Raw genomic sequence first — 69,762 nt, forward strand, 5'->3', positions numbered from 1 at the left:
GGGGGGCGAGCAGGTGATAAGTTTGTTGATGGGGGTTGGAATTGTTATTTTGTTATGGGGTGGGATGGAAGGAGAGGGAGGGGGGTATAGGTCTGCTGACAGGGGAGGGATTGGCGATTGGTGACAGGATAGCGGCTGGAGGTTGGCCGAAGAATGGATATGGCTGATCGGCAGGTGGGGGAGGGGGGGTGCACCCCGACCTGGCTGATCACATGGAGCATGAGAGGGCTGAATGGGCCGGTCAAGAGGGCTTGCGTATTCGCGCATCTGAAGAGTTTAAAGGCGGATGTGGCAATGTTACAAGAGACACACCTGAGGGTGGTGGATCAGACTAGGCTGAGGAAGGGGTGGGTGGGGCAGGTATTTAATTCAGAGCTAGACTCTAAACCTAGGGCGATAGCGATTTTGATTAATAAGCGGGTGTCATTTGAAGTGGGAAGTATAATGGCGGACTCGGGGGTAGTTACGTCACGGTGAGCGGGACGTTGGAGGGGATGCCGGTGGTGTTGGTGAACATTTATGCGCCGAACTGGAATGACTCGGAGTTTATGAGGCAGGTGTTGGGGAAGATCCCGTACCTGGACTCACATAGTCTGATCATGGCGGGGGGGGGGGGGGACTTTAATACAGTCATTGATCCGAGGCTGGATCGGTCGAGTTCAAGGACAGGGAGGATGCCAGCAGCTGCGAAGGAACTAAAGGGGTTTATGGAACAGATGGGAAGAGTAGATCTGTGGAGGTTTGGAGGGCCGAGATCGAAGGAGTTTTCTTTTTTCTCCCATGTACACAAAGTGTACTCCCCGATTGATGTTTTCATTTTGGATAGGCCCTTGCAGGCGGGGGTGGTAGACGCCGAGTACTCGGCGATTGCTGCATCGGACCATGCCCCACACTGGGTGGATTAACGGGTGAGCAAGGAGGGGGGCCAGCACCCACATTGGAGATTAGACATAGTGCTGTTAGCAGCGGAGGAGGTGTGCGGGTGCGTGAGGGAGGCCATCCAGAATTATGTGGAGATAAATGACACAGGGGAGGTGTTGAAGGCAGTAGTTAGGGGGGGAGTTGATTTTGGTACAGGGTCATAGGGAGAAGGTGGAGCGGGTGGAAATGGACAGGCTGGTTAGGGAGATTCTCCAGGTAGACAGGCGGTACTCGGAGGCCCCGGAGGCGGGACTGTTGAAGTAGCGGCAGAAACTACAGATGGAGTTTGGTTTGTTATCTCCAGGGAAGGCGGTGGGGCAGTTGAGGAAGGTGAGAGGGGATGTGTATGAGTATGTGGAGAAGGCCAGCAGGATGCTAGCACACCAGCTCAGGAAACGGGATGCAGCTAGGGAGATAGGAAGAGTGAAGGGCAGAGGGGGAACACTGTCTTGGAACAAGCGGGGTGAACAGGGTGTTCAAGGAGTTTTACAGTCAGCTGTATGAGTCGGAGCCCCCAGCTGAGGTGGAGGAGATGAGGCGGTTTTTGGAACGACTGGAGTTTCCAAGGCTGGAGGAAGGATTGGTGGAGGGTTTGGGAGCCCCAATCAGGCTCTTTGAAGTAGTGGAGGGATTGGAGGCTATGCAGTCGGGCAAGGCCCCAGGGTTGGATGGATACCCAGTGGAATTCGACACAAGGTTTCCTGGGGTGCTGGGGTCCTTGCTGGTTAGGGTGTTTAATGAGGCTAGGGAGCGAGGTGTCCTTCCCCCAACAATATCACAGGATGTGATCTCTCGGATTCTGAAGCGGGAGAAGGACCCAGAACAATGTGGGTCATCCAGGCCAATCTCCCTTCTGAATGTAGACGCCAAATTGCTGGCCAAGATTTTGGCCTCGAGAACAGAAGATTGTGTCCCAGGGGTCATAGGGGAGGACCAGACGGGATTTGTCAAAAGGCAGTTAATGGCCGTTGCCCTCCGAGGGTAGAGAGGTGGAGGTCGTGGTCGCAATGGACGCGGAAAAGGCCTTCGACCGGGTGGAGTGGAATTATTTGTGGGAGGTCCTGGGGTGGTTTGGGGGCAGCATCATGTAGGGGCACAGTTTAGGGGCGTTGGTAACAGCACCTCTGCCATTCTCGTCGGCCCGGCACTTCACAAGTCCGGTGATAGTGGCAGCTCTGAGGGTAAGGGGGCAGTGGCGGACGTATAAGGGAGTGGAGGAGTGTCGGTGTGGGCTCCAATCTGAGGGAACCACCGGTTTCTGCCGGGGAGGCTGGATGAGAGATTTCAGAGGTGGCAGAGAGCAGGGAGTGAGAGGCTGGGGGACCTGTTTATTGATGGGAGCTTTCCCTGTTTGGAGGATCCGGAGGAGGAGCTTGAACTGCCAGGAGGGAATGGGTTTTGTTATCTCAGGGGAGGGACTTTGTATGAAGGTAGGTTTCGACCTTTCCACATCTGTATCCCCGGGGGATACAGGACAAGGTCGTTTCGAAAACGTGAGTGGGGGAGGGGAAGGTTTCAGAAATTTATAAAGAGCTCATGGAGTGGGAGGGATCCCAGGTAGGGGAGGCGAAGCGTAAGTGGGAAGATGTGCTGGGTAAGGAGCTCGAGACAGGACTGTGGGAGGATGCTCTCACGTCCTCATCATGTGCCAGGCTCAGCCTGATACAATTCAAGGTGGTCCACCGGGCACACATGACGGTGGCCCGGATGAGCAGGTTTTTTTTGGGTGGAGGGCAGGTGTGCGCGGTGTGTGGGAGGGCCCGCAAATCATTGTCGCATGTTTTGGGCATGTTCGAAGCTTAGGAGATTCTGGCAGGGATTTGCTGATGTCATGTCATGTGGCATTAAAGACAAGGGTGGCATCGAGTCCAGATTTTTGGAGTGTCAGAAGACCCGGGCGTCCAGGGGGCGAGAGAGGCTGACGTTTTGGCCTTGGTAGCCCGGAGACGGATCTTATTGGTGTGGAGGAACTCGGAGCCGCTGAAATCAGGGGTATGGGTTAGCCACATGGCCGGGTTTCTCAGGCTTGAGAAAACCAAATTCGCCCTAAGAGAATCAATGTTAGGGCTTGTCCGGAGTGGCAGCCGTTTGTCGACTTCTTTGTGGAAAATTAATCTGTTAGCAGATACTAGGGGGGGGGGGGGGGGGGGGGAGAGAAGAGAGAGAGAGGGTGGTAGGGAATGAGGTGGGTAGGGGGAGATAGTTTTGTTTAGTTTAGATGAGATCAGCGTGTGGAGGGGGCGGGACTGAGGAATTGTGTGTATAAGCAATGTTGGCTGGGTATGGTTGTTGGTTGGGGGGGTTGCTATTTACTGAGTTATGTTATGCCATTTGGCGTGAAAAACTCCACAGCCACATTTTAACGGTTAAGTAACAAAGTCATTTCAGGATTACCCAACCTGCGGTGTACATAGACGATCTGATGACTTTTAGTCAGACATGGAAAGAACATTTGAAGCATCTTGTGGAGTTACCCGATCGACTTCAGGAGGCAGGTTTGGTGGTAAACCTAGCCAAAGGTGAGTTGGGAAAAGCCCAAGTCACGTTCCTTGGCCATACGATGTGGAAATAAATGTTATTGGTGAGTTTCCAACACCCTTGACACAAAGAGAAATATTGAGATTTCTTGGCATGAGTGGTTTTTACCATGAATTTGTGCTGAAGTTTAGCAGCGTGGTTGCTCCACTGACGGACTTGCTGAAGATCCGTAGCAAGGTTCAGTGGATGGCAGAGTGTCAACGGGCATTTGACGGCCTGAAGGCTGTTAACCTTTGCTCCTGCGTTGGCCACCCCAAATTACACAAAACCATTTAACGTGGCTGTCTATGCGAGTGATGTGGGCGTAGGTGCTGTGCTTTTGCAAGAAGACGCCAAAGGAATAGAGCGGCCTATTGGGTATTTATCCCCAAAATTGGGGCTTTTCACAGTAACTTCATTGAAACTTACTGGTGTAATAAACTATTATTATTATCACCAGAGGACGTATTCAACAATTGAAAAGGAGACTTTGAGCTTGGTGCTGGCTTTGCAACATTTTAACATTTGTTTTATCAGCAATTCACCTGAAACAATTATATATACTAATCATAATCCATTGATGTTTTGGGACAAATTCAAGAATAAAAGTGCCAGACTGAATCAATGGAGTTTATTATTACAGCCATTTAATTTAAAACTTATACATGTGGCAGGACGAGAAAATGTGATAGCCGATGCTTTGTCACGAATGTGATGAAGTGAAGCAGGTTCGATGGTGGAAAACAAAGAAGTAAAATGGACTTTTCTTGTCTGCCTGTTTGGATGTTTTAAAATGTATGTATGTTCATTGTCAAGTGTTAAGAATGGGCAAGCGAAAAGGTGAAAATTTAAGGTGGTCCATGACGGTGGACCGGATGAGCAGGTTTTTTGAAGGGGTGGAGGACAGGTGTGGGAGGGCCCGCAAATCATGTCTGCATGTTTTGGGCATGTTCGAAGCTTAGGAGATTCTGGCAGGGATTTGCTGATGTTATGTCCGCAGTATTAAAGACAAGGGTGGCACCGAGTCCAGAGGTGGCAAAACCATCTTTGAAGTTGATGGTTTATTTTCTTTTCTTGAGGGCGGTGTCATGGGAGTGTGCCTTTAAGAAAGGTTGTTGTCTTATCACATGGCTTTAGTGATGCCATTTTGTGGGTGGAGCTGGGCTGTGGCTGTGAGGTTTCTTTTGGTTTCGTTTTCAGTTTGACTGCTGTGGACTCAGATGGAGAAAAAAAGTGTTTTTGTCCTGTCTTTTCATGGTTTAATTTTGAAGAATTGTTCCAGAAAAACCTCTCATAGAATTTACAGTGCAGGAGGCTATTCGGCCCATCGAGTCTGCACCGGCTCTTGGAAAGAGCACCCTACCCAAGGTCAACATCTCCACCCTATCCCCAGTAACCCAGTAACCCCACCCAACACCAAGGGCAATTTTGGACACTAAGGGCAATTTATCATGGCCAATCCACCTAACCTGCGCATCTTTGGACTGTGGGAGGAAACCGGAGCACCCGGAGGAAACCCATGCATACACGGGGAGGATGTGCAGACTCCGCACAGACAGCGACCGAAGCCGGAATCGAACCTGGAACCCTGGAGCTGTGAAGCAATTGTGCTAGCCACAATGCTGCCGTGCTCTCATTGATTATAGCTACCTGCTGTGGGAACTTCAAATATATGGTTTGCTTTCCGGAAGGAGTTAAATCTGCTGGTGAGACGGGATTAAAATCTCAGGGAAGCCAGTCTCATTCAGACAGTATGCTGGGCCACGCCCTCGAAAAGGGGTTTTTGGTTTACGGGATGTTGTGTTTGAATTGAACAGTTAAGGGGGAATTCATTAAATGTTATACATCGATTTTGAAGCTGTGTGGTGTCTTTATATTTGCAATTGATAAAAATTCTTGCTGTGTGTTTATATAAATGATAACTAAGTTCTTAGAATAAAGCTTATTTTGATTAAAGTGTCCAGAAGACTGTTGAATCACTCCTGAAGGGAAGGCTCTCGTGCTCATCCTAGCCAAATTCAACATAAAGGTTGTAGGTCAGGTGAACTTCATAATACTTAGGAGCTTCTAAGCCCTAGCCCATAACAATATTAAAGTGCAGTACAAAGTCTTACAACACCAGGTTAAAGTCCAACAGGTTTGTTTCGATGTCACTAGCTTACGGAGCGCTGAAGGAGCAGCGCTCCGTAAGCTAGTGACATCGAAACAAACCTGTTGGACTTTAACCTGGTGTTGTAAGACTTCGTACTGTGCTCACCCCAGTCCAACGCTGGCATCTCCACATCAATATTAAAGTGAGACTAGCTGTCTCGCTCTAATACATCGCAACATCTCGTGAGATTGTGTTAGATGTCACGAGGTGTTGTGAGCTGGGTCGCCGGGCTTCTATCGCCACGGTACGGCGTGCTGCTTTTCAGGCGTAGCGAGGCCGTTCGATCGCACCCAGTGACTGTATTTCAAAAATACTTCATTGACTGTAAACCATGTTGGCTGTCTGATTGAATATTTCCAAGTGCCCTGCTATAACATCTTATCAAGCTGGTTTAGCATTATTAAGCTGGTTTAGCTCAGTGGGCCAGGCAGCTGGTTTGTGATGCAGAACAAGGCCAGCAGCGCGGGTTCAATTCCCGTACCAGCTTACCTAAACAGACGCCGGAATATGGGGACTAGGGGCTTTTCAGAGTAACTTCATACTTGTGACAATAAAAAGGTTATTATTATTAAAACATCTTTAATAATGGCTCTAACATTTTCCCTGTAACGGGTCTGTAGTTTCCTGCTTTCTCTCTCCCTCACATTTTGAATAGTGGAGTTACATTTGCTGTTTTTCTATTTTCCAATTTAATAGAACCTTGCCCAAATCTAGGTCATTTGGGAAGATTAAAACCAATGCATCAACGATCTCATTAGCCACTTCTTTTCAGACCATTCGGACCTGGAGACTTTCAGCCCGAAGTCCCAACAATTTACTCAGCATCAATTCCCTGGTGACTGTAATTTTCCCAGAGTTCCTCCCTCCCTTCCATTTCCTGACTTACAGCTCTTTCTGGAATGTTTAATGTCTTGCCGTTCCCAGAAGTTTGAAATAATCACACTTTTAAATCAAATCCGGTAAACACTTTGAACTTCACTGTTAGAAGATTTGCATGTACCTTACCATTAGATGCACTAGACAGAAACAGATACTGGAGTCCAAATCTAATTTATTAGAATTTAGGTAAATACAAAATTGCAAGTACGAATTGAGCCACCTCTTGCAAAGCGCAACTGCCCCCCACCCCCATGAGCAATAATAAACCGGATTATGTTCCACAACCCCTAGCAATCAACACTTCCCTTTTCCCCAGGACGGTCTCATGGAGCAGGTCGCCCCAATCCTCTTCCGAAGGTCTCAGGAATCAAACTCCCACGCTCTGTGGGCAGGTCAGACCCGCTGGGCACAACAATCTGGAGCTCCAGACTCCGATAGTGCACCTGACAACGTAGTCAGAAGCTGAGAGATGGTGATCAGACTCACCGCTCACTAAATGTCTGAGAGACAAAGAATTTAACTGTTAAAATGCAAATAAGCCCCACATCAATGAATGAATTAATGGGCGGAATTTTCCACTCCCAGCAGCAGGAATCACGGCAGGCGGGACAGCAGGATTTGACAGAAAATGAAAAATCAGATTCCCATTGGTGGGAAGTTAGTTGGAATCTTGTTTACCCAATTTTCATGGTGGTTTAAAGGTCAGGGCCATGTGCCTGAATGTTTATTAAAAGACAAACACACTGGAATCATATTTCCTCTGCAGATTAAGCACCCAGCCAGCTGGAAGTTATAAGTTTTGTGACTGTACATAAAGTAGTGTGCACTTGGCAAGCTCAATTTCTCCCGGAGGTTGGGAGCTGCTGCTTTCGCCTTCCATTCACAGTCAGAGAGATATGTCTGCTGCCTGTCATACAAGCTGTGCCAAGGCTGGGTAAGGGGAGGGCTGAGTCTGCAATAGGTCGTGTCTGTGTGGGCGGGCGGGGCGACTGAGTGGAGGAGTGAATGGCTCATTGGAGCCTATGAAGTAACAGTGAATCGAGGCACTGCCTGCCAGCCCCACCACAGCATTCATCGCCCTCCTCATGGATGCAGAATGAATAAGCTGACCAGCATACCATCCCATGTATCCAGCCCTCCAGCGGATGTCATTCCAACTCCTGGTCCTGCCACTTATCTCCAGAATGGAAAATGCCGCCTAATATTCCATAATTTGTGCAGTAAACAGTGCAAATTGAAGCTAGATTCATCAATTTCCCAATACAGAAAGCACACATAATTCATTATCTACACCCCCCCCACTTTACAATCAGAGTTTCAGATGTAGTTGCTGAAACCGCACCCCCCCCCCCCGGATTCTCTCATCGACTTCACTCGCTGACTGTTGATTGAACTCCGTGGAATATCAGCGGGACACAAGAAAGCACTGAGGAGAAGCAAAATAGATGGTTAGTGATGTAGATCTATCACCCACCCCAAACCCCATCAAACCCCCAGCAGATCCCCAAACCCCATCAAACCCCAGCAGGCCCCCAAAACCCCATCAAACCCCCAAAACCCAGCAGACCCCCAAAACCTCCATCGCACCCGCCCCCAACAAACCCCCAGCAGACCCCCCAAACACCAGCAGACCCCCAAAACCTCCATCACACCCGCCCCCAACACCAACAAACCCCCAGCAGACCCCCCAAACCCCAGCAGACCCCCAAAACCTCCATCACACCCGCCCCCAACACCAACAAACCCCCAGCAGACCCCCCAAACCCCAGCAGACCCCCAAAACCTCCATCACACCCGCCCCCAACACCAACAAACCCCCAGCAGACCCCCCAAACACCAGCAGACCCCCAAAACCTCCATCACACCCGCCCCCAACACCAACAAACCCCCAGCAGACCCCCCAAACCCCAGCAGACCCCCAAAACCTCCATCACACCCGCCCCCAACACCAACAAACCCCCAGCAGACCCCCCAAACCCCAGCAGACCCCCAAAACCTCCATCACACCCGCCCCCAACACCAACAAACCCCCAGCAGACCCCCCAAACACCAGCAGACCCCCAAAACCTCCATCACACCCACCCCAACACACCCCCACCAGACCCCAAAACCCCAACAAACCCCCAAAACCTCCATCACACACGCCACAAATACCAACAAACCCCCATTAGACCCCTGCAAACACCAACAAACCCCCATCATATTGCTCCAAACCCCAAAAAGCCCCCATCAGATCCCCCAACACCAAAAAAAAAGGCCCCAAACACCAGTAAGTCCCATCAAACCGCCCCAAACGCCAGCAAGTCCCATCAGAACACCCTAAGCACCAGTGATATCCAACACACTTGACCCAAAACCAGCAAGTCCCACCTTACCCCTCACATTCCATTAACCAGTAACACTGGATCCTGGGGGCCACAGTCGGGGAAAGAGGCAACACAAAACCCCAGTGAAAACTGAATTCCTCGAAATTAATCGAGCAGCTAACAGCACGCTGCGTCCCAGGGGAGGTGCTGTGAGATGTGTTCCCCCACCCCAAACTACGCGTGAGGCGCGATCCAGCAGAAACATTTCTAAGTGACATTTGTGGTGGGTTTTGCTGGGAGTTTTCCCCTCTGTCATCGAGTTCCCCTCTGCTATCTAACCACACTTAAGTCACTTTTTTGGGCCCTGGGCAGTTTCTCCCCAGTCAGGCCCACACCAAGTTCAGCTCCCCAGTGATGAAAATAGTTCACTGCCCAGACCGGCTCCACGGCGATCAGGCTGCCATTTTGAAAGGGTGCTCTGTTCCCTGAATGGGTTTGAAGATCCCACACCTCCCACCCATGGACAATGCCACCCCCACACACACGGGGAGAATGTGCAAACTCCACACGGACAGTGACCCAGGGCCGGGATTCGAACCCGGGTCCTCAGCGCCATATGCAGCAGTGCTAACCACTGTGCCACGTGCCGCCCGCCCACAACTTCTTTCAGGCCATCCACTTCCGGGACTCCAACCCTCCAACCGCCCCCCCCCCCCCCCAAAAAAAAACCTTCCGGAGGTCTCTTCATACTCGCCCTGCACCCTCCCATCCTTCATACCACCCTCCTTTCATGAACATGGCTCCCTCAGGTCCTGACCCTTGGCAGTGCCTCTCCCGAAATCCACTGGCCACGTCTGCTCCCGTTTGGGCGTACCAACGATATGACTTGCCTCAAATCAGCAACTCCAGGAGGCCAGTCCCAAAGCTCAAGTGTTGAATCGTATAACCCAGAGAGAGAAGTGAGATGAGAAGTGAGATGAGAAGAGAAGTGAGATGAGATGAGAAGTGAGATGAGAAGTGAGATGAGAAGTGAGATGAGATGAGATGAGATGAGATGAGATGAGATGAGAGAGAGAGAGAGAGAATGAATGAATAATTTTGCAAGACACAGAACTGCACCCAGATTCCACCCGAGAGGGTACAGTAAACACCAGCTGGAAAACTCCAGTTTCACACTCACTATTGATCAATAATACTCATACCTTAGGCAGTGGCATTGGTTGAAGAGTTTGATGAGGAATCACCTTTGTCAGAAGCTGTTAAAGGAAGAACAAGCATTAAAAAATAGTTTACCATCAGTGGACTACAGGCTCGGGGGGGACCGCGGGGCACCGGGGGGGGGGGGGGGGGGGTGACACGGGGCACAGGGGGGGGGTCACAGGGCACAGGGGGGGGTCACAGGGGGGGGTCACAGGGCACAGGGGGGGGGTCACAGGGCACAGGGGGGGTCACAGGGCACAGGGGGGTCACAGGGCACAGGGGGGGTCACAGGGCACAGGGGGGGTCACAGGGCACAGGGGGGGTCACAGGGCACAGGGGGGGTCACAGGGCACAGGGGGGGTCACAGGGCACAGGGGGGTCACAGGGCACAGGGGGGGTCACAGGGCACAGGGGGGGTCACAGGGCACAGGGGGGGTCACAGGGCACAGGGGGGGTCACAGGGCACAGGGGGGGTCACAGGGCACAGGGGGGGTCACAGGGCACAGGGGGGGTCACAGGGCACAGGGGGGGTCACAGGGCACAGGGGGGGTCACAGGGCACAGGGGGGGTCACAGGGCACAGGGGGGGTCACAGGGCACAGGGGGGGTCACAGGGCACAGGGGGGGTCACAGGGCACAGGGGGGGTCACAGGGCACAGGGGGGGTCACAGGGCACAGGGGGGGTCACAGGGCACAGGGGGGGTCACAGGGCACAGGGGGGGTCACAGGGCACAGGGGGGGTCACAGGGCACAGGGGGGGTCACAGGGCACAGGGGGGGTCACAGGGCACAGGGGGGGTCACAGGGCACAGGGGGGGTCACAGGGCACAGGGGGGGTCACAGGGCACAGGGGGGGTCACAGGGCACAGGGGGGGTCACAGGGCACAGGGGGGGTCACAGGGCACAGGGGGGGTCACAGGGCACAGGGGGGGTCACAGGGCACAGGGGGGGTCACAGGGCACAGGGGGGGTCACAGGGCACAGGGGGGGTCACAGGGCACAGGGGGGGTCACAGGGCACAGGGGGGGTCACAGGGCACAGGGGGGGTCACAGGGCACAGGGGGGGTCACAGGGCACGGGGGGGTCACAGGGCACGGGGGGGTCACAGGGCACGGGGGGGTCACAGGGCACGGGGGGGTCACAGGGCACGGGGGGGTCACAGGGCACAGGGGGGTCACAGGGCACAGGGGGGTCACAGGGCACAGGGGGGTCACAGGGCACAGGGGGGGTCACAGGGCACAGGGGGGGTCACAGGGCACAGGGGGGGTCACAGGGCACAGGGGGGGTCACAGGGCACAGGGGGGGTCACAGGGCACAGGGGGGGTCACAGGGCACAGGGGGGGTCACAGGCCACAGGGGGGGGTCACAGGGCACAGGGGGGGGTCACAGGGCACAGGGGGGGGTCACAGGGCACAGGGGGGGGTCACAGGGCACAGGGGGGGTCACAGGGCACAGGGGGGGTCACAGGGCACAGGGGGGGTCACAGGGCACAGGGGGGGTCACAGGGCACAGGGGGGGTCACAGGGCACAGGGGGGGGTCACAGGGCACAGGGGGGGGTCACAGGGCACAGGGGGGGTCACAGGGGGGGTCACAGGGCACAGGGGGGGTCACAGGGCACAGGGGGGGTCACAGGGCACAGGGGGGGTCACAGGGCACAGGGGGGGTCACAGGGCACAGGGGGGGTCACAGGGCACAGGGGGGGTCACAGGGCACAGGGGGGGTCACAGGGCACAGGGGGGGTCACAGGGCACAGGGGGGGTCACAGGGCACAGGGGGGGTCACAGGGCACAGGGGGGGTCACAGGGCACAGGGGGGGTCACAGGGCACAGGGGGGGTCACAGGGCACAGGGGGGGTCACAGGGCACAGGGGGGGTCACAGGGCACAGGGGGGGTCACAGGGCACAGGGGGGGTCACAGGGCACAGGGGGGGTCACAGGGCACAGGGGGGGTCACAGGGCACAGGGGGGGTCACAGGGCACAGGGGGGGTCACAGGGCACAGGGGGGGTCACAGGGCACAGGGGGGGTCACAGGGCACAGGGGGGGTCACAGGGCACAGGGGGGGGTCACAGGGCACAGGGGGGGGTCACAGGGCACAGGGGGGGTCACAGGGCACAGGGGGGGTCACAGGGCACAGGGGGGGTCACAGGGCACAGGGGGGGTCACAGGGCACAGGGGGGGTCACAGGGCACAGGGGGGGTCACAGGGCACAGGGGGGGTCACAGGGCACAGGGGGGGTCACAGGGCACAGGGGGGGTCACAGGGCACAGGGGGGGTCACAGGGCACAGGGGGGGTCACAGGGCACAGGGGGGGTCACAGGGCACAGGGGGGGTCACAGGGCACAGGGGGGGTCACAGGGCACAGGGGGGGTCACAGGGCACAGGGGGGGTCACAGGGCACAGGGGGGGTCACAGGGCACAGGGGGGGTCACAGGGCACAGGGGGGGTCACAGGGCACAGGGGGGGTCACAGGGCACAGGGGGGGTCACAGGGCACAGGGGGGGTCACAGGGCACGGGGGGGTCACAGGGCACAGGGGGGGTCACAGGGCACAGGGGGGGTCACAGGGCACAGGGGGGGTCACAGGGCACAGGGGGGGTCACAGGGCACAGGGGGGGTCACAGGGCACAGGGGGGGTCAGATGGTGACGCACAGAAATGCAAGAGAATGCAGGTCACACACAAACACAGTCGGGGGGAGGGGGGGGGGTCACACAGCAATGAAGACAGATCTATAAATTGAACACTAAACAGACAAAGTGAGCAATGTTTCCTGCTCTTTACACAGTTAGTTGAAGATGTAGTGGTTTGAGATAGACTTACTCTTTGCTGGATTGTAGCCAGTCTTCTTCCCTGCTGTAAAACAAAGAAGTTTCAGTCAGTGACCAGAGAGCGACATTCAGAGAGGAGAAAGGTGGTGGACAGCAACCATTTCATCTTTCCCTGCCAGCAGGGGTCATTTGTCGGAGTACATTGGGCTGGATTCTCCGATTTCCAGACTATGGCGTTTTATGCCAGAGTAAAATGGCACATCAATTCTGGGACTGTTGGGGGGGCTAGCAGCCGGGTATAGCACCTGGCTCACACGGCAAAAACAGCTGGGTTAGTGGCCATGCATGCGCACGGCAGCGACCACATCATACAGCATGGCGGCGGCCACGCGCCGACCGGGCCTGCCAAATAATGATCCCCCGTAACCCCCCTCGCCACCCCGGACTACCCCCCACCAGTCCTCCCAGCCCTCGCCACCCCTGGACTACCCCCCCACCAGTCCTCCCAGCCCTCGCCACCCCTGGACTACCCCCCACCAGTCCTCCCAGCCCTCGCCACCCCCGGACTACCCCACCAGGCCTCCCAGCCCTCGCCACCCCTGGACTACCCCCCACCAGTCCTCCCAGCCCTCGCCACCCCGGACTACCCCACCAGTCCTCCCAGCCCTCGCCACCCCTGGACTACCCCCCACCAGTCCTCCCAGCCCTCGCCACCCCGGACTACCCCACCAGTCCTCCCAGCCCTCGCCACCCCTGGACTACCCCCCACCAGTCCTCCCAGCCCTCGCCACCCCGGACTACCCCACCAGTCCTCCCAGCCCTCGCCACCCCTGGACTACCCCCCACCAGTCCTCCCAGCCCTCGCCACCCCGGACTACCCCACCAGTCCTCCCAGCCCTCGCCACCCCTGGACTACCCCCCACCAGTCCTCCCAGCCCTCGCCACCCCGGACTACCCCCCCACCAGTCCTCCCAGCCCTCGCCACCCCGGCCAGTGGCACTGCTCCCCCCCAACTGCAGTGGAACTGGACACAGTCCACAGCCGCCATGAGGGGTCGACAAAACGGCGTGAGGCGCGCAATGAGATGATGCCATTTCGGAGAGGGCGGAGACTGGAAAACTGGCATCAAACCGGCGCCGTCCGATTTGGGCATTGGAAGGGATTCACCGCCCGATCGCCGATTACAATATCAGCATCAGGCAACGGAGAATCCCGCCCATAGTAATTAGAGGAGACTATTTAGTTCAGAGCTTGTTATGACATTGATGGTCAGCCATGATGTGACAATCTAATTCCACACAGCCACCTTTCTCCCTGCATATTCTCATTATTATCTTCGAAATTTACATCAGAACACATCTCAACTTTCTAAATTGCAGACAATACATTTCTCGTTTGTTTAATCTCTCCTCGTAGTTTAACCCTCACAGTAATTCTTGCCAATCTACACTGCCCTCCCTCCCAGGTTAATATCTCCTTGCTGTGGTGAGGGGCCCTGAGCTGTTCCCATTATTCCAGGTGCAACCAAACCAGAGCTTTGTGAAGCTGAAATATGATTTCTATTTCCTCCCTTCGATTCTTTCCCTCCAGATAGAAAACCAACATTCCATTCAGCTTTCTGATTTACGTTCTCTTCCGGTTTATGACATTTTGACCTCTGCACTGGGTCCTCCAAGTCTCTTTTAACCAGCTTTGACAGAGTCATCCAGACTCGAACCATTAGCTCCCTTTTCTCTTCACAGATGCTGTCAGACCTGCTGAGATTGTCCAGCATTTGCTGTTTTTGTCTATTTTAACCTCCATAGTTTTACACCATATAAGATAACTTGTCCTACCCCATTTAGGTTCAAAGTGTCTACATTGAACTCCTCTTGCCGGAGTTTTATTTAATCTATTGCTGTCTGTTTAATTGTACATTTCCATCCCCAGTACCGACAATGATACCCACCTTGGTGTCATTGACAAATTTGGAGATGTGATTTTCTACCCCATTGGTGTGGAATGGTTGAGGCCCAACACAGATCCCGGTTGAACATTACTAGTCACACACTGCTCATTAGAGTATTGTTATGGGCCAGGGGTTTAGCGAAATTTTAAAGCAAAACAATGCTTATTCTATGAACTCAGTTAACCTTTTTGAAACATGCAGTGAACATCTTAGCAACCATCAATTCAGATACAACCCCCAAAGAATACAACACTAAGTAATCCTTAAACTGTCCTTATAACATCCATAAGACAAAAAAAAAAAACTTTTAACAGAAGCACATCAGGTTTAAATTCACTACTGAGAACAGTTATCACTCTGAATTCATCAAATGATCAAGAGGTAGTCTTTACATGGCAGCGAGAACAACATTACATCTCCTTTGGCTGGCCGCAGCTTCAACACTAAAACAAATCAAAAAACACACACCCAAGATTTTCTCAAAGCGAAACTAAAAAGCAGAGCCAGAGCTCAGCTCCACCCACACTCTGACATCACTGCAGTAACTTGAGCAGACAAACATTTCTTAAAGTGACATTCCCATGACACTATACCCATTCTCACTACTCTGTCTCCTGCCAATCTCCTAACCAGGTTAATAATTTAACTCTAATTTCAGGAATTTCAGCTTTAGTTTATTAGCTCTTAGGAGGGACTTTATCAAATGCTTTCTCAAAGTTCATATAAATTAAATCCATAGACATTTTCCCTGCAAACTACTTCAATCACCTCTTCAAAAAAGTTAATTTCAAATGACCTACTCTGTACATTGATTTTGTAATTTGGTGAATCTTGTTAAGTTCCTGGTACAATAATAATTTACTCACATGTTGACCTCCTCCTCTGCTGTAAATACTGGAAAAATATAATTATTCAGCCTGTTCACCATCTCCTTATTTCCACTGACAATATCACTCATCAGGTAATGGGGCCCACACTGTTTCTGACAACCCCATTACCCTAATGTAACCAAGGATATTTGATGGGTCGAGTTTGGAAATCGCACAAGTTTCCTTTTCTGTAGTTCTTACTATCCATTTTCTCACCCTTGGCGATTCTTTGTATCGTTCCCACATACCAGGATCGGTGCAATTCTTTTTGCCTTTGGTAATTTTTAGTTTTATGTTGTCCCAGTTTTATGCTGTCTCTTTAATTGTCTATGACTTCTTTGGCAAGTAGAACTTTGTCCTTTAAGGAGCGAAATTGGTTCTGTATCTCACAAAATAATTTTTTATCTCCTCCCACTAATCTTTTTATTGGTGAACAGATTTATCCAGTTTACTGTGGACAATCTCACCCATTGAAGTCGCTTTTGTCCAAGTTCATTTCTCACTCCAGCACTGTATAAACCCAATATTATGATCACTATTGCATCAATGTTCAAGCACTGTTAATTAAATCTGTCTCATTACTAAATTTTACATGGTTGGTTCTAGAACATGGTGTGCTAGAAAACTATCCTGGGGGGGGGTGGGGGGGGGAAGAGGAGCAGTGTAGAGCATATACAGAGTTCAGGACTCCAGCTTGACAGCCAGTGCCTTCAAGTCGACACCACCCATTCAACCGAAAGCCAATATGCCCCGAAGGCCGGCCCTAGCACCAGAGGTACTAAGGAGATCATCACAAACCAAGAAGATTGTCCAACCTACAGCTCCAACTAAGACGCACCAGCCCAAAAAAACAAAAGGGAACGAGAATGATTCAAGCCTGTCCAAAATGGGGAAAATAAAGGGGCATGAGAATTGAAGAATGCTGATGGCCAAAAGCCTTGTCCACATCAGGAGAGTTTGCTAATCTACTGCCACCTGTACAATTGAAAGGAATATTTTAATCAATTTTTATAATGCCACATTTTTGTAGTTTGAGTGGGAAAATGTTGCAGGTTTTTACGGTGTGTTTGTATTTTCTGGAGACTGCATACTGACATGCATGTTGAAACTGTTCGAGATTAAACTATTTTTAGCTCCCTACACCCCTGGATTTCATAATTTTCTATTTGTGCTGTCAGTTGAAGCTGTATTAATACTGATAACTGCTAGTGACATTTTCTGCTCTCCATTATTCTTGCATGACAATTGGGCAACATTAAAAATGTAAAGTGAAAATATTCATTGGAATGTGTTTTGACTGAATTTAATATAATTTTGCTGAGTATCATGGAGTTTTAAATTTGCTCCTTAAATAAAGTTGGATACTGTTCGGCTTGGGAAGGAAAAATCTAACCCAGAAATATTTGGAAAATTCACGACCATTCCGATACATGTTAACCTGCTTAACCCAATCTCTATGAAAATTCTAAATTGTCATTAAAACCAACCCTGTCTTTATTACATTCTTGTCGAATTTCAGCCTTTATACAAGGGCCAGCTGCTGCCAGTGTGTCAAAACACAACTCCCACTACTGACTTAATCCTGTAGCATTTCTTAACGCGACCCATAGTGGCTCCACTCCCTGCCTACCACTCCTTATATTCTCTCTGATCATCAAAAGGATTTAATCCGTAATAATGAAGATTACACCACCTTCTGTGTTCAGTTTTGGTCTCCTTACCTGAGAAAGGACGTGCTGGCACTGGAGGGTGTGCAGAGGAGATTCACTAGGTTAATCCCAGAGCTGAAGGGGTTGGATTACGAGGAGAGGTTGAGTAGACTGGGACTGCACTCGTTGGAATTTAGAAGGATGAGGGGGGATTTATAGAAACCTATAAGATTATGAAGGGAATAGATAGGATAGATGCGGGCAGGTTGTTTCCACTGGCGGGTGAAAGCAGAACTAGGGGGCATAGCCTCAAAATAAGGGGAAGTAGATTTAGGACTGAGTTTAGGAGGAACTTCTTCACCCAAAGGGTTGTGAATCTATGGAATTCCTTGCCCAGTGAAGCAGTAGAGGCTCCTTCATTAAATGTTTTTAAGATAAAGATTCATAGTTTTTTGAAGAATAAAGGGATTAAGGGTTATGGTGTTCGGGCCGGAAAGTGGAGCTGAGTCCACAAAAGATCAGCCATGATCTCATTGAATGGCGGAGCAGGCTCGAGGGGCCAGATGGCCTACTCCTGCTCCTAGTTCTTATGTTCTTCTTTATGTTCTTCTCTACCATTCTCCTGATCTGATTTGAGGAAAGTTGCCGGTCCTGATGGTCGAGCAGCCATGTCCACGATGTCACACTCTCCAAGTTGAACACAGGGTAGAATTTTAAGGATGGGGAGTGCTCCAAGTTGAACTTAACATACACAGGGTAGAATTTTAAGGATGGGGAGTGATCGGCGCTCGACACCCTGAGAGTTGGGGCCTAACATGTGGCCACCAACTCGGAAATCTCACTGCCATTTAACGCTTACTTGAGCATTGATTGGCAGTGGACGGACCTTGGACAGAAGTTCTGCCCGTGACAGCTTTCAGCCAATCAGATTGGTTGACAACTGTCCAACTCCGCCAGGCACAGCACTGCAGTGGCCGGGGGCAGTACTGCAGTGCTCTGCTCAGAACTAAGTCCTGGGACCTTCGAAAAGATAAATCCTGGGGATAACCAAAAAGAAAATGCTGGAAAATCTCAGCAGGTCTGGCAGCATCTGGAGAGAGAGAAAAGAGCTAACATTTCGAGTCCAGATGACCCTTAGAATGTGGGAAATATTGATACTGCAGAGTGAGAATGAAAGAGGAGTCATAGCCATAGAAACCCAGGGAAACCGGGTGCTAATGGCCACAGATACCAAGGGGAAAGAGTGCTGATGGCAGTCCCCAAAAGGTGTGAAAGGCCAAACAGCAGAGAAACTAACATCAGAGGGTAAACTGTGACAGATGTAGATGTGGGAGAGGGGAAGGGGGGAAACAAAGGGGAGAAAGGGTAACAAAAGGTGGATAAGATTGGGGGGGGGGGGGTGGAAATATATACCCCCTGCTCCCATGCCCACATGTCTGGAACATTGCAGCAGGCCAAGGACAGTGAAGCTCAACACAAACTGGAGGAACAACATCTCATCTTCCGGTTAGACATGCTATGGCCTTTCGGTCTCAACATCGAATTCAACAACTTCAGATGATCAGCTCAACCCCACCTCGACCCCTTTTATCATCCCATTTAATTTTAGCTGTGTTTTTACTATTTCTTTCTCTCTTGTCTTTCTTCATATATATTCAACCCTGGTTTCAGATTCCAGAATCCGCAGTAATTTGCTTTTCTGCTTAAATCCTGGGGGGCCTCGGGTGCAGGAGGGTACGGGGTGCATGGGTACGGGGGAGGGGAAATTGCTGGGAGCTCTAATGTCCCTGGAGGGGGGTGGGGGTGGGAAGGACCTCTCAATTCTGAAGAGGCCTTCAGAGTTTGGTTGGGGGAACCCCATCCATTCAATTGTATGCTCCCCACTGACCACCCCCTCCTTAGCATGAGCTTAAAATTCCACCCCATGAAGACTGTGTATTTATATAAAGAATACTTTTTGAGCAACTCTCCATAATTGTCCAACTACTCCAATGCTTCCATCACACATTTACTATATCATTTGCCTAATTTATGTATTTAACATCTTAAAGTTTCCCTTGCCCCAACACCGCACCATCTCCTACTGGGCCCCAGTATCAACACTTTCCTGTTGCCAGTGTCACCCCATAGTTACTATATCTTACACCTATAACCCTACCCAGTTCCCCAATCCCTCCCACATTTGCAGCATCCACAGTCCCTTTGTCCAATCTAACTGCCCATTTCCTACCTTTCTTTCTGTAGATGACGACACCCACAATGGCGAGAGCGATGAGCACCAGAACAGCAATGACAACACCAACAATAACTGGGACCATGGAGTCAGCCTTCGGCTCTGAAAGATAGAATAAATCAGAGGGAGAAAGTCAATCATCAGGGACCAGAAACATAAAAGGGGCCAGGGGAGAAGGTGCACTGAGTCGAGTCACAATGTAGTATCCCAGGATATACAGCTCAGCACTGACCGTCTCTCCGAGACAGAGAGGGGGAGAGAGAGAGAGGCAGAGCAAGAAAGAGCGGGCGAGAAGATTGGATTTTTATACAGTGGAGATTGTCTTACCATAAAACAGGATCATCGGCTCAGTCAATCCACTGTGATCCACCTTACAGGAGTACTTGGCCGATTCAGTGTCGTATTCAGTGCGTTTTTCCATCTGGTAAGTGCCGTCATGATTAGGCCGGACCCCACTGGAATACATCTCGCCATCTTTCTCATCTCTGTGCATTGTCACCTCGATGGACTGAGGGTAGAACCCAGTGGCGACACAGGAGAGCTTGTTGCTGTTACCCAGGCGGGTAAAGGACACAGATGGAGCAACTGAGAGAAAAAGTGTTAATGTCAGAAAGAGAAAAATTCAACACGTCAGCTGGAATTTTCTGGCCAGTTCTAACGATGGTGACACCTCACCGTCGGTCCGCCGCCAGTGGGGCTGCAAACAACATGAAACCCCGTTGACAGCGCCAACCAGAAACCCCGTCACTGGCCGATATCCGGCTGCCTCTGTTACACAAAACAAGCCGCGGAGGCTTGGAAAATCCGGACCATTGACCCCATTGGAAAGTCCGGACCATTGACCCCACTGGAAAATCCGGACCATTGACCCCACTGGAAAATCCGGACCATTGACCCCACTGGAAAATCCGGACCATTGACCCCACGCTTTCAGTCAGACAACCTTCAAAATATTATGGTGCAAAACCTCTGATGAACAAAATTTGCCTGCATCTCAATTCCAGATTTGAATCTGGAATGCGAGGCTGATCATTGTCAGTTTTGTTGCAACAACAGGGTCACATCCACTTATGAAACAGCTATTAAAGCAAAGGATTATAAATAGAGACTTTCTCAAGCGGAGGAAGAAATTATGTATCTGAAACTGGAATTGCCCGGAGAGTGGAGAGCTCAAGAGGAACATAGAAGGAAATGGGCAGGAGGCCCACTTCCTGGAGGGAATACAGGCCTTCCCTGCATGGGAAGGAACCGGCATAATAAGCAGACCCACCCTCGATGGCCCAACGACCAAGGGGAAGTGGGACTTCCTCCCTGCCACCCATCCTCCACCCAACCAGCAGAATGAAGTCTACAGATGAGTGAGGACAGAAACCAACCACACCAAGACACGGAAGGGGGAAACTGGGGACAAGCCCAACCGCCAAACGCAGGGGTTCCAGCGGAACCCAACAATCCAGTTAAAAATCTAACGATGCAAAACTGTAAATATTATCCAGCATTGGGAGCCCCAGTGACGGCTATGATGCCAGCAAGGGGATGAAGGCTGGTTGATCTGATCGATGTAGTTTTCTTCCTTGTCGTTTTATGATACTTTACGTGTGAAATTCAGCCCTTATTCTTTTCTGTAACTGTCACTTGAAACACCAATAAAAATATTCAAACAAAAATATTTTCAATGATGAGGCTAACTCAAAATAAGAGGTATAGCTTGAGAGAAAACATTTGCCTTATGCAATGTGTACAATTAACTAAAGTCAATTTCAATATTGACGAACTGGCTCTTGTCTAACAATTCAGTAAGATGGGCTTTTGACATTTTAAAGATATTAGAAGGGATCTCGAGAAACCATTTTTGGTAGAGCTGTTGAAACCATTGTGGAGAAACTTAGAGAGTTCATGGGAGAATAATGCAGGTAGAGAGGGGCGCACAATGTTTACAGAACAGTGTTGGAGTTAACAACTTTTCGTAGTTGTCACTTAACATCCTGTCTGAGAATGTAGTGAGAACTCTTTATAATTTTTGTTATTGTCACAAGTAGGCTTACATCAACACTGTAATGAAGTTACTGTGAAAATCACCTAGTCACCACATTCCAGCGCCTGTTCGGGTACACTGAGGGAGAATTCAGAATGTCCAAATTACCTAACAGCACGTCTTTCGGGACTTGTGGGAGGAAACCGGAGTACCCGGACAAAACCCACGCAGATACGAGGAGAACATGCAGACTCCGCACAGACAGTGACCCGAGCCGACTCCGCACAGACAGTGTCCCGAGCCGACTCCGCACAGACAGTGTCCCGAGCCGACTCCGCACAGACAGTGTCCCGAGCCGACTCCGCACAGACAGTGTCCCGAGCCGACTCCGCACAGACAGTGTCCCGAGCCGACTCCGCACAGACAGTGTCCCGAGCCGACTCCGCACAGACAGTGACCCGAGCCGACTCCGCACAGACAGTGTCCCGAGCCGGCTCCGCACAGACAGTGACCCGAGCCGACTCCGCACAGACAGTGACCCGAGCCGACTCCGCACAGACAGTGACCCGAGCCGACTCCGCACAGACAGTGACCCGAGCCGACTCCGCACAGACAGTGTCCCGAGCCGACTCCGCACAGACAGTGTCCCGAGCCGACTCCGCACAGACAGTGACCCGAGCCGACTCCGCACAGACAGTGACCCGAGCCGACTCCGCACAGACAGTGACCCGAGCCGACTCCGCACAGACAGTGACCCGAGCCGACTCCGCACAGACAGTGTCCCGAGCCGACTCCGCACAGACAGTGTCCCGAGCCGACTCCGCACAGACAGTGACCCGAGCCGACTCCGCACAGACAGTGACCCGAGCCGACTCCGCACAGACAGTGACCCGAGCCGACTCCGCACAGACAGTGACCCGAGCCGACTCCGCACAGACAGTGACCCGAGCCGACTCCGCACAGACAGTGTCCCGAGCCGACTCCGCACAGACAGTGACCCGAGTCGACTCCGCACAGACAGTGTCCCGAGCCGACTCCGCACAGACAGTGACCCGAGCCGACTCCGCACAGACAGTGACCCGAGCCGACTCCGCACAGACAGTGTCCCGAGCCGACTCCGCACAGACAGTGACCGGAGCCGACTCCGCACAGACAGTGACCCGAGCCGACTCCGCACAGACAGTGACCCGAGCCGACTCCGCACAGACAGTGACCCGAGCCGACTCCGCAGACAGACAGGGACCCCCCGCCCCCAACACTCACTCCCCCCCCCGACACTCACTCCCTCCCTCCCCCCCCACACTCACTCCCTCCCTCCCTCCCCCCCACACTCACTCCCTCCCTCCCTCCCCCCCACACTCACTCCCTCCCTCCCCCCCACACTCACTCCCTCCCTCCCCCCCACACTCACTCCCTCCCTCCCTCCCCCCCACACTCACTCCCTCCCTCCCTCCCCGCCCACACTCACTCCCTCCTTCCCTCCCCCCCACACTCACTCCCTCCTTCCTCCCCCCCACACTCACTCACTCCCTCCCTCCCCCCACACTCACTCACTCCCTCCCTCCCCCCCACACTCACTCACTCCCTCCCTCCCCCCCCACACTCACTCACTCCCTCCCTCCCCCCCCACACTCACTCACTCCCTCCCTCCCCCCCCACACTCACTCACTCCCTCCCCCCCACACTCACTCACTCACTCCCTCCCCCCCCCCACACTCACTCACTCCCTCCCTCCCCCCCACACTCACTCCCTCCCTCCCCCACACTCACTCCCTCCCCCCCACACTCACTCCCTCCCTCCCCCTCACACTCACTCCCTCCCTCCCCCCCACACTCACTCCCTCCCTCCCCCCCCACACTCACTCCCTCCCTCCCCCCGCACACTCACTCCCTCCCTCCCTCCCACACTCACTCCCCCCCTCCCCCCACACTCACTCCCCCCCTCACTCACTCCCCCCCTCCCCCCACACTCACTCCCCCCCTCCCCCCACACTCACTCCCCCCCTCCCCCCACACTCACTCCCCCCTCCCCCCCACACTCACTCCCCCCCCTCCCCCCCACACTCACTCCCCCCCTCCCCCCCACACTCACTCCCCCCCCTCCCCCCCACACTCACTCCCCCCCTCCCCCACACTCACTCCCCCCCCTCCCCCACACTCACTCCCCCCCTCCCCCCACACTCACTCCCCCCCTCCCCCCACACTCACTCCCCCCCTCCCCCCACACTCACTCCCCCCTCCCCCCACACTCACTCCCCCCCTCCCCCCACACTCACTCCCCCCCTCCCCCCACACTCACTCCCCCCCTCCCCCCACACTCACTCCCCCCTCCCCCCCACACTCACTCCCCCCCTCCCCCCCACACTCACTCCCTCCCTCCCCCCCACACTCACTCCCTCCCTCCCCCCCACACTCCCTCCCTCCCTCCCTCACTCACTCCCTCCCTCCCCCCCACACTCACTCCCTCCCTCCCCCCACACTCACTCCCTCCCTCCCTCCCCCCCACACTCACTCCCTCCCTCCCTCCCCCCCACACTCACGCCCTCCCCCCCACACTCACTCCCTCCCTCCCCCCCACACTCCCTCCCTCCCCCCCACACTCCCTCTCTCCCTCCCCCCCACACTCACTCCCTCCCTCCCCCCACACTCACTCCCTCCCTCCCCCCACACTCACTCCCTCCCTCCCCCCACACTCACTCCCTCCCTCCCCCCACACTCACTCCCTCCCTCCCCCCACACTCACTCCCTCCCTCCCCCCACACTCACTCCCTCCCTCCCCCCACACTCACTCCCTCCCTCCCCCCACACTCACTCCCTCCCTCCCCCCCACACTCACTCCCTCCCTCCCCCCCACACTCACTCCCTCCCCACCCCCACACTCACTCCCTCCCTCCCCCACACTCACTCCCTCCCGCCCCCCCACACACACTCACTCCCTCCCCCCCCCACACTCACTCCCTCCCCCCCGACACTCACTCCTCCTCCCCCAGACACTCCCTCTCCCCAGACACTCCCTCTCCCCCGACACTCCCTCCATCCCCCCCGACACTCCCTCCCTCCCCCCCCGACACCCCCTCTCCCCAGACACTCACTCCCCCTCCCCAGACACTCACTCCCCCCCCACACTCCCTCCATCCCTCCCCCCCACACTCCCTCCCTCCCTCCCCCCCACACTCCCTCCCTCCCTCCCCCCCACACTCCCTCCCTCCCTCCCCCCCACACTCCCTCCCTCCCTCCCCCCCACACTCCCTCCCTCCCTCCCCCCCACACTCCCTCCCTCCCCCCCCCCCACACTCCCTCCCTCCCTCCCCCCCCACACTCCCTCCCTCCCTCCCCCCCACACTCCCTCCCTCCCTCCCCCCCACACTCCCTCCCTCCCTCCCCCCCACACTCCCTCCCTCCCTCCCCCCCACACTCCCTCCCTCCCTCCCCCCCACACTCCCTCCCTCCCTCCCCCCCACACTCCCTCCCTCCCTCCCCCCCACACTCCCTCCCTCCCTCCCCCCCACACTCCCTCCCTCCCTCCCCCCCACACTCCCTCCCTCCCTCCCCCCCACACTCCCTCCCTCCCTCCCCCCCACACTCCCTCCCTCCCTCCCCCCCACACTCCCTCCCTCCCTCCCCCCCGACACTCCCTCCCTCCCTCCCCCCGACACTCCCTCCCTCCCTCCCCCGACACTCCCCCCCCCGACACTCACTCCCCCTCCCCCCCCCGCCAGACACTCCCTCTCCCCAGACACTCCCTCTCCCCAGACACTCCCTCTCCCCAGACACTCCCTCTCCCCAGACACTCCCTCTCCCCAGACACTCCCTCTCCCCAGACACTCCCTCTCCCCAGACACTCCCTCTCCCCAGACACTCCCTCTCCCCAGACACTCCCTCTCCCCAGACACTCCCTCTCCCCAGACACTCCCTCTCCCCAGACACTCCCTCTCCCCAGACACTCCCTCTCCCCAGACACTCCCTCTCCCCAGACACTCCCTCTCCCCAGACACTCCCTCTCCCCAGACACTCCCTCTCCCCAGACACTCCCTCTCCCCAGACACTCCCTCTCCCCAGACACTCCCTCTCCCCAGACACTCCCTCTCCCCAGACACTCCCTCCCTCCCCCCCCCGACACTCCCTCCCTCCCCCCCCGACACTCACTCCCTCCCCCCCCGACACTCACTCCCTCCCCCCCCGACACTCACTCCCTCCCCCCCCGACACTCACTCCCTCCCCCCCCGACACTCACTCCCTCCCCCCCCCGACACTCACTCCCTCCCCCCCCGACACTCACTCCCTCCCCCCCGACACTCACTCCCTCCCCCCCCGACACTCACTCCCTCCCCCCCCGACACTCACTCCCTCCCCCCCCGACACTCACTCCCTCCCCCCCCGACACTCACTCCCTCCCCCCCCGACACTCACTCCCTCCCCCCCCGACACTCACTCCCTCCCCCCCCGACACTCACTCCCTCCCCCCCCGACACTCACTCCCTCCCCCCCCGACACTCACTCCCTCCCCCCCCGACACTCACTCCCTCCCCCCCCGACACTCACTCCCCCCCCCGACACTCACTCCCCCCCCCCGACACTCACTCCCCCCCCCGACACTCACTCCCCCCCCCCCGACACTCACTCCCTCCCCCCCCCGACACTCACTCCCTCCCCCGACAGTCACTCCACCCCCCCCGACACTCACTACCTCCCCCTCCCCCGACACTCACTCCCTCCCCACCCCCGACACTCACTCCCCCCCCCCCGACACTCACTCCCCCCCGACACTCACTCCCCCCCCCCCCGACACTCACTCCCTCCTCCCCCGACACTCACTCCCCCCCGACACTCACTCCCCCCCCCGACACTCACTCCCCCCCCGACACTCACTCCCCCCCCGACACTCACTCCCCCCCCCCGACACTCACTCCCTCCACCCCGACACTCACTCCCTCCTCCCCCGACACTCACTCCCCCCCCCGACACTCACTCCCCCCCCCGACACTCACTGCCCCCCCGACACTCACTCCCCCCCCCCGACACTCACTCCCCCCCCCCCGACACTCACTCCCTCCACCCCGACACTCACTCCCTCCCCCCCCGACACTCACTCCCTCCCCCGACAGTCACTCCCCCCCCCCCGACACTCACTACCTCCCCCTCCCCCGACACTCACTCCCTCCCCACCCCCGACACTCACTCCCCCCCCCCCCCCGACACTCACTCCCTCCACCCCGACACTCCCTCCCTCCTCCCCCGACACTCACTCCCCCCCGACACTCACTCCCCCCCCCCGACACTCACTCCCCCCCCCCCCCGACACTCACTCCCTCCACACCGACACTCACTCCCTCCTCCCCCGACACTCACTCCCCCCCGACACTCACTCCCCCCCCGACACTCACTCCCCCCACCCCGACACTCACTCCCTCCACCCCGACACTCACTCCCCCCCCCACACTCACTCCCCCCCCCACACTCACTCCCCCCACCCCGACACTCACTCCCTCCTCCCCCGACACTCACTCCCCCCCCGACACTCACTCCCTCCCCCTCGACACTCACTCCCCACCCCCCCCCCCCCTCTTACCGGGTCTCAGCTGTTTTTCTGCATATTTGATGTATTTTCTGAGCCACTCGATGCAGGTTCCCTCCAGATAGGCTTTCTTCCGCTGCATCATTCCCTGGTCCCGCTCCCACTTGTTTTTGGTGATCTCTCCCCAGGGCACCGGGGTGACCCATTGCTGCCGCTTCACATCCAAACTGATGAAATCATTCCCATCCCAGCCGTACTGGAAAAACCCGGAGTTGCTGCCGTCCTCCCGGAGCTCGCAGCCGTACATCACCTGATAGTTGTGTATTCCTGGGAGAGAGAAGCGGACAGAGTGAGCGCCCCGCCCCGCAGCCCCGCAGCCCCGCCCCGCCCCGCAGCCCCGCCCCGCAGCCCCGCAGCCCCGCCCCGCCCCGCAGCCCCGCCGCTCAGTCCCGCAGCCCCGCAGCCCCGCCCCGCCCCGCAGCCCCGCCGCTCAGTCCCGCAGCCCCGCAGCCCCGCCCCGCCCCGCCCCAGCCCGCACTCAGTCGGTACTCACCCCCGCCGCTCTGGTTGGTGCGGCTCTGCAGAATCTGAATAGCGACCTTTCCGGTCTGCTCCCAGCCCTGACGCTTCTGTGTGTTCCTCTGCCAGTAATCGGGGCCCACGCTCTCCGCCATCCATTGCTGCCGCGGAACAATCAACTGGTTATCGCTGTCAGAGTAATTGATCTGCAGCTCATCCACATAGCCCAGCGCCACAAACTCCGGCACCCCGGCATTGGGGCTGGTGGAAGTGTAGAAATACCGCAGAGAGTGAGAACCTGAAACACACAGAGGGTCAGATAGTGAGGGACACTGAGGGAGAGGGTCAGATAGTGAGGGACACTGAGGGAGAGGGGGTCAGATAGTGAGGGACACTGAGGGAGAGGGTCAGATAGTGAGGGACACTGAGGGAGAGGGTCAGATAGTGAGGGACACTGAGGGAGAGGGGGTCAGATAGTGAGGGACACTGAGGGAGAGGGGGTCAGATAGTGAGGGACACTGAGGGAGAGGGGGTCAGATAGTGAGGGACACTGAGGGAGAGGGGGTCAGATAGTGAGGGACACTGAGGGAGAGGGTCAGATAGTGAGGGACACTGAGGGAGAGGGGGTCAGATAGTGAGGGACACTGAGGGAGAGGGTCAGATAGTGAGGGACACTGAGGGAGAGGGTCAGATAGTGAGGGACACTGAGGGAGAGGGGGTCAGATAGTGAGGGACACTGAGGGAGAGGGGGTCAGATAGTGAGGGACACTGAGGGAGAGGGGGTCAGATAGTGAGGGACACTGAGGGAGAGGGTCAGATAGTGAGGGACACTGAGGGAGAGGGTCAGATAGTGAGGGACACTGAGGGAGAGGGTCAGATAGTGAGGGACACTGAGGGAGAGGGTCAGATAGTGAGGGACACTGAGGGAGAGGGTCAGATAGTGAGGGACACTGAGGGAGAGGGTCAGATAGTGAGGGACACTGAGGGAGAGGGTCAGATAGTGAGGGACACTGAGGGAGAGGGGGTCAGATAGTGAGGGACACTGAGGGAGAGGGTCAGATAGTGAGGGACACTGAGGGAGAGGGGGTCAGATAGTGAGGGACACTGAGGGAGAGGGTCAGATAGTGAGGGACACTGAGGGAGAGGGTCAGATAGTGAGGGACACTGAGGGAGAGGGGGTCAGATAGTGAGGGACACTGAGGGAGAGGGGGTCAGATAGTGAGGGACACTGAGGGAGAGGGGGTCAGATAGTGAGGGACACTGAGGGAGAGGGGGTCAGATAGTGAGGGACACTGAGGGAGAGGGTCAGATAGTGAGGGACACTGAGGGAGAGGGGGTCAGATAGTGAGGGACACTGAGGGAGAGGGTCAGATAGTGAGGGACACTGAGGGAGAGGGTCAGATAGTGAGGGACACTGAGGGAGAGGGGGTCAGATAGTGAGGGACACTGAGGGAGAGGGGGTCAGATAGTGAGGGACACTGAGGGAGAGGGGGTCAGATAGTGAGGGACACTGAGGGAGAGGGTCAGATAGTGAGGGACACTGAGGGAGAGGGTCAGATAGTGAGGGACACTGAGGGAGAGGGTCAGATAGTGAGGGACACTGAGGGAGAGGGTCAGATAGTGAGGGACACTGAGGGAGAGGGTCAGATAGTGAGGGACACTGAGGGAGAGGGTCAGATAGTGAGGGACACTGAGGGAGAGGGTCAGATAGTGAGGGACACTGAGGGAGAGGGGGTCAGATAGTGAGGGACACTGAGGGAGAGGGTCAGATAGTGAGGGACACTGAGGGAGAGGGTCAGATAGTGAGGGACACTGAGGGAGAGGGGGTCAGATAGTGAGGGACACTGAGGGAGAGGGTCAGATAGTGAGGGACACTGAGGGAGAGGGTCAGATAGTGAGGGACACTGAGGGAGAGGGGGTCAGATAGTGAGGGACACTGAGGGAGAGGGTCAGATAGTGAGGGACACTGAGGGAGAGGGTCAGATAGTGAGGGACACTGAGGGAGAGGGGGTCAGATAGTGAGGGACACTGAGGGAGAGGGTCAGATAGTGAGGGACACTGAGGGAGAGGGGGTCAGATAGTGAGGGACACTGAGGGAGAGGGTCAGATAGTGAGGGACACTGAGGGAGAGGGTCAGATAGTGAGGGACACTGAGGGAGAGGGTCAGATAGTGAGGGACACTGAGGGAGAGAGGGTCAGATAGTGAGGGACACTGAGGGAGAGGGGGTCAGATAGTGAGGGACACTGAGGGAGAGGGTCAGATAGTGAGGGACACTGAGGGAGAGGGTCAGATAGTGAGGGACACTGAGGGAGAGGGGGTCAGATAGTGAGGGACACTGAGGGAGAGGGTCAGATAGTGAGGGACACTGAGGGAGAGGGTCAGATAGTGAGGGACACTGAGGGAGAGGGTCAGATAGTGAGGGACACTGAGGGAGAGAGGGTCAGATAGTGAGGGACACTGAGGGAGAGGGTCAGATAGTGAGGGACACTGAGGGAGAGGGTCAGATAGTGAGGGACACTGAGGGAGAGGGTCAGATAGTGAGGGACACTGAGGGAGAGGGTCAGAGTGAGGGACACTGAGGGAGAGGGGGTCAGATAGTGAGGGACACTGAGGGAGAGGGGGTCAGATAGTGAGGGACACTGAGGGAGAGGGTCAGATAGTGAGGGACACTGAGGGAGAGAGGGTCAGATAGTGAGGGACACTGAGGGAGACGGGGCCATATAGTGAGGGACACTGAGGGGGAAGGTCAGATAGTGAGGGACACTGAGGGAGAGGGGGTCAGATAGTGAGGGACACTGAGGGAGAGGGGGTCAGATAGTGAGGGACACTGAGGGAGAGGGTCAGATAGTGAGGGACACTGAGGGAGAGGGTCAGATAGTGAGGGACACTGAGGGAGAGGGTCAGATAGTGAGGGACACTGAGGGAGAGAGGGTCAGATAGTGAGGGGCACTGAGGGAGAGGGGGTCAGATAGTGAGGGACACTGAGGGAGAGGGTCAGATAGTGAGGGACACTGAGGGAGAGGGGGTCAGATAGTGAGGGACACTGAGGGAGAGGATGTCAGATAGTGAGGGGCAGTGAGGGAGAGGGGGTCAGAGTGAGGGACACTGAGGGTCAGATAGTGAGTGACACTGAGGGAGAGGGTCAGATAGTGAGGGACACTGAGGGAGAGAGGATCAGATAGTGAGGGACACTGAGGGTAGAACCTTAGTTAGGCGACACTTGGAGTATAGTGTTCAATTCTGGTCGCCACACTACCAGAAGGATGTGGAGGCTTTAGAGAGGGTGCAGAATAGATTTACCAGAATGTTTCCTGGTATGGAGGGCATTAGCTATGAGGAGCGGTTGAATAAACTCGGTTTGTTCTCAATGGAATGAAGGAGGTTGAGGGGAGACCTGATAGAGGTCTACAAAATTATGAGGGGCATAGACAGAGTGGATAGTCAGAGGCTTTTCCCCAGGGTAGAGGGGTCAATTACTAGGGGGCATAGGTTTAAGGTGAGAGGGGCAAGGTTTAGAGTAGATGTACGAGGCACGTTTTTTTACGCAGAGGGTAGTGGGTGCCTGGAACTCGCTACCGGAGGAGGTGGTGGAAGCAGGGACGATAGTGACATTTAGGGGGCATCTTGACAAATACATGAATAGGATGGGAATAGAGGGATACCGACCCAGGAAGTATAGAAGATTGTAGTTTAGTCGGGCAGCATGGTCGGCACGGGCTTGGAGGGCCGAAGGGCCTGTTCCTGTGCTGTACATTTCTTTGTTCTTTGAGGGAGAGGGGGTCAGATAGTGAGGGACACTGAGGGAGAGGATCAGATAGTGAGGGACACTGAGGGAGAGGGGGTCAGATAGTGAGGGACACTGAGGGAGAGGATCAGATAGTGAGGGACACTGAGGGAGAGGGGGTTCAGACAGTGAGGGACATTGACGGAGGGGGTCAGATAGTGAGGGACACTGAGGGAGAGGGTCAGATAGTGAGGGACACTGAGGGAGAGGGGCAGATAGTGAGGGACACTGACGGTGAGGGGCAGATAGTGAGGGACACTGAGGGAGAGGGTGAGATAGTGAGGGACACGGAGGGAGAGGGTGAGATAGTGAGGGACACGGAGGGAGAGGGTCAGATAGTGAGGGACACGGAGGGAGAGGGGGACAGATAGTGAGGGACACTGAGGGAGAGGGGGTCAGATAGTGAGGGACACTGAGGGCGAGGGTCAGATAGTGAGGGACACTGAGGGAGAGGGTCAGATAGTGAGGGACAGAGGGAGAGGGTCAGATAGTGAGGGACAGAGGGAGAGAGTCAGATAGTGAGGGACACTGAGGGAGAGGGTCAGAGAGGGACACTGAGGGAGAGAGGGTCAGATAGTGAGGGACACTGACGGTGAGGGTCAGATAGTGAGGGACACGGAGGGAGAGGGTCAGATTGTGAGGGACACGGAGGGAGAGGGTCAGATAGTGAGGGACACGGAGGGAGAGGGTCAGATAGTGAGGGACACTGAGGGAGAGGGACAGATAGTGAGGGACACTGAGGGAGAGGGACAGATAGTGAGGGACACTGAGGAAGAGGGGGCCAGATAGTGAGGGACACTGAGGGAGAGGGTCAGATAGTGAGGGACACTGAGGGAGAGGGTCAGATAGTGAGGGACACTGAGGGAGAGGGTCAGATAGTGAGGGACACTGAGGGAGAGGGGGTCAGATAGTGAGGGACACTGAGGGAGAGGGTCAGATAGTGAGGGACACTGAGGGAGAGGGTCAGATAGTGAGGGACACTGAGGGAGAGGGGGTCAGATAGTGAGGGACACTGAGGGAGAGGGTCAGATAGTGAGGGACACTGAGGGAGAGGGGGTCAGATAGTGAGGGACACTGAGGGAGAGGGTCAGATAGTGAGGGACACTGAGGGAGAGGGTCAGATAGTGAGGGACACTGAGGGAGAGGGTCAGATAGTGAGGGACACTGAGGGAGAGAGGGTCAGATAGTGAGGGACACTGAGGGAGAGGGGGTCAGATAGTGAGGGACACTGAGGGAGAGGGTCAGATAGTGAGGGACACTGAGGGAGAGGGTCAGATAGTGAGGGACACTGAGGGAGAGGGGGTCAGATAGTGAGGGACACTGAGGGAGAGGGTCAGATAGTGAGGGACACTGAGGGAGAGGGTCAGATAGTGAGGGACACTGAGGGAGAGGGTCAGATAGTGAGGGACACTGAGGGAGAGAGGGTCAGATAGTGAGGGACACTGAGGGAGAGGGTCAGATAGTGAGGGACACTGAGGGAGAGGGTCAGATAGTGAGGGACACTGAGGGAGAGGGTCAGATAGTGAGGGACACTGAGGGAGAGGGTCAGAGTGAGGGACACTGAGGGAGAGGGGGTCAGATAGTGAGGGACACTGAGGGAGAGGGGGTCAGATAGTGAGGGACACTGAGGGAGAGGGTCAGATAGTGAGGGACACTGAGGGAGAGAGGGTCAGATAGTGAGGGACACTGAGGGAGAGGGGGTCAGATAGTGAGGGACACTGAGGGAGACGGGGCCATATAGTGAGGGACACTGAGGGGGAAGGTCAGATAGTGAGGGACACTGAGGGAGAGGGGGTCAGATAGTGAGGGACACTGAGGGAGAGGGGGTCAGATAGTGAGGGACACTGAGGGAGAGGGTCAGATAGTGAGGGACACTGAGGGAGAGGGTCAGATAGTGAGGGACACTGAGGGAGAGGGTCAGATAGTGAGGGACACTGAGGGAGAGAGGGTCAGATAGTGAGGGGCACTGAGGGAGAGGGGGTCAGATAGTGAGGGACACTGAGGGAGAGGGTCAGATAGTGAGTGACACTGAGGGAGAGGGTCAGATAGTGAGGGACACTGAGGGTAGAACCTTAGTTAGGCGACACTTGGAGTATAGTGTTCAATTCTGGTCGCCACACTACCAGAAGGATGTGGAGGCTTTAGAGAGGGTGCAGAATAGATTTACCAGAATGTTTCCTGGTATGGAGGGCATTAGCTATGAGGAGCGGTTGAATAAACTCGGTTTGTTCTCAATGGAATGAAGGAGGTTGAGGGGAGACCTGATAGAGGTCTACAAAATTATGAGGGGCATAGACAGAGTGGATAGTCAGAGGCTTTTCCCCAGGGTAGAGGGGTCAATTACTAGGGGGCATAGGTTTAAGGTGAGAGGGGCAAGGTTTAGAGTAGATGTACGAGGCACGTTTTTTTACGCAGAGGGTAGTGGGTGCCTGGAACTCGCTACCGGAGGAGGTGGTGGAAGCAGGGACGATAGTGACATTTAGGGGGCATCTTGACAAATACATGAATAGGATGGGAATAGAGGGATACCGACCCAGGAAGTATAGAAGATTGTAGTTTAGTCGGGCAGCATGGTCGGCACGGGCTTGGAGGGCCGAAGGGCCTGTTCCTGTGCTGTACATTTCTTTGTTCTTTGAGGGAGAGGGGGTCAGATAGTGAGGGACACTGAGGGAGAGGATCAGATAGTGAGGGACACTGAGGGAGAGGGGGTCAGATAGTGAGGGACACTGAGGGAGAGGATCAGATAGTGAGGGACACTGAGGGAGAGGGGGTTCAGACAGTGAGGGACATTGACGGAGGGGGTCAGATAGTGAGGGACACTGAGGGAGAGGGTCAGATAGTGAGGGACACTGAGGGAGAGGGGCAGATAGTGAGGGACACTGACGGTGAGGGGCAGATAGTGAGGGACACTGAGGGAGAGGGTGAGATAGTGAGGGACACGGAGGGAGAGGGTGAGATAGTGAGGGACACGGAGGGAGAGGGTCAGATAGTGAGGGACACGGAGGGAGAGGGGGACAGATAGTGAGGGACACTGAGGGAGAGGGGGTCAGATAGTGAGGGACACTGAGGGCGAGGGTCAGATAGTGAGGGACACTGAGGGAGAGGGTCAGATAGTGAGGGACAGAGGGAGAGGGTCAGATAGTGAGGGACAGAGGGAGAGAGTCAGATAGTGAGGGACACTGAGGGAGAGGGTCAGAGAGGGACACTGAGGGAGAGAGGGTCAGATAGTGAGGGACACTGACGGTGAGGGTCAGATAGTGAGGGACACGGAGGGAGAGGGTCAGATTGTGAGGGACACGGAGGGAGAGGGTCAGATAGTGAGGGACACGGAGGGAGAGGGTCAGATAGTGAGGGACACTGAGGGAGAGGGACAGATAGTGAGGGACACTGAGGGAGAGGGACAGATAGTGAGGGACACTGAGGAAGAGGGGGCCAGATAGTGAGGGACACTGAGGGAGAGGGGGTCAGATAGTGAGGGACAGTGAGGGAGAGGGCGTCAGATAGTGAGGGACAGTGAGGGAGAGGGCGTCAGATAGTGAGGGACACTGAGGGAGAGGGGGTCAGATAGTGAGGGACAGGGAGGGAGAGGGGGTCAGAGAATGAGGGACACTGGGGGAGAGGGGGTCAGATAGTGAGGGACAGTGAGGGGGAGATAGTGAGGGACAGTGAGGGGGGAGATAGTGTAGCCCCTGTACCAACCTCTGACCCTTTATCCACCCCATTCCCCTTTTTATCCCCAATACTCATAACCTCTGTGCTAATGTAGTGTCAGCTAATACCAACTCATGCCCCCAACACCCCCACCCCTCTTCCTGTACACCGTCCCTGCCAACTCACCAAGTATCCATCATGGCAAACCTCAGAACATCTAATCTCAGAATGGGTCCTCAGTGTCTATTGTACTTTATTTATTTTTAATCATCCTCATTCATAGTCCGTTAGAAAAACAAACATTTCATTCGGGTGCTTGCTCCCTTACAAAAAGAAGCATTTGTACTCACAGCCCATCAGAGACTTCACAAACATTTGCAGAACTCAATCAAACTGTGAAATAATAATCTTTATTAGTGTCACAAGTAGGCTTACATTAACACCGCAATGAAGTTACTGTGGAAATCTAGTCACCACATTCCGGTGCCTGTTCAGGTACACTGAGGGAGAATTCGGAATGTTCAAATTACCTGACAGCACGTCTTTCGGGACTTGTGGGAGGAAACCGGAGCACCCGGAGGAAACCCACGCAGACACGAGGAGAATGGGCAGACAGTGACCCAACCGGGAATTGAACCCGGGTCCCTGTCGCGTGAAGCAATAGTGCTGACCACTCTACTACCGTGCCGCTCGGGCTCCCCATTGTGATAATGCCACATTTTGAAACCAGTCATGTAGCACAAATCATCTAATGCTAACCCACAGGCCTAAGTCAACAGACAGAGTGAAATAGCAAGCATTGTAACTTTTTGAAATGTAGGATTCTTTTTAAAATGTTACGGTCAGGAGATTTATACCCCTGAACAGCTCCAATTTTATGCACATTCATGTGAATTTTTAACAATCCCAAATGTCACCTTATCTCTCCCAACGGTGTCCCTGAACTTCTCCAAATGGTCCCCAAAACGGTGCCCTATCTGTCCCGTCTCTGCCAAGAACTCCGGCAGTTTAAGTGGGTGGTGGGGGAAGGGGTCGGTGTGGGAGAGGGGGGAGGTGGCAGCCGTTCATCGACTTCTTCGAGAAAACTAGGCTGTCTGCAGGGGGAGGGGATGGGGGAGAGGGAGGAAAAGGGGAGGCATGGAAGTGACGAATAAGGGTAGGAGGTCGGGAAGGGCTGGCGGTGTGTTTTTATAAGCCATGATGACTGGGGTTTGGATTTGGGGGGGAACAATAGTTATTTTGTTGTAGGTTCTGTTCGATGTTATGGTTGAAAAGTGTTAAAATTAGAAATGCCTCAATAAAATATTGTCTGAAAAAACGAACTCCAGCAGTTTAAGATCATCTCGTGAAATTTCTACAACCCACGACTAACAAGACTAGGATCTGTTTGAAAGCTGTTGTATTTTTACCAGAACAGCTGCCTCCGTGAACCACAAATGTACAAATGACAACCCACCTCTGTTCCTGCATCAAAAATGGTGGGTGCTGGGCTCAGGGGCTGGACTTATGGAACGGGGTCTCCACCACCATTGTGACCAAGCCGGAGACCCTCAGTTTTTCAAAAAAATTGGGCCTTGGTTTGATATTTGCTCCCGAGATGAGATTTTGATCACATATTTGGATCATCACTCAGACTGCCCCGTTCCACCTCTGTAACATCGGCTGACCTCACCCCTGTCTCAGCTGATCTTCTGCTGAAACCCTCACATACCTGCCTTACCTTTAGGCTTGATAGCTCTAACACTCTACTGCTGATCTCCCAAACTCTGTAAACCTGAGGTGATCCAAACTCTACTGCCGACATCTTAACTCACAGCCTCATTCCACACCCACTCCCTGCGCTCACTGACTGGCTCCCAGTCAATCTGCCGGTCTATTTTAAAATTCTCAACTTCTTTACAAATCCCTCCTTGGCCTCGCCACTCCCTATTCCTGTAATCTCCTCCAGCTCCACAACCCTCCGAGATCTCTGAACCTTTCCTCTGGCTTCTTGAACATTCCTGATTTGAGACCTTCACTATTAGATGATTAGATCCCAAGTTCTGGAATAAAGTTCAGCAGGATCGGACTAATCAGGTTGCTCATTTAGAGAAGGTCACTTACATGGAATATTAAGGAATGTTTACAGATGTTATTTCTATGAACCTCTAGAAGGTTTTCGATAAGAGACGGAGTAAAAATGAATGTGGATGGGAATGGTGAGTATTCCCTTGGTTGGGAATTGTTTTGGGAGGTAGTAGCCTGAGATTGGGGTTAAAGGGGTAAGTATTCTGATTGGTGAAATGTGACTGGTGGTTGTCTAAAGATCTGTCCTGGGGCCACAACAGTTGACCACATTTATCAATGAGTCAGTGAAGGATGAGAGAATTGAATATCAAAGTTGGAGAAGTTCAGAGGGTCGGTACGTTGTGCCAATTCGGGCAGAAAGTTACAATGGGTCAGTAACAAATGAAGTGAGTGGGTAAAACTGTAATAGAGTTTGATGTGGGAAAGTCTGAGCTCATCCTCTGTGGAGCTAAACATAGCAAATAATTCGACTTCTATAGAATCACTCTATAGAGTGGGCAGGGAGGCCGTTTGGCCCATCGAGTCTGCACCGACCCTCTGAAAGAGCACTCTGCCTGTGCCCACTCCCTGCCGACCCTCTGAAAGAGCACTCTGCCCATGCCCACTCCCTGCCGTACCGACCCTCTGAAAGAGCACTCTGCCCATGCCCACTCCCTGCCGTACCGACCCTCTGAAAGAGCACTCTGCCTGTGCCCACTCCCCTGCCCTATTCCTGTAACCCCCACGCATTGATCACGGCCAATCCACCCAACCTGCACATCTTTGGACTCTGGGAGGAAACCGGAGCACCCGGAGGAAACCCACACAGACACGGGGAGAACGTGCAGACTCCGCAGTCACCCAAGGCGCTGTGAGGCAGCAGTGCTAACCACTGTGCCACACATCAGAAACCCTCAGTCCTGCCTCCATTACCTCAATACACCACGAGTCCAACACACTCCCACATTCTAACCTCTGTAAACTTGGGGTCATCCAAAACTCAGTGACCTGTGTCTTAACCTGCACCAAGTCCTGTTCACCTGTCACCTCTGGACCCGCTGACACGTGTTCCTCCCGGCCAAGCAACACCTTCAGGTTGAAATTCTCATCCTAGTTTTCAAATCCTTCCACGGCCTCAGTCCTCCATCTCTGCAATCTGCTCCACCCTGACGACTTGCCACGGTAACCCCGCCCCTGTATGGGTAATAATGGTCTCCTGAGCAACTCCACATTCTAGGCCCAAATACTCTGGAATTTCCTCCCTAAACCTCACTATCTCTCTCCCTCACATTCCTCCTCAAGCCCATCCTTAAACACTACCTCTTTGGCCAAGCCTTTGTCATCTGGCCTAATATCTCCTTCCATAGCTGTCATAGCTGGTGTTGGGAAGCTCCTGCGAATCTCCACGGGGCATTTTAGGGTGTTTAAGGAGCTATATAAACATGAATTGTTGTTGTAATCATTACAGTTTACAATTTCTTTAATGACAGACAAACAAGGACCTCCCAACAACCACAGTGCAAACTAGCCCCCATTTATAGCATCACAAGTGAATCCCCAAATTAATACGCACCGTCTGAACACCATTAAACACTCAATGAACATACAACTAACAGAAAGGACTGAGAGATGGAGAAACTACTCCCTCTGGTGGGAGGAACAGGAACATCATCTCAAAATTAAACCTCGACTGTTCAGGAGGGAAATCAGGAAACAGTTTGACATAAAGGGGAGTGGAAATCTAGAACATTCTCTCCATAAAACTGCGGATATTGGGGGTTAATTAGAGCTTTCGAATCGGAGAGAGACTTTTACAAAAACAAAACTCTGGAAATCTGAATTAAAAACAGAAAATGCTGGAAATACTCAGCTGCTGCTGTGTCGAGAGTGAGAAACAGAGTTAATGTTTCAGCTCGATGACCATTAATCAGAATATTAACTCGGTTTCCCTCTCTATAGACACTTCATGTTGGGCCAGATAGTCACAGGATACCCAGCAAAGGAGGTAAATGAGGTACAGAGCAGCCAGGGTCTAACTGGTTGGTGAAGGGAGTGAGGCCCTCCACTCGCTGGGTCCCTGTCTGATCTCACTCTCAGGCCTCGTCTGACTAAACCTCTACTTCTCTCACCCTCGCCAACCTCATCACTCTAACCCTCAGGCACCCTGCAATCCCTTTCTCTCCGGATTAGTGTCCCTGACCCTCAGACCCACTGCCCAGTACCCAGACACTGACCCTCTCTGACCCCATTACCCACTGACTGGGGGTTAATAGCCCAGTACACAGACACTGACCCTCTCTGACCCCATTACCCACTGACTGGGGGTTAATAGCCCAGTACCCAGACACAGACCCTCTCTGACCCCATTACCCACTGAGGGTTAATACCCCAGAACCCAGACACTGAGACCCTCTCTGTCCCCATTACCCACTGACTGAGAGTTAATACCCCAGAACCCAGACCTTCTCTGTCCCCATTACCCACTGACTGAGGGTTAATATCCCAGTACCCAGACACAGACCCTCTCTGACCCCATTACACTGACTGAGGGTTAATACCCCAGTACCCAGACACTGAGACCCTCTCTGACCCCATTACACTGACTGAGGGTTAATACTCCAGTACCCAGACCTTCTCTGTCCCCATTACTCACTGACTGAGGGTTAATACCCCAGTACCCAGACACAGAGACCCTCTCTGACCCCATTACCCACTGACTGAGGGTTAATACCCCAGTACCCAGACACAGACCCTCTCTGACCCCATTACCCACTGACTGGGGGTTAATAGCCCAGTACACAGACACTGACCCTCTCTGACCCCATTACCCACTGACTGGGGGTTAATAGCCCAGTACCCAGACACAGACCCTCTCTGACCCCATTACCCACTGAGGGTTAATACCCCAGAACCCAGACACTGAGACCCTCTCTGTCCCCATTACCCACTGACTGAGAGTTAATACCCCAGAACCCAGACCTTCTCTGTCCCCATTACCCACTGACTGAGGGTTAATATCCCAGTACCCAGACACAGACCCTCTCTGACCCCATTACCCACTGACTGAGGGTTAATATCCCAGTACCCAGACCTTCTCTGTCCCCATTACTCACTGACTGAGGGTTAATACCCCAGTACCCAGACACAGAGACCCTCTCTGACCCCATTACCCACTGACTGAGGGTTAATACCCCAGTACCCAGACACAGACCCTCTCTGACCCCATTACCCACTGACTGAGGGTTAATATCCCAGTACCCAGACACTGAGACCCTCTCTGTCCCCATTACCCACTGACTGAGAGTTAATACCCCAGAACCCAGACCTTCTCTGTCCCCATTACCCACTGAGGGTTAATACCCCAGTACCCAGACACAGACCCTCTCTGACCCCATTACCCACTGACTGAGGGTTAATATCCCAGAACCCAGAGACCCTCTCTGACCCCATTACCCACTGACTGAGGGTTAATATCCCAGAACCCAGAGACCCTCTCTGACCCCATTACGCACTGACTGAGGGTCAATACCCAGACACTGAGACCCTCTCTGACCCCATTACCCACTGACTGAGGGTTAATACCCCAGTACCCAGACACAGACCCACTCTGACCCCATTACACACTGACTGAGGGTTAATACCCCAGTACCTAGACAGAGACCCTCTCTGACCCCATTACGCACTGACTGAGGGTCAATACCCAGACACTGAGACCCTCTCTGACCCCATTACCCACTGACTGAGGGTTAATACCCCAGTACCCAGACACAGACCCACTCTGACCCCATTACACACTGACTGAGGGTTAATACCCCAGTACCTAGACAGAGACCCTCTCTGACCCCGTTACGCACTGACTGAGGGTTAATACCCCAGTACCCAGACACAGACCCTCTCTGACCCCATTACGCACTGACTGAGGGTCAATACCCAGACACTGAGACCCTCTCTGACCCCATTACCCACTGACTGAGGGTTAATACCCCAGTACCCAGACACAGACCCACTCTGACCCCATTACACACTGACTGAGGGTTAATACCCCAGTACCCAGACACAGACCCTCTCTGACCCCATTACCCACTGACTGAGGGTCAATACCCAGACACTGAGACCCTCTCTGACCCCATTACCCACTGACTGAGGGTTAATACCCCAGTACCCAGACAGAGACCCTCTCTGACCCCATTACCCACTGACTGAGGGTTAATACCCCAGAACCCAGAGACCCTCTCTGACCCCATTACCCACTGACTGAGGGTTAATACCCCAGTACCCAGACACAGACCCTCTCTGACCCCATTACCCACTGACTGAGGGTCAATACCCCAGTACCCAGACACAGACCCTCTCTGACCCCATTACCCACTGACTGAGGGTTAATACCCCAGTACCCAGACACAGACCCTCTCTGACCCCATTACCCACTGACTGAGGGTCAATACCCCAGTACCCAGACACAGACCCTCTCTGACCCCATTACCCACTGACTGAGGGTTAATACCCCAGAACCCAGAGACCCTCTCTGACCCCATTACCCACTGACTGAGGGTCAATACCCCAGTACCCAGACACTGAGAACCTCTCTGACCCCATTACCCACTGACTGAGGGTCAATACCCCAGTACCCAGACACAGACCCTCTCTGACCCCATTACCCACTGACTGAGGGTTAATACCCCAGAACCCAGAGACCCTCTCTGACCCCATTACCCACTGACTGAGGGTCAATACCCCAGTACCCAGACACTTTCTGACCCCATTACTCACCTGTCGAGGAGGCCCCTCCACAGAGAAAGGCCAGGAGTACCAGGCGCAGCATTGTTGCCCTGAATGAAGGGATTGTGAAGATTTCTGTGCCCAGTGTGACTGCTCCTGTTCACTGTGTCTGTGTCCCTCTCTCTGCCCAGTCTGTCTGTGAGCTCCTTCCCCAGTGCTGTTGTACTAAACTCAGATCCCTCCACACTGATTGGTTGACTGGTATATCAGTGTCCAATTAGAATAGGACGAGCCTGTGAATCATCAGTGTCTGGGTAGAAGAGTCCTGGACAGGTTGAGTTCAATGTCAAAACTTTCCAAATCTGGTGCACTATCCAATCAGAGAAACACTGAACAACATCATCAGTCGCCAGGGAGAATAAACTCTCCCAGGTTTGAGAATTAAACAAGAAACTGAAAGTACTTTGAGAGAACATAACAGAGGAAAAAACATCCAGAGGCCATTCGGCCTATCGAGCCTGCTCACCATTCAATAAGATCAAGACCAGTCTGATTGTGGTCTCAACTCGTTTCCTGTCTGCCCCCCTCCCCATCGCCCACTGCACCCTCTCCCACTGCCCCCTCCCCTTCCTGCCACCCCCTGCTACCCCAGGCCCCTCCCCGGCACCCCCTCCCCACTTCCATCTCCCCGCCGCCCCCTCCCCACCGGCTCCTCCCCACCACCACCACCACTCCTCCCCACCGCCCCCTCCTCCCCACCGCTGCCTCCCCATCAGCCCCTCCCCGCCGCCCCCTCCCCACTGGCTCCTCCCCGCCGCCCCCTCCCCACCGGCCCATCACCTTTCACTCCCTGACTATCAAACATCTGTCTAACTCAGCTGTGAATATATTCAATGTCAAGCCTCCATTGCTCTCACAGAATCATAGAATTTACAGCGCAGAAGGAGGCCATTCGGCCCATCGAGTCTGCACTGGCCCTTACAAAGTGCACCTACTCAAGCCCACGTATCTGCTCTATCCCCGTACCCCACTTAACATTTTTTGGACACTTAAGGGCAATTGATCCTGGCCAATCCACCTAACCTGCACATCTTTGGACTGTGGGTGGGAAGCGGAGCACCCGGAGGAAACCCACGCACACACGGGGAGGATGTGCAGACTCCGCACGGACAGTGACCCAGCGGGGAATCGAACCTGGGATCGTGGAGCTGTGAAGCCACAGTGCTAACCACTATGCTACTGTGCTGCTCTCTTGGAAAGGGTCTTCTGAGAGAGATATTTCTCCTTATCTCCATCTGAAAGGAGAGGCACCTTGTTCTTAAACCCTCTCAGATTCTCTTTAGGAGGGTCCAGTGCAGACTCGATGGGCCGAATGGCCTCCTTCTACTAAACTCCAATGAATACAGACCAAAACATTCAACATTGTTTCAAGAGATAACCAATCATCCCAGTAATGAGTCCAGTGAACTTTCTCTGAACTGTTCCCAACACAATTATATTAGTTATCAAGTAAGGAGACCAAAACGATAGAATCCCATCGCCAGTGAACAGTGCACCACCGAGAAACATCTGGCTGGGGGACAGGAGAATCCAGCCCAGTATTCCAGCTGTGGTCTCACTAAGGGCCGGTACAACTGCAGTGAAACGTATCACTATCACCGGGCCCTATCACTACTTCTCGGTGGTTCCCCAGATGATACAGTAGAAGTGCTGAGACTCCTGCCCTGCGACTAGGGATCTCGTTGGCGCTCATTTCATGGGGCAGCCCGGCCCGGGTGTGAGCGGAGCCATCCCCCGAAGCACCCCCGACACCTGCCACTGCCAGTCCTGGAGGCCCGCTCTGGTATTGACCAGGGTCTATATGTTAGCAGCCATGGAGCTCAGGGAGTGGTCCACCCCTGTCTGGGACTGCGCCACCTCCCTCTGGGCCTGTGCGATCCCCGCCAGCACCTGGGCAACGCCGCCGGTGCTCTCAGCGATAGGCTGCTGAGACTAAACCACAATGCGGAGCACCGCTGCAATCTGCAGCTGGCTCAGGCTCATGGCTGCCTGTGAGAGGGCAGCCCTGTCCTGGGCCACGGACATGGTGAACCAGAAAGGGCTCCGGACGGGGAGCATCGACAAACCAAAACTGATTCAAGTAAGCCGGACATGACTCCAGACGGGGAGCGCCGCAAACTCAGTGACGGCACGCACAAGGAGACAGCAGATGCCACAAAGCACACTGACACGAGTAACTGTGTGAAGGACTCGTATTATCCACAGAGTGTGGTCCTTGAGCGCAGCAAACACGGCAACAAAACCAACCAACACAACAACAACATCAAAGACAATAGCAAGAAGCATACCAAAGGCAACAACTTCGACACAAGCACGACAAAAACAACACCAATGGAACTACGACTGGTGCGAGGTGGTACAACTCTGACCATGAGGAACACTGTTACTGCTCAGCTCAGTACAGTGACATGCCATGGCAGGACGATGCATCTTACCAATTCACGTTTGCTGCACTACCAACAGGCAACCCAGCTTTCAGGACAGGTGCCATCAAGAATTACCACCACAAGCATCGAAAGAAAGTGTCCAAATCCAACAACAAAGTGATCTGACCACTTGAAATGAAAATGAATGAAAATTGCTTATTGTCACAAGTAGGCTTCAATGAAGTTACTGTGAAAAGCCCCTAGTCGCCACATTCCGGCGCCTGTTCGGGGAGGCTGGTACGGGAATTGAACCGTGCTGCTGGCCTGCTTTTAAAAGCCAGCGATTTAGCCCAGTGTGCTAAACCAGCCCCTTGGTTCCTTCAGCACAGGGACACTGATGGTGTTTACAATGCAATGCCACCATCAACATCAACAACTCACCAACCAAACAAGAAAGCCACTCGACCATAATCATTAATGAACTTTGGACTCATGCATATGATTTGGACTTATTGTTTAATGATCACTGTTATCATAACTTGTACAGAGTATCACTCATCTACCTAGTTTGTTCAATTTTCTGTAACACTGTACAGAAAATATGTAATATGAAAAAAGGGGAGATGTGGTGATATACATCACTGTAAGTACACAAAGGGTTAATGTACATACACTACACCTAGCTAGACACTAGAGGGAACACCAGAGACATGACACACAGACAGTCGACCAATAGGTCAGTAAGATAGGACACGACCAATGGGCAGTCACGATACACACAGAGGTGACACTACCACAGGAGGGCATTACACCAACCCATATAAAAGGACACATCACTCATGCTCAGTCTCTTTCCAGTGGAGACACTCAGTGAGTACAGACACGGGGTTGTTTGAACATCATACCCACCACGTGGATTGTAGCAGACTGGTTTGTCAGTCTGAGTAGCTATAACAGGATTAACAGTAGAGTCGAATCCAAGTAGGAGAATTGTTAACAATAATAAATGTGACAAAGCTATCTCCAAGTCTGAACCATCCTTTGTCAGAGTGCACATCAAGGAAGCAGCTTATGCTACGTCAAGAGCATAACAAAACAGTCACCTAGGAATTTGATCTCCGATTGACCAAGGAGCACTTGGCCCTGTTGAGCTGAAGACCATGTTCATGGATTCTTTGGACTACCTTCTTGAGGCGAGCGATGTGCTCCTGGGGCGTTGTGGACCAGATAATGACATCGTCAATGTACACTCGCACCCCCTCGATGCCCTCTATCATCTGTTCCATGATGCGATGAAATAGTTCGGAGGCAGATATGATGCCAAAAGGCATCCGGTTGTAGCAGCAACGACCAAACGGGGTGTTGAACGTGCACAGCTTGCAATTGGACGCGTCCAGTTGTATTTGCCAAAAACCCTTGGAGGCGTCGAGCTTTACATAGATTTTACATAGAAATTACAGTGCAGAAGGAGGCCATTCGGCCTATCGAGTCTGCACCGGCTCTTGGAAAGAGCACCCTACCCAAGGTCAACACCGCCACCCTATCCCCATAACCCAGCAACCCCACCCAACACTAAGGGCAATTTTGGACACGAAGGGCAATTTATCCTGGCCAATCCACCTAACCTGCACATCTTTGGACTGTGGGAGGAAACCGGAGCACCCGGAGGAAACCCACGCACACACGGGGAGGATGTGCAGACTCCGCACAGACAGTGACCCAAGCCGGAATCGAACCTGGGACCCTGGAGCTGTGAAGCAATTGTGCTATCCACAAAGCTACCGTGCTGCCCCTAATTCTTTGTGAAGAATTTGGCATCAGCCATCTCACTGGTCAACTCCTCTCGTTTTGGTATCAGGTAATGCTCCCTCATGATGTTGCGGTTTAGATCCTTAGGGTCAATGCAAATGCGAAGCTCCCTGACGGCTTCTTGATGCAGACCATGGAGCTGACCCAGTCCGTGGGCTCTGTGATATGATGCCCTGGTCGTGGAGGTCCTGTAATTGCTTCTTCAGACGATCCTTGAGGGGCGCCGGCACCCGGTGAGGTGAACGAATTACAGGGGTGGCGTTCGGCTTGAGCAGGATTTTGTATCGGTATGGGAGGGTGCCCATTCCGTCGAACACGCTGTGGTACTGCGTGATGATGTCATCTATGTCGGCTTGCAAGTTTCCATCGGGCGAGGCCGTCGCCGGTGGTGATGACATGGTGTGGACACGTTGAACAAGGTTCAGGAGCTTGCAGGCTCGAGCACCGAGCAGAGATGCTCTGTCAGGCCCGACGATTTCAAACCGCAGTGTTGTCTTGATTGCCTTGTTGGATACCCCCAGTTGACAGGAGCCACTGGCAGCTATGGCGTTGCCATTGTAGTCAAGGAGCTGGCAGGCCGGTGGAAGAATGCTTGGTCTGACGCGGATGGTGTCAAGGTCGGATTTCAAGATGAGGTTCGCCGATGCGCCGGTGTCCAGTTTGAACCGGATGCGCGCCTTGTTCACTGTGAGGACAGCAGATCACTCATCGGCGGGATCCACACAGTCCACACAGGATCGAGAGGCGTTACGTAGGTGTGGTGGAAGGCAGCGCATGTGTAGTTATGATGCCCACCCGGTATGGGGACTTGAGGCAGTCAGCACCAGGGTCTGTTGGGCTGTCGGGATCGGAATCTGGCATGCCTTGTTGTATTGAGCGGACACTTCTGAACCGCAGCTGGGATCGCTGGCTGCTGAGCGGTGGAGCAGATCTGCAAAGGGCTGCGCAGTGGCCAAGCTTGCCACACTGGAGACACCGGCATCCTTTTGCCGGACATTGCCGCTTTAAATGGGCGGACCCACAATTCGGACATGTCATGACGCCGATGTCCACGCGTTCCGTGCGCCATCACGCATGCGCAGTGCGGTCGGTCGACGTACGCACCTGCGCAGTCGGGCTCGTCGTCCACTCGGTCATGGCGCATGCGCAGGGACCCGGGAAAAGCGCGCAAAACGGCCACTCTCCTCGATGCTCAGGCACTGCATTTCTTCAATGGCCTGCACCCGTTCCGCCTCGTGGGAGGCCAGCTTCGCAGTTTCTGCTGCCCTGATGTGGGACTAACGATTCTTAGCATGCTCAGTGTGTCCCCAGTGTGTCCGTCCTCTGTGTGTGCGTCCCCTGTGTGTCCGTCTGTCCCCCTGTGTGTCCATCCCCTGTGTGTCCGTCCCCAGTGTGTCCGTCCCGTGTGTCCGTCTCTTGTGTGTCCATCCCCAGTGTGTCCGTCCCCTGTGTGTGCGTCCCCTGTGTGTCCGTCCCCTGTGTGTCCGTCTGTCCTCTATGTTTCCATCCACTGTGTGTCCGTTCCCTGTGTGTCCATCCCCTGTGTGTCCATCCCGTGTGTCCGTTCTCTGTGTGTCCGTCCCCAGTGTGTCCATCCCCTGTGTGTCCATCCCGTGTGTCCGTTCTCTGTGTGTCCGTCCATCCTCTGTGTGTCCGTCCTCTGTGTGTCCGTCCCCTGTGGGTCCATCCCCTGTGTGTCCATCCTCTGTGTGTCTGTCCTCTGTGTGTCCATCCTCTGTGTGTCCGTCCCCTGTGTGTCCGTCCTGTGTGTCCGTCCTCTGTGTGTCCATCCCCTGTGTGTCCATCCCCTGTGTGTCCGTGCGTCCTCTGTGTGTCCGTCCTCTGTGTGTTCGTCCCCTGTCCGTCCGTCCTCTGTGTGTCCGCCACCTGGGTGTCCGTCTTCCGTGTGTCCGTCCTCTGTGTCTCCATCCTCTGTGTCCGCCCCCTGTGTGTCCGCCTCCTATGTGTCCGTCCCCTGTGTGTCCGTCCTCTGTGTGTCCATCCTCTGTGTGTCCGTCCTCAGTGTGTCCGTCCCCTGTGTGTCCGTCCTCTGTGTGTCCGTCCCGTGTGTCCGTCCTCCGTGTGTGCGTCCACTGTGTGTCCATCCCCTGTCTGTCCGTTCCCTGTGTGACCGATCTCTGTGTGGGACTAATGTGTCCCCTGTCTGTCCATCCCCTGTGTGTCCATCCCGTGTGTCCGTTCTCTGTGTGTCCGTCCATCCTCTGTGTGTCCGTCCTCTGTGTGTCCGTCCCGTGTGTCCATCCCCTGTGTGTCCATCCCCTGTGTGTCCGTCCTCTGTGTGTCCGTCCTCTGTGTGTCCATCCTCTGTGTGTCCGTCCCGTGTGTCCGTCCCCAGTGTGTCCATCCCCTGTGTGTCCGTTCTCTGTGTGTCCGTCCATCCTCTGTGTGTCCGTCCTCTGTGTGTCCGTCCCCTGTGTGTCCATCCCGTGTGTCCATCCTGTGTGTCCGTCCTCTGTGTGTCCGTCCTCTGTGTGTTCGTCCCCTGTGTGTCCGTCCCATGTGTGTCCGTCCTCTGTGTGTCCATCCCCTGTGTGTCCGTCCATCCTCTGTGTGTCCGTCCTCTGTGTGTGCGTCCCCTGTGTGTCCGTCCCATGTGTGTCCGTCCCATGTGTGTCCGTCCCCAGTGTGTCCGTCCTCTGTGTGTCCGTCCCCTGTGTGTCCGTCCGTCCTCTGTGTGTCCGTCCCGCCCTTCCGTTCCCTGTGTGTCTGTCCCGTCCGTCCGTCCTCTGTGTGTCCATCCCCTGTGTGTCCGTCCGTCCTCTGTGTGTCCGTCCCCTGTGTGTCCATCCCCAGTGTGTCCGTCCCCTGTGTGTCCGTCCCCTGTGTGTCCGTTCCCTGTGTGTCCATCCCGTGTGTGTCCGTCCTCTGTGTGTCCGCCCCCTGTGTCCGTCCCCTGTGTGTCCGTCCTCTGTGTGTCCGTCCTCTGTGTGTCCATCCCCTGTGTGCCTGTCCCCTGGGTGTCCGTCCTCTGTGTGTCCGTTCCCTGTGTGTCCGTCCCGTGTGTGTCCGTCCTCTGTGTGTCCGTCCCGTGTGTCCGCCCCCTGTGTGTCCGTCCCGTGTGTCCGTCCCCTGTGTGTCCGTCCCCTGTGTGTCCATCCCCTGTGTGTCCGTCCTCTGTGTGTCCGTCCACTGTGTGTCCGTCCTCTGTGTGTCCGTCCCCTGTGTGTCCGTCTTCCGTGTGTCTGTCCCCTGTGTGTCCATCCTCTGTGTGTCCGGCCCCTGTGTGTCCGCCCCCTGTGTGTCCGTCCTCCGTGTGTCCGTCCACTGTGTGTCCATCCCCTGTCTGTCCGTTCCCGGTGTGACCGATCTCTGTGTGTCCGTCCCGTGTGTCCGTCCATCCTCCGTGTGTCCGTCCCCTGTGTGTCCGTCCCCTGTGTGTCCATCCCCTGTGTGTCCGTCCTCTGTGTGTCCGTCCCTGTTTGTCCATCTCCTGTGTATCCGTCGCCTGTGTGCCCGTCCTCTGAGTGTCTGTCCCCACTGTGTACGTCCTCGGTGTGTGCGTCCCCATTGTGTGCGTCCCCTGTGTGTCCGTCTGTCCTCTGTGTGTCCATCCTCTGTGTGTCCATCCTCTGTGTGTCCATCCTCTGTGTGTCCGTCCTCTGTGTGTCCGTCCCCTGTGTGTCCGTCCCCAGTGTGTCCATCCCCTGTGTGTCCGTCCCCAGTGTGTCCATCCCCTGTGTGTCCGTCCATCCTCTGTGTGTCCGTCCTCTGTGTGTCCGTCCCGTGTGTCCATCCTCTGTGTGTCCGTCCTCTGTGTGTCCGTCACCTGTGTGTCCGTCCTGTGTGTCCATCCTCTGTGTGTCCATCCCCTGTGTGTCCATCCCCTGTGTGTCCGTGCATCCTCTGTGTGTCCGTCCTCTGTGTGTTCGTCCCTTGTCCGTCCGTCCTCTGTGTGTCCGCCACCTGGGTGTCCGTCTTCCGTGTGTCTGTCCTCTGTGTCTCCATCCTCTGTGTCCGCCCCCTGTGTGTCCGCCCCCTATGTGTCCGTCCCCTGTGTGTCCGTCCCCTGTGTGTCCGTCCCCTGTGTGTCCGTCCTCTGTGTGTCCGTCCCCTGTGTGTCCGTCCTCTGTGTGTCCGTCCCCTGTGTGTCCGTCCTCCGTGTGTCCGTCCACTGTGTGTCCATCCCCTGTCTGTCCGTTCCCTGTGTGACCGATCTCTGTGTGTCCATCCCGTGTGACCGTCCATCCTCCGTGTGTCCGTCCCCTGTGTGTCCATCCCCTGTGTGTCCGTCCTCTGTGTGTCCGTCCCGTGTGTCCATCTCCTGTGTGTCCGTCCCGTGTGCCCGTCCTCTGTGTGTCTGTCCCAAATGTGTCCGTCCTCTGTGTGTACATCCTCTGTGTGTCCGTCCTCAGTGTGTCCGTCCTCTGTGTGTCCGTCCTCAGTGTGTCCGTCCTGTGTGTCCGTCCCCTATGTGTCCGTCCTCCGTGTGTCCGTCCTCTGTGTGTCCATCCCCTGTGTGTCCGTCCTCTATGTGTCCGTCCCCTGTGTGTCCGTTTCCTCTGTGTCCGTCCTCTGTGTGCCCGTCCTCTGTGTGTCCATCCCCAGTGTGTCCGCCCTCTGTGTGTCTGTCCGTTCTGTGTGTGTCCGTCCGTGCTCTGTGTCTGTCCCCAGTGTGTCCGTCCCCTGTGTGTCCATCCTCTGTGTGTCTGTCTGCTCTCTGTGTCTGTCCCCAGTGTGTCCATCCCCTATGTGCCCGTCCAGTCCCTGTGTCCATCCCGTGTGTCCATCCTCTGTGTGTCCGTCCTCTGTCCGTCCGTCCTCTGTGTGTCCGTCCCCTGAGTGTCCGTCCCCTGAGTGTCCGTCCGTCCCCTGAGTGTCCGTCCCCTGAGTGTCCGTCCGTCCTCTGTGTGTCCGTCCTCTGAGTGTCCGTCCGTCCTCTATGTGTCCGTCCTCTGTGTGTCCGTCCCCTGAGTGTCCGTCCGTCCTCTGTGTGTCTGTCCCCTGAGTGTCCCTCTGTCCTCTGTGCGTCCGTCCGTTCTGTGTGTCCATCCCGTCCGTCCGTTCCCTGTGTGTCCGTCCCGTCCGTCCGTCCTCTGTGTGTCCGTCCCGTGTGTCCGTCCGTCCTCTGTGTGTCCGTCCCCTGTCCGTCCGTCCCCTGTCCGTCCGTCCTCTGTGTGTCCGTCCGTCCTCTGTGTGTCCGTCCCCTGTCCGTCCGTCCTCTGTGTGTCCCTTCCCAGTGTGTCCGTCCGTCCTCTGTGTGTCCGTCCCTTGTGTGTCCATCCCCAGTGTGTCCGTCCCCTGTGTGTCCGTCCCCTGTGTGTCCGTCCCCTGTGTGTCCGTCCCGTGTGTCCATCCCGTGTGTCCGTCCACTGTGTGTCCGTCCTCTGTGTGTCCGTCCTCTGTGTGTCCGTCCCCTGTGTGTCCGTCTTCCGTGTGTCTGTCCCCTGTGTGTCCATCCTCTGTGTGTCCGCCCCCTGTGTGTCCGCCCCGTGTGTCCGCCCCCTGTGTGTCCGTCCCCTGTGTGTCCGCCCCCTGTGTGTCCGCCCCCTGTGTGTCCGTTCCCTGTGAGACCGATCTCTGTGTCCGTCCCGTGTGTCCGTCCATCCTCCGTGTGTCCGTCCCCTGTGTGTCCATCCCCTGTGTGTCCGTCCTCTGTGTGTCCGTCCCCTGTGTACTCTGTGTGTCCGTCCCCTGTGTGTCCATCCCCTGTGTGTCCATCCTCTGTGTGTCCGTCCTCTGTGTGCCTGTCCCCACTGTGTACGTCCTCGGTGTGTGCGTCCCCTGTGTGTCCGTCTGTCCTCTGTGTGTCCCTCCCCTGTGTGTCCGTCCCCTGTGTGTCCATCCCCTGTGTGCCCGTCCTCTGTGTGTCTGTCCCCACTGTGTACGTCCTCGGTGTGTGCGTCCCCTGTGTGTCCGTCTGTCCTCTGTGTGTCCCTCCCCTGTGTGTCCGTCCCCTGTGTGTCCGTCCCCAGTGTGTCCATCCCCAGTGTGTCCATCCCCTGTGTGTCCGTCCCGTGTGTCCATCCTCTGTGTGTGCGTCCCCTGTGTGTGCGTCCCGTGTGTCCGTCTGTCCTCTGTGTGTCCATCCTCTGTGTGTCCGTCCTCTGTGTGTCCGTCCTCTGTGTGTCCGTCCCCTGTGTGTCCGTCCTCTGTGTGTCCGTCCTCTGTGTGTCCGTCCCCTGTGTGTCCGTCCTCTGTGTGTCCGTCCCCTGTGTGTCCGTCCTCTGTGTGTCCGTCCCCTGTGTGTCCGTCCTCTGTGTGTCCGTCCCCTGTGTGTCCGTCCCCTGTGTGTCCATCCTCTGTGTGTCCGTCCTCTGTGTGTCCGCCCCCTGTGTGTCCGTCCTCTGTGTGTCCGTCCCCTGTGTGTCCGTCCTCTGTGCGTCCGTCCCCTGTGTGTCCATCCTCTGTGTGTCCGTCCTCTGTGTGTCCGTCCCGTGTGTCCGTCCTCTGTGTGTCCGTCCCCTGTGTGTCCGTCCTCTGTGTGTCCGTCCCGTGTGTCCATCTCCTGTGGGTCCGTCCCGTGTGCACGTCCTCTGTGTGTCTGTCCCCAATGTGTCCGTCCTCCGTGTGTCCGTCCTCTGTGTGTCCATCCCCTGTGTGTCCGTCACCTATGTGTACGTCCCCTGTGTGTCCGTTTCCTGTGTGTCCGTCCGTGCTCTGTGTCTGTCCCCAGTGTGTCTGTCCCCAGTGTGTCCGTCCCCTGTGTGTCCATCCTCTGTGTGTCTGTCTGCTCTCTGTGTCTGTCCCCAGTGTGTCCATCCCCTATGTGTCCGTCCAGTCCCTGTGTCCATCCCGTGTGTCCGTCCTCTGTGTGTCTGTCCCCTGAGTGTCCGTCCGTCCCCTGAGTGTCCGTCCGTCCTCTGTGTGTCCGTCCCCTGAGTGTCCCTCCGTCCTCTGTGTGTCCGTCCTCTGTGTGTCCGTCCCCTGAGTGTCCGTCCGTCCTCTGTGTGTCTGTCGTCTGTGTGACCACCCTCTCTCCGTCCATCCTCTGTGTGTCCGTTCCCTGAGTGTCCGTCCGTCCTCTGTGTGTCCGTCCCCTGAGTGTCCCTCCGTCCTCTGTGCGTCCGTCCGTCCCGTGTGTCCATCCCGTCCGTCCGTTCCCTGTGTGTCCGTCCCGTCCATCCGTCCTCTGTGTGTCCGTCCCCTGTGTGTCCGTCCGTCCCCTGTGTGTCCGTCCGTCCTCTGTGGGTCCGTCCCCTGTCCGTCCGTCCCCTGTCCGTCCGTCCTCTGTGTGTCCCTTCCCAGTGTGTCTGTCCGTCCTCTGTGTGTCCGTCCTCTGTGTGTCCGTCCCTTGTGTGTCCGCCCCCTGTGTGTCCGTCCGTCCTCTGTGTGTCCGTCCCCTGTCCGTCCGTCCTCTGTGTGTCCGTCCGTCCTCTGTGTGTCTGTCCCCTGTCCGTCCGTCCTCTGTGTGTCCATCCTCTGTGTGTCCGTCCCTTGTGTGTCCATCCCCAGTGTGTCCGTCCCCTGTGTGTCCGCCCCCTGTGTGTCCATCCCGTGTGTCCGTCCCGTGTCCATCCCGTGTGTCCGTCCACTGTGTGTCCGTCCTCTGTGTGTCCGTCCTCTGTGTGTCCGTCCTCTGTGTGTCCGTCCCCTGTGTGTCCGTCCCGTGTGTCCGTCCCGTGTCCATCCCGTGTGTCCGTCCACTTTGTGTCCGTCCTCTGTATGTCCGTCCTCTGTGTGTCCGTCCACTGTGTGTCCGTCCTCTGTGTGTCCGTCCTCTGTGTGTCCGTCCCGTGTGTCCGTCCCCTGTGTGTCCATCCCGTGTGTCCGTCCACTGTGTGTCCGTCCTCTGTGTGTCTGTCCTCTGTGTGTCCGTCCCTTGTGTGTCCATCCCCAGTGTGTCCGTCCCGTGTGTCCGCACCCCTGTGTGTCCATCCCCTGTGTGTCCGTCCCCTGTGTGTCCGTCCCCTGTGTGTCCATCCCGTGTGTCCGTCCACTGTGTGTCCGTCCTCTGTGTGTCCGTCCCCTGTGTGTTCATCCCGTGTGTCCGTCCTCTGTGTGTCCGTCCCCTGTGTGTCCGTCTTCCGTGTGTCTGTCCCCTGTGTGTCCATCCTCTGTGTGTCCGCCCCGTGTGTCCGCCCCCTGTGTGTCCGTCCTCCGTGTGTCCGTCCACTGTGTGTCCATCCCCAGTGTGTCCATCCTCTGTGTGTCCGTCCTCTGTGTGTGCGTCCCGTGTGTCCGTCTGTCCTCTGTGTGTCCATCCTCTGTGTGTCCGTCCTCTGTGTGTCCATCCCCTGTGTGTCCGTCCTCTGTGTGTCCGTCCCCTGTGTGTCCGTCCTCTATGTGTCCGTCCCTGTGTGTCCATCTCCTGTGTGCCGGTCCTCTGTGTGTCTGTCCCCACTGTGTACGTCCTCGGTGTGTGCGTCCCCTGTGTGTCCGTCTGTCCTCTGTGTGTCCCTCCCCTGTGTGTCTGTCCCGTGTGTCCGTCCCCAGTGTGTCCATCCCCTGTGTCCGTCCTCTGTGTGTGCGTCCCGTGTGTCCGTCTGTCCTCTGTGTGTCCATCCTCTGTGTGTCCGTCCTCTGTGTGTCCATCCCCTGTGTGTCCGTCCCCAGTGTGTCCATCCCCTGTGTGTCCGTTCTCTGTGTGTCCGTCCATCCTCTGTTTGTCCGTCCTCTGTGTGTCCGTCACCTGTGTGTCCGTCCCCTGTGTGTCCGTCCTCTGTGTGTCCGTCCTCTGTGTGTCCGTCCCCTGTGTGTCCGTCCTGTGTGTCCGTCATGTGTGTCCGTCCTCTGTGTGTCCGTCCTCTGTGTGTCCGCCACCTGGGTGTCCGTCTTCCGTGTGTCTGTCCTCTGTGTCTCCATCCTCTGTGTCCGCCCCCTGTGTGTCCGCCCCCTATGTGTCCGTCCCCTGTGTGTCCGTCTCCTCTGTGTCCGTCCCCTGTGTGTCCGTCCTCTGTGTGTCCGTCCCCTGTGTGTCCGTCCTCTGTGTGTCCGTCCCCTGTGTGTCCGTCCTCCGTGTGTCCGTCCACTGTGTGTCCATCCCGTCTGTCTGTTCCCTGTGTGACCGATCTCTGTGTGTCCGTCCCGTGTGTCCGTCCATCCTCCGTGTGTCCGTCCCCTGTGTGTCCATCCCCTGTGTGCCCGTCCTCTGTGTGTCTGTCCCCAATGTGTCCGTCCTCTGTGTGTCCGTCCTCTGTGTGTGCGTCCCCTATGTGTCCGTCCTCTGTGTGTCTGTCCGTTCTCTGTGTGTCCGTCCGTGCTCTGTGTCTGTCCGCTGTGTGTCCGTCCCCTATGTGAACGTTCCCTGTGTGTCCGTTTCCTGTGTGTCCGTCCCGTGTGTCCGTCCACTGTGTGTCCGTCCTCTGTGTGTCCGTCCCCTGTGTGTTCATCCCGTGTGTCCGTCCTCTGTGTGTCCGTCCCCTGTGTGTCCGTCTTCCGTGTGTCTGTCCCCTGTGTGTCCATCCTCTGTGTGTCCGCCCCGTGTGTCCGCCCCCTGTGTGTCCGTCCTCCGTGTGTCCGTCCACTGTGTGTCCATCCCCAGTGTGTCCATCCTCTGTGTGTCCGTCCTCTGTGTGTGCGTCCCGTGTGTCCGTCTGTCCTCTGTGTGTCCATCCTCTGTGTGTCCGTCCTCTGTGTGTCCATCCCCTGTGTGTCCGTCCTCTGTGTGTCCGTCCCCTGTGTGTCCGTCCTCTATGTGTCCGTCCCTGTGTGTCCATCTCCTGTGTGCCGGTCCTCTGTGTGTCTGTCCCCACTGTGTACGTCCTCGGTGTGTGCGTCCCCTGTGTGTCCGTCTGTCCTCTGTGTGTCCCTCCCCTGTGTGTCTGTCCCGTGTGTCCGTCCCCAGTGTGTCCATCCCCTGTGTCCGTCCTCTGTGTGTGCGTCCCGTGTGTCCGTCTGTCCTCTGTGTGTCCATCCTCTGTGTGTCCGTCCTCTGTGTGTCCATCCCCTGTGTGTCCGTCCCCAGTGTGTCCATCCCCTGTGTGTCCGTTCTCTGTGTGTCCGTCCATCCTCTGTTTGTCCGTCCTCTGTGTGTCCGTCACCTGTGTGTCCGTCCCCTGTGTGTCCGTCCTCTGTGTGTCCGTCCTCTGTGTGTCCGTCCCCTGTGTGTCCGTCCTGTGTGTCCGTCCTGTGTGTCCGTCCTCTGTGTGTCCGTCCTCTGTGTGTCCGCCACCTGGGTGTCCGTCTTCCGTGTGTCTGTCCTCTGTGTCTCCATCCTCTGTGTCCGCCCCCTGTGTGTCCGCCCCCTATGTGTCCGTCCCCTGTGTGTCCGTCTCCTCTGTGTCCGTCCCCTGTGTGTCCGTCCTCTGTGTGTCCGTCCCCTGTGTGTCCGTCCTCTGTGTGTCCGTCCCCTGTGTGTCCGTCCTCCGTGTGTCCGTCCACTGTGTGTCCATCCCGTCTGTCTGTTCCCTGTGTGACCGATCTCTGTGTGTCCGTCCCGTGTGTCCGTCCATCCTCCGTGTGTCCGTCCCCTGTGTGTCCATCCCCTGTGTGCCCGTCCTCTGTGTGTCTGTCCCCAATGTGTCCGTCCTCTGTGTGTCCGTCCTCTGTGTGTGCGTCCCCTATGTGTCCGTCCTCTGTGTGTCTGTCCGTTCTCTGTGTGTCCGTCCGTGCTCTGTGTCTGTCCGCTGTGTGTCCGTCCCCTATGTGAACGTTCCCTGTGTGTCCGTTTCCTGTGTGTCCGTCCGTCCTCTGTGTGCCCGTCCTCTGTGTGTCCATCCCCAGTGTGTCCGCCCTCTGTGTGTCTGTCCGTTCTCTGTGTGTCCGTCCGTGCTCTGTGTCTGTCCCCAGTGTGTCCGTCCCCAGTGTGTCCATCCTCTGTGTGTCTGTCTGCTCTCTGTGTCTGTCCCCAGTGTGTCCATCCCCTATGTGTCCGTCCAGTCCCTGTGTCCATCCCGTGTGTCCGTCCTCTCTGTGTCCGTCCCCTGAGTGTCCCTCCGTCCTCTGTGTGTCCGTCCTCTGTGTGTCCGTCCCCTGAGTGTCCGTCCGTCCCCTGAGTGTCCGTCCGTCCTCTGTGTGTCCGTCCCCTGAGTGTCCCTCCGTCCTCTGTGTGTCCGTCCTCTGTGTGTCCGTCCCCTGAGTGTCCGTCCGTCATCTGTGTGTCTGTCGTCAGTGTGACCGCCCTCTCTCCATCCATCCTCTGTGTGACCGTCCCCTGAGTGTCCGTCCGTCCTCTGTGCGTCCGTCCGTCCCGTGTGTCCACCGCGTCCGTCCGTTCCCTGTGTGTCCGTCCCGTCCATCCGTCCTCTGTGTGTCCGTCCTCTGTGTGTCCGTCCCCTGAGTGTCCGTCCGTCCCCTGAGTGTCCGTCCGTCCTCTGTGTGTCCGTCCCCTGTCCGTCCGTCCTCTGTGTCCCTTCCCAGTGTGTCCGTCCATCCTCCGTGTGTCCGTCCTCTGTGTGTCCGTCCCTTGTGTGTCCATCCCCAGTGTGTCCGTCCCGTGTGTCCGCCCCCTGTGTGTCCGTCCCGTGTGTTCGTCCCCTGTGTGTCCGTCCCCTGTGTGTCCATCCCGTGTGTCCGTCCTCTGGGTGTCCGTCCCGTGTGTCCGTCTTCCGTGTGTCTGTCCCCTGTGTGTCCGCCCCCTGTGTGTCCGCCCCCTGTGTGTCCGCCCCCTGTGTGTCCGTCCTCCGTGTGTCCGTCCACTGTGTGTCCATCCCCTGTCTGTCCGTTCCCTGTGTGACCGATCTCTGTGTGTCCGTCCCGTGTGTCCGTCCATCCTCCGTGTGTCCGTCCCCTGTGTGTCCATCCCCTGTGTGTCCGTCCTCTGTGTGTCCGTCCCCTGTGTACTCTGTGTGTCCGTCCCCTGTGTGTCCATCCCCTGTGTGTCCGTCCTCGGTGTGTCCGTCCCTGTGTGTCCATCTACTGTGTATCCGTCCCCTGTGTGCCCGTCCTCTGTGTGTCTGTCCCCACTGTGTACGTCCTCGGTGTGTGCGTCCCCTGTGTGTCCGTCTGTCCTCTGTGTGTCCCTCCCCTGTGTGTCCGTCCTCTGTGTGTCCGTCCCCTATGTGTCCGTCCCTTGTGTGTCCATCCCCAGTGTGTCCGTCCCCTGTGTGTCCGTCCCCTGTGTGTCGGTCCCCTGAGTGTCCATCCGTCCTCTGTGTGTCCGTCCCCTGAGTGTCCCTCCGTCCTCTGTGCGTCCGTCCATCCCGTCCGTCCGTTCCCTGTGTCCATCCCGTCCGTCCGTCCTCTGTGCGTCCGTCCCCTGTGTCCGTCCGTCCTCTGTGTGTCCGTCCCTTGTGTGTCCATCCCCAGTGTGTCCGTCCCCTGTGTGTCCGTCCCCTGTGTGTCGGTCCCCTGAGTGTCCGTCCGTCCTCTGTGTGTCCGTCCCCTGGGTCCGTCCGTCCTCTGTGTGTCCGTCCCCTGTCCGTCCGTCTTCTGTGTGTCCCTTCCCAGTGTGTCCGTCCGTCCTCTGTGTGTCCGTCCCCTGTGTGTCCGTCCCTTGTGTCCACCGCGTCCGTCCGTTCCCTGTGTGTCCGTCCCGTCCATCCGTCCTCTGTGTGTCCGTCCTCTGTGTGTCCGTCCCCTGAGTGTCCGTCCGTCCCCTGAGTGTCCGTCCGTCCTCTGTGTGTCCGTCCCCTGTCCGTCCGTCCTCTGTGTCCCTTCCCAGTGTGTCCGTCCATCCTCCGTGTGTCCGTCCTCTGTGTGTCCGTCCCTTGTGTGTCCATCCCCAGTGTGTCCGTCCCGTGTGTCCGCCCCCTGTGTGTCCGTCCCGTGTGTTCGTCCCCTGTGTGTCCGTCCCCTGTGTGTCCATCCCGTGTGTCCGTCCTCTGTGTGTCCGTCCCGTGTGTCCGTCTTCCGTGTGTCTGTCCCCTGTGTGTCCGCCCCCTGTGTGTCCGCCCCCTGTGTGTCCGCCCCCTGTGTGTCCGTCCTCCGTGTGTCCGTCCACTGTGTGTCCATCCCCTGTCTGTCCGTTCCCTGTGTGACCGATCTCTGTGTGTCCGTCCCGTGTGTCCGTCCATCCTCCGTGTGTCCGTCCCCTGTGTGTCCATCCCCTGTGTGTCCGTCCTCTGTGTGTCCGTCCCCTGTGTACTCTGTGTGTCCGTCCCCTGTGTGTCCATCCCCTGTGTGTCCGTCCTCGGTGTGTCCGTCCCTGTGTGTCCATCTACTGTGTATCCGTCCCCTGTGTGCCCGTCCTCTGTGTGTCTGTCCCCACTGTGTACGTCCTCGGTGTGTCCCTCCCCTGTGTGTCCGTCCTCTGTGTGTCCGTCCCCTATGTGTCCGTCCCTTGTGTGTCCATCCCCAGTGTGTCCGTCCCCTGTGTGTCCGTCCCCTGTGTGTCGGTCCCCTGAGTGTCCATCCGTCCTCTGTGTGTCCGTCCCCTGAGTGTCCCTCCGTCCTCTGTGCGTCCGTCCATCCCGTCCGTCCGTTCCCTGTGTCCGTCCCGTCCGTCCGTCCTCTGTGCGTCCGTCCCCTGTGTCCGTCCGTCCTCTGTGTGTCCGTCCCTTGTGTGTCCATCCCCAGTGTGTCCGTCCCCTGTGTGTCCGTCCCCTGTGTGTCGGTCCCCTGAGTGTCCGTCCGTCCTCTGTGTGTCCGTCCCCTGGGTCCGTCCGTCCTCTGTGTGTCCGTCCCCTGTCCGTCCGTCTTCTGTGTGTCCCTTCCCAGTGTGTCCGTCCGTCCTCTGTGTGTCCGTCCCCTGTGTGTCCGTCCCTTGTGTCCACCGCGTCCGTCCGTTCCCTGTGTGTCCGTCCCGTCCATCCGTCCTCTGTGTGTCCGTCCTCTGTGTGTCCGTCCCCTGAGTGTCCGTCCGTCCCCTGAGTGTCCGTCCGTCCTCTGTGTGTCCGTCCCCTGTCCGTCCGTCCTCTGTGTCCCTTCCCAGTGTGTCCGTCCATCCTCCGTGTGTCCGTCCTCTGTGTGTCCGTCCCTTGTGTGTCCATCCCCAGTGTGTCCGTCCCGTGTGTCCGCCCCCTGTGTGTCCGTCCCGTGTGTTCGTCCCCTGTGTGTCCGTCCCCTGTGTGTCCATCCCGTGTGTCCGTCCTCTGTGTGTCCGTCCCGTGTGTCCGTCTTCCGTGTGTCTGTCCCCTGTGTGTCCGCCCCCTGTGTGTCCGCCCCCTGTGTGTCCGCCCCCTGTGTGTCCGTCCTCCGTGTGTCCGTCCACTGTGTGTCCATCCCCTGTCTGTCCGTTCCCTGTGTGACCGATCTCTGTGTGTCCGTCCCGTGTGTCCGTCCATCCTCCGTGTGTCCGTCCCCTGTGTGTCCATCCCCTGTGTGTCCGTCCTCTGTGTGTCCGTCCCCTGTGTACTCTGTGTGTCCGTCCCCTGTGTGTCCATCCCCTGTGTGTCCGTCCTCGGTGTGTCCGTCCCTGTGTGTCCATCTACTGTGTATCCGTCCCCTGTGTGCCCGTCCTCTGTGTGTCTGTCCCCACTGTGTACGTCCTCGGTGTGTGCGTCCCCTGTGTGTCCGTCTGTCCTCTGTGTGTCCCTCCCCTGTGTGTCCGTCCTCTGTGTGTCCGTCCCCTGTGTGTCCGTCCCTTGTGTGTCCATCCCCAGTGTGTCCGTCCCCTGTGTGTCCGTCCCCTGTGTGTCGGTCCCCTGAGTGTCCATCCGTCCTCTGTGTGTCCGTCCCCTGAGTGTCCCTCCGTCCTCTGTGCGTCCGTCCATCCCGTCCGTCCGTTCCCTGTGTCCGTCCCGTCCGTCCGTCCTCTGTGCGTCCGTCCCCTGTGTCCGTCCGTCCTCTGTGTGTCCGTCCCTTGTGTGTCCATCCCCAGTGTGTCCGTCCCCTGTGTGTCCGTCCCCTGTGTGTCGGTCCCCTGAGTGTCCGTCCGTCCTCTGTGTGTCCGTCCCCTGGGTCCGTCCGTCCTCTGTGTGTCCGTCCCCTGTCCGTCCGTCTTCTGTGTGTCCCTTCCCAGTGTGTCCGTCCGTCCTCTGTGTGTCCGTCCCCTGTGTGTCCATCCCCAGTGTGTCCATCCCCAGTGTGTCCGTCCCCTGTGTATCCGTCCCCAGTGTGTCCATCCCCTGTGTGTCCGTCCTGTGTGTCCGTCTCTTGTGTGTCCATCCCCAGTGTGTCTGTCCTCTGTGTGTGCGACCCCTGTGTGTGCGTCCCCTGTGTGTTCGTCTGTCCTCTGTGTGTCCATCCTCTGTGTGTCCGTCCTCTGTGTGTCCGTCCCCTGTGTGTCCGTCCCCAGTGTGTCCATCCTCTGTGTGTCCGTCCTCTGTGTGTCCATCCCGTGTGTACGTCCTCTGTGTGTCCGTCCCGTGTGTCCGTCCCGTGTGTCCGTCCTCTGTGTGTCCATCCCCTGTGTGTCCGTCCCGTGTGTCCATCCTCTGTGTGTCCGTCCTCTGTGTGTTCGTCCCCTGTGTGTCCGTCGTCTGTGTGTCCGTCCCCTGTGTGTCCGTCCCGTGTGTCCGTCCTCTGTGTGTCCATCCTCTGTGTGTCAATCCCGTGTGTCCGTCCATCCTCTGTCCGTCCGTTCCCTGTGTGTCCGTCCCGTCCGTCCGTCTTCTGTGTGTCCCTCCCCAGTGTGTCCGTCCGTCCTCTGTGTGTCCGTCCCCTGTGTGTCCCTCCCCTGTGTGTCCGTCCCCAGTGTGTCCGTCCCCTGTGTGTCCGCCCCCTGTGTGTCCGTTCCCTGTGTGTCCGTCCCCTGTGTGTCCGCCCCCTGTGTGTCCGTTCCCTGTGTGTCCGTTCCCTGTGTGTCCGTCCCGTGTGTGTCCGTCCTCTGTGTGTCCTTCCCCTGTGTGTCCGCCCCCTGTGTGTCCGTCCCGTGTGTCCGTCCCCTGTGTGTCCGTCCCCTGTGTGTCCATCCCCTGTGTGTCCGTCCTCTGTGTGTCCGTCCTCTGTGTGTCCATCCCCTGTGTGCCTGTCCCCTGGGTGTCCGTCCTCTGTGTGTCCCTCCCCTGTGTGTCCGTTCCCTGTGTGTCCGTCCCGTGTGTGTCCGTCTTCCGTGTGTCTGTCCTCTGTTTCTCCATCCTCTGTGTCCGCCCCCTGTGTGTCCGCCCCCTGTGTGTCCGCCCCCTATGTGTCCGTCCCGTGTGTCCGTCCCGTGTGTCCGTCCCCTGTGTGTCGGCCCCCTGTGTGTCCGCCCCTGTGTGTCCGTCCTCCGTGTGTCCGTCCACTGTGTGTCCATCCTGTCTGTCCGTTCCCTGTGTGACCGATCTCTGTGTGTCCGTCCCGTGTGTCCGTCCATCCTCCATGTGTCCGTCCCCTGTGTGTCCATCCCCTGTGTGTCCGTCCTCTGTGTGTCCGTCCCCTGTGTACTCTGTGTGTCCGTCCCCTGTGTGTCCATCTCCTGTGTGTGCGTCCCCTGTGTGCCCGTCCTCTGTGTGTCTGTCCCCAATGTGTCCGTCCTCTGTGTGTCCGTCCTCTGTGTCCGTCCCCTATGTGTCCGTCCTCCGAGTGTCCGTCCTCTGTGTGTCCGTCCCCTATGTTTACGACCCCTGTGTGTCCATCCGTCCTCTGTGTGTCCGTCCTCTGTGTGTCCATCCCCAGTGTGTCCGTCCTCTGTGTGTCTGTCCGTTCTGTGTGTCCGTCCGTGCTCTGTGTCTGTCCCCAGTGTGTCCATCCCCTGTGTGTCCGTCCATCCTCTGTGTGTCCGTCCCTTGAGTGTCCGTCCTCTGTGTGTCCGTCCCCTGAGTGTCCATCCGGCCTCTGTGTGTCCGTCTGTCCTCTGTGTGTCTGTCGTCTGTGTGGCCGTCCTCTCTCCGTCCGTCCTCTGTGTGTCCGTCCCCTGAGTGTCCGTCCGTCCTCTGTGTGTCTGTCCCCTGAGTGTCCCTCCGTTCTCTGTGTGTCCGTCGTCGGTGTGTTTGTCCCGAGTGTCCGTCCGTCCTCTGTGTGTCCGTCCCCTTGATTGTCCGTCCCCTGTGTGTCCGTCCCGTGTGTCCGTCCTGTGTGTGTCCGTCCTCTGTGTGTCCGTCCCCTTGATTGTCCGTCCCCTGTGTGTCCGTCCCGTGTGTCCGTCCTGTGTGTGTCCGTCCTGTGTGTGTCCATCCGTCCTCTGTGTGTCCGTCCCCTGTGTGTCCGTCCTCTGTGTGTCCATCCGTCCTCTGTGTGTCCGTCCTGTGTGTGTCCGTCCTGTGTGTGTCCGTCCTCTGTCTGTCCATCTGTCCTCTGTGTGTCCGTCCCCTGTGTGTCCGTCCTCTGTGTGTCCGTCCCCTGTGTGTCTGCCCCTGAGTGTCCCTCCGTTCTCTGTGTGTACGTCGTCGGTGTGTTTGTCCCGAGTGTCCGTCCGTCCTCTGTGTGTCCGTCCCCTTGATTGTCCGTCCCCTGTGTGTCCGTCCCGTGTGTCCGTCCTGTGTGTGTCCGTCCTGTGTGTGTCCGTCCTGTGTGTGTCCATCCGTCCTCTGTGTGTCCGTCCCCTGTGTGTCCGTCCTCTGTGTGTCCATCCGTCCTCTGTGTGTCCGTCCTGTGTGTGTCCGTCCTGTGTGTGTCCATCCGTCCTCTGTGTGTCCGTCCCCTGTGTGTCCGTCCTCTGTGTGTCCATCCGTCCTCTGTGTGTCCGTCCTGTGTGTGTCCGTCCTGTGTGTGTCCGTCCTCTGTCTGTCCATCTGTCCTCTGTGTGTCCGTCCCCTGTGTGTCCGTCCTCTGTGTGTCCGTCCCCTGTGTGTCTGCCCCTGAGTGTCCCTCCGTTCTCTGTGTGTACGTCGTCGGTGTGTTTGTCCCGAGTGTCCGTCCGTCCTCTGTGTGTCCGTCCCCTTGATTGTCCGTCCCCTGTGTGTCCGTCCCGTGTGTCCGTCCTGTGTGTGTCCGTCCTGTGTGTGTCCGTCCTGTGTGTGTCCATCCGTCCTCTGTGTGTCCGTCCCCTGTGTGTCCATCCGTCCTCTGTGTGTCCGTCCTGTGTGTGTCCGTCCTGTGTGTGTCCGTCCTCTGTCTGTCCATCTGTCCTCTGTGTGTCCGTCCCCTGTGTGTCCGTCCTCTGTGTGTCCGTCCCGTGTGTCCGTCCTGAGTGTCCGTCCGTCCCGGTTGTCTGTCCTCTGTGTGTCCGTCCGTCCTCTGTGTGTCCGTCCCCTGTGTGTCTGCCCCTGAGTGTCCGTCCATTCTCTGTGTGTCCGTCCATCCTCTGTGTGTCCGTCCCCTGTGTGTCCGTCCGCTGTGTGTCCGTCCGCTGTGTGTCCGTCCTCTGTGTGTCCGTCCCCTGTGTGTCCGTCCCCTGTGTGTCCGTCCGCTGTGTGTCCGTCCCCTGTGTGTCCGTCCGTCCTCTGTGTGTCTGTCCCCTGAGTGTCCCTCCGTTCTCTGTGTGTCCGTCGTCGGTGTGTTTGTCCCGAGTGTCCGTCCGTCCTCTGTGTGTCCGTCCCCTTGATTGTCCGTCCCCTGTGTGTCCGTCCCGTGTGTCCGTCCTGTGTGTGTCCGTCCTCTGTGTGTCCGTCCCCTTGATTGTCCGTCCCCTGTGTGTCCGTCCCGTGTGTCCGTCCTGTGTGTGTCCGTCCTGTGTGTGTCCATCCGTCCTCTGTGTGTCCGTCCCCTGTGTGTCCGTCCTCTGTGTGTCCATCCGTCCTCTGTGTGTCCGTCCTGTGTGTGTCCGTCCTGTGTGTGTCCGTCCTCTGTCTGTCCATCTGTCCTCTGTGTGTCCGTCCCCTGTGTGTCCGTCCTCTGTGTGTCCGTCCCCTGTGTGTCTGCCCCTGAGTGTCCCTCCGTTCTCTGTGTGTACGTCGTCGGTGTGTTTGTCCCGAGTGTCCGTCCGTCCTCTGTGTGTCCGTCCCCTTGATTGTCCGTCCCCTGTGTGTCCGTCCTGTGTGTGTCCGTCCTGTGTGTGTCCGTCCTGTGTGTGTCCATCCGTCCTCTGTGTGTCCGTCCCCTGTGTGTCCGTCCTCTGTGTGTCCATCCGTCCTCTGTGTGTCCGTCCTGTGTGTGTCCGTCCTGTGTGTGTCCATCCGTCCTCTGTGTGTCCGTCCCCTGTGTGTCCGTCCTCTGTGTGTCCATCCGTCCTCTGTGTGTCCGTCCTGTGTGTGTCCGTCCTGTGTGTGTCCGTCCTCTGTCTGTCCATCTGTCCTCTGTGTGTCCGTCCCCTGTGTGTCCGTCCTCTGTGTGTCCGTCCCCTGTGTGTCTGCCCCTGAGTGTCCCTCCGTTCTCTGTGTGTACGTCGTCGGTGTGTTTGTCCCGAGTGTCCGTCCGTCCTCTGTGTGTCCGTCCCCTTGATTGTCCGTCCCCTGTGTGTCCGTCCCGTGTGTCCGTCCTGTGTGTGTCCGTCCTGTGTGTGTCCGTCCTGTGTGTGTCCATCCGTCCTCTGTGTGTCCGTCCCCTGTGTGTCCGTCCTCTGTGTGTCCATCCGTCCTCTGTGTGTCCGTCCTGTGTGTGTCCGTCCTGTGTGTGTCCGTCCTCTGTCTGTCCATCTGTCCTCTGTGTGTCCGTCCCCTGTGTGTCCGTCCTCTGTGTGTCCGTCCCGTGTGTCCGTCCTGAGTGTCCGCCCGTCCCGGTTGTCTGTCCTCTGTGTGTCCGTCCGTCCTCTGTGTGTCCGTCCCCTGTGTGTCTGCCCCTGAGTGTCCGTCCATTCTCTGTGTGTCCGTCCATCCTCTGTGTGTCCGTCCCCTGTGTGTCCGTCCCCTGTGTGTCCGTCCGCTGTGTGTCCGTCCGCTGTGTGTCCGTCCTCTGTGTGTCCGTCCCCTGTGTGTCCGTCCCCTGTGTGTCCGTCCGCTGTGTGTCCGTCCCCTGTGTGTCCGTCCCGTGTGTCCGTCCTCTGTGTGTCCGTCCCCTGTGTCCGTCCGCTGTGTGTCCGTCCCCTGTGTGTCCGTCCCCTGTGTGTCCGTCCTCTGTGTGTCCGTCCCCTGTGTGTCCGTCCCCTGTGTGTCCGTCCCCTGTGTGTCCGTCCGCTGTGTGTCCGTCCCCCGTGTGTCCGTCCCCTGTGTGTCCGTCCTCTGTGTGTCCGTCCCCTGTGTGTCCATCCGTCCTCTGTGTGTCCGTCCTCTGTGTGTCCGTCCTGTGTGTGTCCGTCCTGTGTGTGTCCATCCGTCCTCTGTGTGTCCGTCCCCTGTGTGTCCGTCCTCTGTGTGTCCATCCGTCCTCTGTGTGTCTGTCCTCTGTGTGTCCGTCCTGTGTGTGTCTGTCCCCTGTGTGTCCATCCCCTGTGTGTCCGTCCTCTGTGTGTCCGTCCTGTGTGTGTCCGTCCTGTGTGTGTCCATCCGTCCTCTGTGTGTCCGTCCCCTGTGTGTCCGTCCTCTGTGTGTCCATCCGTCCTCTGTGTGTCCGTCCTCTGTGTGTCCGTCCTGTGTGTGTCTGTCCTGTGTGTGTCCGTCCTCTGTCTGTCCATCTGTCCTCTGTGTGTCCGTCCCCTGTGTGTCCGACCTCTGTGTGTCCGTCCCGTGTGTCCGTCCTGAGTGTCCGTCCGTCCCGGTTGTCTGTCCTCTGTGTGTCCGTCCCCTGTGTGTCTGCCCCTGTGTGTCCGTCCATCCCCTGTGTGTCCGTCCCCTGTGTGTCCGTCCGCTGTGTGTCCGTCCCCTTGTGTCTGTCCCCTGTGTGTCTGTCCCCTGGGTGTCCGTCCCCTGTGTGTCCGTCCGCTGTGTGTCCGTCCCCTTGTGTCTGTCCCCTGTGTGTCTGTCCCCTGGGTGTCCGTCCGCTGTGTGTCCGTCCCCTTGTGTCTGTCCCCTGTGTGTCTGTCCCCTGTGTGTCTGTCCCCTGGGTGTCCGTCCCCTGTGTGTCCGTCCCCTGGGTGTCCGTCCTCTGTGTGTCCGTCCCCTGGGTGTCCGTCCGCTGTGTGTCCGTCCCCTTGTGTCTGTCCCCTGTGTGTCTGTCCCCTGTGTGTCTGTCCCCTGGGTGTCCGTCCCCTGTGTGACCGTCCCCTTGTGTCTGTCCCCTGTGTGTCTGTCCCCTGTGTGTCTGTCCCCTGGGTGTCCGTCCGCTGTGTGTCCGTCCCCTTGTGTCTGTCCCCTGTGTGTCTGTCCGCTGTGTGTCTGTCCCCTGTGTGTCTGTCCCCTGGGTGTCCGTCCGCTGTGTGTCCGTCCCCTTGTGTCTGTCCCGTGTGTCTGTCCCCTGTGTGTCTGTCCCCTGGGTGTCCGTCCGCTGTGTGTCCGTCCCCTTGTGTCTGTCCCCTGGGTGTCTGTCCCCTTGTGTCTGTCCCGTGTGTCTGTCCCCTGGGTGTCCGTCCGCTGTGTGTCTGTCCCCTTGTGTCTGTCCCCTTGTGTCTGTCCCCTGGGTGTCCGTTCGCTGTGTGTCCGTCCCCTTCTGTCTGTCCCCTGGGTGTCCGTCCCCTGGGTGTCCGTCCGCTGTGTGTCCGTCCCCTGGGTGTCCGTCCTCTGTGTGTCTGTCCCCTTGTGTCTGTCCCCTTGTGTCTGTCCCCTGGGTGTCCGTCCCCTGGGTGTCCGTCCTCTGTGTGTCCGTCCCCTTGTGTCTGTCCCCTGGGTGTCTGTCCCCTGGGTGTCCGTCCGCTGTGTGTCTGTCCCCTTGTGTCTGTCCCCTTGTGTCTGTCCCCTGGGTGTCCGTCCGCTGTGTGTCCGTCCCCTTGTGTCCGTCCCCTGGGTGTCCGTCCGCTGTGTGTCCGTCCTCTGTGTGTCCGTCCGCTGTGTGTCCGTCCCCTTGTGTCTGTCCCCTGGGTGTCCGTCCCCTGGGTGTCCGTCCGCTGTGTGTCCGTCCCCTGGGTGTCCGTCCTCTGTGTGTCTGTCCCCTTGTGTCTGTCCCCTGGGTGTCCGTCCCCTGTGTGTCCGTCCTCTATGTGTCCGTCCTCTGTGTGTCCGTTCTCCGTGTGTCCGTCCCTTGTGTGTCCATCACCTGTGTGTCCGTCCGTCCTCTGTGTGTCCATCCTCTGTGTGTCCGCCGCCTGTGTGTCCGTCCTCTGTGAGTCCGTCCCCTGTGTGTCCGTCCCGCGTGTCCGTCCCCTGTTTGTCCGTCCCCTGTGTGTCCGTCCTCCGTGTGTCCGTCCCCTGGGTGTCCGTCCTCTGTGTGTCCGTCCCCTTGTGTCTGTCCCCTGGGTGTCTGTCCCCTGTGTGTCCGTCCCCTGTGTGCCCGTCCTCCGTGTGTCCGTCCTCCGTGTGTCCGTCCTCTGTGTGTCCGACCCCTTGTGTCTGTCCCCTGGGTGTCTGTCCCCTGGGTGTCCGTCCGCTGTGTGTCTGTCCCCTTGTGTCTGTCCCCTTGTGTCTGTCCCCTGTGTGTCTGTCCCCTGGGTGTCCGTCCCCTGTGTGTCCGTCCCCTGTGTACTCTGTGTGTCCGTCCGCTGTGTGTCTGTCCCCTTGTGTCTGTCCCCTTGTGTCTGTCCCCTGTGTGTCTGTCCCCTGGGTGTCCGTCCCCTGGGTGTCCGTCCGCTGTGTGTCCGTCCCCTGGGTGTCCGTCCTCTGTGTGTCTGTCCCCTTGTGTCTGTCCCCTTGTGTCTGTCCCCTGGGTGTCCGTCCCCTGTGTGTCCGTCCTCTATGTGTCCGTCCTCTGTGTGTCCGTTCTCCGTGTGTCCGTCCCTTGTGTGTCCATCACCTGTGTGTCCGTCCGTCCTCTGTGTGTCCATCCTCTGTGTGTCCGCCGCCTGTGTGTCCGTCCTCTGTGAGTCCGTCCCCTGTGTGTCCGTCCCGCGTGTCCGTCCCGTTTGTCCGTCCCCTGGGTGTCCGTCCTCTGTGTGTCCGTCCCCTGGGTGTCCGTCCTCTGTGTGTCCGTCCCCTTGTGTCTGTCCCCTGGGTGTCTGTCCCCTGTGTGTCCGTCCCCTGTGTGCCCGTCCTCCGTGTGTCCGTCCTCCGTGTGTCCGTCCTCTGTGTGTCCGTCCCCTTGTGTCTGTCCCCTGGGTGTCTGTCCCCTGGGTGTCCGTCCGCTGTGTGTCTGTCCCCTTGTGTCTGTCCCCTTGTGTCTGTCCCCTGTGTGTCTGTCCCCTGGGTGTCCGTCCCCTGTGTGTCCGTCCCCTGTCTACTCTGTGTGTCCGTCCCCTGTGTGTCCGTCCCCTGTGTGTCCGTCCCCTGTGTGTCCGTCCTCTGTGTGTCCGTCCTCTGTGTGTCCGTCCCCTGTGTGTCCGTCCTCTGTGTGTCCGTCCCCTGTGTGTCCGTCCGTCCTGTGTGTCCGTCCCCTGTGTGTCCGTCCTCTATGTGTCCGTCCTCTGTGTGTCCGTTCTCCGTGTGTCCGTCCCTTGTGTGTCCATCACCTGTGTGTCCGTCCGTCCTCTGTGTGTCCGTCCTCTGTGTTTCCATCCCCTGTGTGCCCGTCCTCCGTGTGCCCGTCCTCCGTGTGTCCGTCCCCTGGGTGTTCGTCCCCTTGTGTCTGTCCCCTGGGTGTCCGTCCCCTGTGTGTCTGTCCCCTTGTGTCTGTCCCCTGTGTGTCCGTCCCCTGGGTGTCTGTCCCCTGGGTGTCTGTCCCCTGTGTGTCCGTCCCCTGGGTGTCCGTCCCCTTGTGTCTGTCCCCTGGGTGTCTGTCCCCTGTGTGTCTGTCCCCTTGTGTCTGTCCCCTGTGTGTCTGTCCCCTGGGTGTCCGTCCCCTGGGTGTCCGTCCCGTGTGTCCGTCCCCTTGTGTCTGTCCCCTGGGTGTCTGTCCCCTGTGTGTCTGTCCCCTTGTGTCTGTCCCCTGTGTGTCCGTCCCCTGGGTGTCCGTCCCCTGGGTGTCCGTCCCCTGGGTGTCCGTCCCCTGTGTGTCCGTCCCCTGGGTGTCCGTCCCCTGTGTGTCTCCGTCCCCTTGTGTCTGTCCCCTGGGTGTCTGTCCCCTGTGTGTCTGTCCCCTTGTGTCTGTCCCCTGGGTGTCTGTCCCCTGGGTGTCCGTCCCCTGTGTGTCTGTCCCCTTGTGTCTGTCCCCTGGGTGTCCGTCCCCTGTGTGTCTGTCCCCTGGGTGTCCGTCCCCTGTGTGTCCGTCCCCTTGTGTCTGTCCCCTGGGTGTCCGTCCCCTGGGTGTCCGTCCCCTGTGTGTCTGTCCCCTGGGTGTCTGTCCCCTTGTGTCTGTCCCCTGGGTGTCTGTCCCCTGTGTGTCTGTCCCCTTGTGTCTGTCCCCTGTGTGTCTGTCCCCTTGTGTCTGTCCCCTGTGTGTCCGTCCCCTGTGTGTCCGTCCCCTGGGTGTCCGTCCCCTGGGTGTCCGTCCCCTGTGTGTCTGTCCCCTGGGTGTCCGTCCCCTGGGTGTCTGTCCCCTTGTGTCTGTCCCCTGGGTGTCCGTCCCCTGGGTGTCCGTCCCC

General features: G+C 57.0%; 1 protein-coding gene across 1 annotated transcript; it reads right to left on the bottom strand.

Annotated features, from left to right (window-relative positions):
• Positions 1-6,624: 6,624 nt before the first annotated feature.
• LOC140390086 (class I histocompatibility antigen, F10 alpha chain-like) lies at positions 6,625-41,875 on the bottom strand. The gene is made up of 8 exons (XM_072474985.1): positions 41,701-41,875; positions 27,483-27,746; positions 26,984-27,256; positions 19,767-20,024; positions 19,437-19,541; positions 12,793-12,825; positions 9,978-10,031; positions 6,625-7,895 (listed from the first exon to the last, which is right to left on the bottom strand). The coding sequence occupies exons 1-7, from the start codon at positions 41,750-41,752 to the stop codon at positions 9,979-9,981; spliced, it is 1,038 nt and encodes a 345-aa protein (XP_072331086.1). The 5' UTR covers positions 41,753-41,875; the 3' UTR covers positions 6,625-7,895; position 9,978.
• Positions 41,876-69,762: the final 27,887 nt, after the last annotated feature.

The sequence above is a fragment of the Scyliorhinus torazame genome, chromosome 14 (genome assembly GCF_047496885.1).
Source record: "Scyliorhinus torazame isolate Kashiwa2021f chromosome 14, sScyTor2.1, whole genome shotgun sequence".
Lineage (NCBI taxonomy): Eukaryota > Metazoa > Chordata > Chondrichthyes > Carcharhiniformes > Scyliorhinidae > Scyliorhinus > Scyliorhinus torazame.

What these genes read in the sequence shown, in the direction of transcription:
- LOC140390086 (XM_072474985.1), bottom strand. Translation starts at nt 41,752, where the DNA reads ATGCTGCGCCTGGTACTCCTGGCCTTTCTCTGTGGAGGGGCCTCCTCG. An exon ending in CACCAACCAGAGCGGCGGGG is followed by an intron (nt 27,257 to 27,482) that starts GTGAGTACCGAC and finishes TCTCTCTCCCAG; the next exon opens with GAATACACAACTATCAGGTG. An exon ending in AGAAAAACAGCTGAGACCCG is followed by an intron (nt 20,025 to 26,983) that starts GTAAGAGGGGGG and finishes TTTTTCTCTCAG; the next exon opens with TTGCTCCATCTGTGTCCTTT.